Source organism: Elgaria multicarinata, chromosome 9, assembly GCF_023053635.1.
Source record: "Elgaria multicarinata webbii isolate HBS135686 ecotype San Diego chromosome 9, rElgMul1.1.pri, whole genome shotgun sequence".
In the NCBI taxonomy this organism is placed as follows: domain Eukaryota; kingdom Metazoa; phylum Chordata; class Lepidosauria; order Squamata; family Anguidae; genus Elgaria; species Elgaria multicarinata.
The window spans coordinates 14,655,659-14,726,602 of NC_086179.1; the positions used below are offsets into that span (position 1 = coordinate 14,655,659).

Below are 70,944 nucleotides of genomic sequence, written 5' to 3' on the forward strand. Positions count from 1 at the left end.
ATGGCTCCACTGGACCCTCTCTGCCTGGCCCTGGGCACATGAAACCCTGGTTGTATCCAATGCTTTTGCACAATACACCAAACTTTAAATAATAACTTCCCCACTTAGGGCCAAAATAGACATTACTTTGAATGTGTGTCTAGTAGCTAAATCTCCTTTTCATCGTGATAGCTACAGTATCAGATAGGGGGACATAGAAAAGGGAATTTCAGCAGGTGTGATTTGTATGCATGTTGCACCTGGTGAAATTTCCTCTTCATCACAACAGTTAAAGCTGCAGGAGCTATACTAGAGTGACCAGATTTAAACGAGGGCAGGGCACCTGCAACTTTAACTGTCGTGATGAAGTGGGAATTTCACCAGGTTCTCCATATATACAAATGACACCTGCTGAAATTCCCTTTTCAATACAACTGTTAAAGATACAGGAGCCCTGTCCTCCTTTTCATATGGTCACCCTAGTATCAGAGGTATTATGGCCACAGCTAGACCTAAGGTTTATCCCGGGATCATCCAGGGTTTGCCCCTACCTGAGCACTGGATCCCCTGTGTGTCACCTAGATGAACAGGTTTGACCCCTGGACGATCCAGGGATAAACCTTAGGTCTAGCTATGGCCTATGTCTGTCTCTACCAGTTTCTTAGGAACATGGTTTTGCACTCATCTGCTGCTTGTGGCTTTCCCTTAAGCATCTGGTTGGCTGCTTTGGAAACAGAATACTGGCCTAGATAGGTCTCCTGTAGGGGTGTGCAAGGACCCCCCCGCTCCGCCCCGCGGGCCGATCCGAAAATTTTGGATCGGCCCACTCCGCGCTGCTCCACCCATACTCCGCTCCTCTTCGCCGCGGAGCTCCGGCTCCGAATCGGAGCTCTGCAGTGGAGGGGAGTGGCGCCAGGTAAGGCCAGGAGAGGAGGGTGGGAGGTTTACCGAGCCCTGCCGCCATCGCTGCCCACGCGGCGACGGCGGCAGAGCCCGGTAAGGGACCAAGGGGGAGGGGGGCCTTACCTGCCTCCGTCCGCGGTCCGTCGGCGTCTTCAATTGACCCAGATTTCCTGGTTGAACCGCGGGCTCAATTGAAGATGCCGACGGACCGCGGACGGAGGCAGGTAAGGGAGAAGAGGGCGGGGGTGTTACCGGGCCCTGCCGCTGTCGCCGCATGGGTGACAGCGACAGCGGCAGGGCCCGGTAAACCCCACTTACCTTTCTGGCGGAGCTCCGGATCGAGGCGAAGGATCCGCCTTCACCTCGATCCTCTTCGCCACGCTCCGCCGGCCCCCCAATCCTCTTCACCACTGCCTTAAGGGCAGGCGAAGCCCCCCGCTCCGCTTCTAATTCGCCGGTCCGATTAGAAGCTGAGCACATCCCTAGTCTCCTGATGCAGAAGAGCCCTTCCTATCAGGCAGTCATATAGATGTCAATTGTTGGGATCTCAGTACAAAAAACAGCAGGGGAATGATGTTATTGACCAGACCAAAGCAAGTTAAAATGTAAGGCTGCAAATATTTGACACTGCAGGCTAGTTAATTTTCAACTTATTGGGACATAAAGATTAAAGTCAAATCAGGAGACACCACTCAACAGATTCCCAAACTTCACAGCAATCTCAGTAAGTGAATGACAATATTTATTTATTTATTTATTTATTGCATTTATATCCCGCCTTTTTTCCTCCAAGAAACCCAGGGCGGCATACATAATCCTCTTCCTGTGCTCCGTTTTACTGATTTTTCTAATGCTTTTCAGTTCAGGTTGGTTTGATATTGGTGGCCAGATGGACAGAGAAAAAGTCCTTGCCTCGAGTAACAACCTTGTGTGCAGAAATCAGCAGATGCAGGTTTCTGTGGGGTGGGGATAAACATAATCACCTGCTGAAGGACTTCACATCAAGCTGCGTGGGCTGGTTGAAAAGTTAGCAACCCTGCATTTGAATAGGAAAGGCTGCCGTGCAAAGTTATAGACTGCTTGTATGAGTTCCAGAATAAGTGATGTTACTAGGATCATGCCTATTGGGTTAGACCAGGAATGGGCAGAAGGTTGATCTGGATCTACTGGTAGATACCAGAGTGATTTGAAGTAGATTGGTAAGGGTGTCTGATTCTCAATTGTTAACAGCAGCAGCAGCAAAAAGATGCCCTCCCAGTGGAAGCTGGTGGCTCCATTTTCCATCAGGCTGTGAATTCATTCTGTGTTTCCGTCAGGACCAGCCAGAACTCTAAAGGAGTTGTCCAAGTTGGTGAACCTAGTGTGAGGACAAGATTCAGCAACTTGGGTAGCTCCTTTAGAGTTCTGGCTCGTTCTGATGGAAACACAGAATGGAATCACAGCCCTACTGAAATTGGAACCACCAGCCTCCAATGCTCCCTTACCTCCTCCCACCACACACATTCAATCCTAGAATCATGGAATAGTAGAGCTAGAAGGGTCCTATAAGGCCATTGAGTCCAACCCCCTGCTCAGTGCAGGAATCCACCTTGAGCATTCCTGAAAGATGGCTGTCCAGCTGAGTCTTGGATGCCTCTAAGTGTGGGAGAGCCCACAACCTCCCTAGGTAGTTGGTTCCATTGTCGTCCTGCTCTAAAAGTCAGGAAGTTTTTTTCTGATGTCCCGCTGGAATCTGGCTTCCCGTAACTTGAGCCCATTAGTCCATGTCCTGCACTGTAGAATGACCGAGAAGAGATCCTGGCCCTCCTCCGTGTGACAACCTTTCAAGTATTTGAAGTGTATTATCATGTCTCCCCTCAACCTTCTCTTCTCCAGGCTAAACATGCCCAGCTCTTTCCATCTCTCCTCATAGGGCTTTGTTTCCTATGCATGTTTAGACAGAAAAAAAGCCCTACAACTCCCAGCATTCCATAGCCAGCCATGCTGGGAACTGTAGGACTTTTAAAATTTAAATATGCATAAGATTGCTTCTTCCTCCTCTTCTCCTTTTCTCTTCTCTGATATGTCAAATATGGTTGGCTGAGAGATGCTGAGAGTTGTAGGACTTTTTTTCTGGCTAAACATGCATAGCACTGCACCCAAGGTTATACTGCTGAAATGAAGAGCTTCAACATACCTACGCATTTCCCTTGAATTCCCATATCCCATAGCGTATGAAAGCTGTTGTTGTTAGCTCCATCACACCATCATTATACGTCCACCTCCCCCCTGTTCCAGTGCGTGCCCCAGGAGGGCTAGGCCAGGCTCTGCGACACTCATTTGGGGTGAGGTGGCCGGGTGGCCCTGCTCCTCGTCTTCCTGCTCCAGCACACGCCCCGGGAGGGCTGGGCCTGCTCCAGGCTCTGTGGCACTCGCTTGGGGGTTGCCGAGGGAGGCGGCTGGGTGACTATGTCATACTTCCGCGCCCCCAGCGGCCGCTCGGAGAACAACAAAAGAATCACACTTTCTGCTGTCCAAAATCCATCACTATTTTTTTGGAGGGGAAAGTGCAATCAAAGCAGGACGCATTGAGTACTTCGCCGTAACAGAAGCTTATAAGGTAGAAAACATCGGAGTCCTTTGCATGCAATTCGCAGTGATTGTACAGTATAACGCTGGTGTGATAGAGCTTGAAGAAAGCTTGTTTATTTATTAAATTTCTACATCACCTGATAGCCGAAGCTCTCTTGGCGGTTCACAAAAATTAAATCCATAATGTGTGCAGCATAAAATGTAAAACATGGAAGCTTAAAGCCACATTGTAAAAGTACAACCAGAATAGAAACTTGGGGTAACCAGGAATGGATTTTTGTACGGAAGAATTGTGAGCGCCGTTCAGTTCTGGTACGCAAAACAAATCCGTTGAACTCAACATTCTTTAATTCTAGATGTATGATTTCATTCCAAGGCTCTGCCTGGTGGATCTTTGGGTTCTAATAAAAACAAAAACAAAGTTGATCCTGCAAGCTTGACGTCTGCGCACCCCTGCTTCACACAGGGCCAAAAGTACTAGGAGGAATTCTTTCTTCCAAACATCTGGACTAAGAAAACATTCACATTCCAATAAGCACAGCAGTGGATTCATGAGATTTGCTGAAACCAGACGTAACACTGTAGTTCCGGTTGCCCCCTGCTACGCTCTACCAAAGTTCCTTTCGCTTTAATAGGCATGTGTGGCAGGGGAAAGCTTTATCTGTTGAATATATATCTACCATGTAGCTGAGTGATCAGATCTAATGGAGGACTACTGCACCCTTAATGAGAGTTATGTAGAAGACGGGATTTTATTTTTTTTAATTGATTGATTGCATTTCTATACCACTCAATAGCCAAAGCTCCCTGGGCAGTTCACAAAAATCAAAACCATTCAATATATAAAACAAACAGTATAAAAAGATGATATAAATATAAAAGCACAACCAGAATAAAATCAGCAGTAGTGCAGAAATACAAATTTAAAACAGCAAAGTTAAAATTAATTTATAGACTGTTAAATACTCAGAGAATAAAAAGCTATTCACTTGGCATCTGAAAGAATATAGTGTAGATGCCAGGTGAAACTCCTTAGGGAGCTCATTCCACAGAAGGGGTGCCACAGCAGAGAAGGCCCTCCTCCTGGTAGCCACCTGCCTCACTTCCTTTGGCAGGGGCTCACGGAGAAGGACCCCTGAGGATGACCTTAGGGTCCAGGCAGGTACATATGGGAGGAGGCGTTCCTTCAGATAGCCTGGCCCCAAGCCATTTAGGGCTTTAAAGGTTAATACCAGCACTTTGAATCGGGCCCGGTAGGATAAAAGTTATGGAAATCCTAGTAGAATTTTGTCTTGTCCATGAGTCTAGATAATAATCAATGAATCTCAAGTTGAAAAGAGGCTTTAGAGGATGGGAGCTGAAAAAGCATTGTTCTAAGTCTGCCATGAATATGTTGGTATTAAGGTGACCATATGGAAAGGATAGGGCTCCTGTATCTTTAGCAGTTGTATAGAAAAGGGAGCTTCAGCAGGTGTCATTTGTATGCATGCAGCACCTGGTGAAATTCCCTCTTCATCCCAACAGTGAAAGCTGCAGGAGCCCTGCCCTCTGTTGTATCTGTTGGGATGAAGAGGGAATTTCACCAGGTGCTGCATGCATGCAAATGACACCTGCTGAAATTCCCTTTTCTATACTACTGTTAAAGATACAGGAGCCCTGTCCTCCTTCTCATATTGGTCACCCTAGTTGGTATACTATGGGCCCATGTGAGTGTCCATCAGTACTGTTGTCCTGAAGATAAATGTTCTCCCCAAAGCTGAAGTAATTATGAATAAGTATACAGTGGGAGAGTTCAATAGCTAGGTGTGGAAGAAATCAAGTCCACACTGAGTTTTGGGGTCCAAAACACATACTGAGAGCATTATTGACAGGGTGACTTATAATAGGGTGACCATATGAAAAGGAGGACAGGGCTCCTGTATCTTTAACAGTTGCATAGAAAAGGGAATTTTTGCAGGTGTCATTTGTATATATGGAGAACTTGGTGAAATTTCCTCTTTATCACGCCAGTTAAAGCTGTAGGTCCCCCGCCCTCTCTTAAACCTGTTCACTCTAGCATAGGTCCTGCAGCTTTAACTGTTGTGATGAAGAGGGAATTTCATCAAGTTCTCCATATATACAAATGCACCTGCTGAAATTCCCTTTTCTATGCAACTGTTAAAGATATAGGAGCCCTATCCTCCTTTTCATATGGTCACCCTACCTATCATGCAGCCCCTGGTGAAATTCCCTTTTCATCACAACAGTTAAAGCTGCAGGAGTTATCCTAGAGTGACCAGATATGAAAGAGGACTGGGCTCCTGCAGCTTTAACTGTTGTGATGAAGAGGGAATTTCACCAGGTGCTGCATGCATACAAATGACACCTGCAGAAATTCCTCTTTTCAATAAAACTGTTAAAGGTCCATGAGCCATGTCCTTCTTTTCATATAGTCACACCCTATTAATTGATAAAGTAACAAGCTGTATTACTTTATGATGTGGAGCTGCCCCTGTTGACTGCACATAGGCAGTGATTTTATAAAGAAACTTAACAAGACAAGGAGCTCATTCCTCAAGTCAAAACAGGAAACCAAGATTATCTTTAGTCTAACACATGTCCCTTATCAGCAGCGGTCAACAGTTGTAAATTTTGATGCAGATACAACCATCAGCATTTTAGCAAAATGCAAGCTTGTAAGGTTTTAGTCTAAGCACTCTCCCATCACCTTTAGCAACTTACAGAGTTTGGTCAAGGCCTGAAAGAATGTCAAGAGACAAAGCACAAGAAACTTTCTTTTATTCCACACAGGTACGCTGTGAACCATCAGTGATGATATTCCTGATGGCTTGCAATCCGTCTTTGTGGGGGATGTTGATATAGAGGACCGCCCTCAACACCTATGGTAGCTAGGATGGTGTTTTCTGAGAGATTATCAATGGACTGGAGTTTCCTCAGGAAGTCAATTGTATTCTATATATGAGTATCGGTAGCATGAAATCTGAGAATGGAGTCCATATAGCCAGACACCCCAACTGCGATGGGTGTCCAAGGTTGCTTGGTTTGTATATCTTGGGTTGGAGATAGCAGTTGCCTGGACAAGATTCCTGAGATGTGTCCAGTAGGCATGTGCTCCGCTCCGATTAGGAGCGGAGAAGCAGTAGCGGATTGGCCTGCTCCGCCTTACCCAGAGGTGGAGTAGAAGCGGACCGCGGACCCCTAGAAGCAAGGCGAAGAGAAGCGGACATTTTTCGGAGCTCCTAGTTCAGGCGGAGCGCTCCGATCGCCATCTTGAAACATTTCGCCCATAGGATTGCATTGCGGAAAACAATCGGGGATAACTGGGCTGACTTTGAAGCTATCGTTCTGGAAATTCTTGTGCACAGAGAGTCATGGATGGGGGTCATTTTGAGACTACTCTCACCTCTCTGCGTCGTGCGGGTCACGTGCTAGAATTTTTTACAAATCGGGTCAACAAACAGGGACAGCGCGGCTCAAACGGCGGTTTTCGGCTTTTCGCCCATAGGATTGCATTGAGGAAAACAATCGGGGATAACTGGGTTGATTTTTAAGCTATCGTTCTGAAAATTCTTGTGCACAGAGAGTCGTGGATGCGGGTCATTTTGAGACTACTCTCACCTCTCTGCGTGGTGCGGGTCGCACGCTAGAATTTTTGGAAAAATCGGCGGGAAAAATACCTTTTTCAAAGGGCTGAGGGGCAGAGTCAGCTCCCGCTCATGATGATCCCCAAGTTGGAGGAGGGCATAGGCAAAACAGGTAACTTGGGATTCTGGGAAACTTCTCTTTCTTCATCTGAACGGACTTTTCCCAGTGTTTTTTAAAACAGTAGCCCCACCAAATGCACAAACACAACCTGAAATCATATACTAAGCCAAGAATAAGAGATAGAAACACAGCACTGCTACCCACCCTAACTTTGGGGAACAACTGAAAAGATGTGGTGCAAGGGGATGAGCTCCCCTAGGGCATCTCATCGTGGATGTGCCCCCACTCTCTCCTGCACTGGAAGGCCATTAGAGCCTTCCAAAGAGAGTAAAACGGTGGAGCAATGCCTATCATGAGTCGAAGTGAGCATTTACTTCTTAGTGGTGGAGCGATGCCTGTTATGAGTTGAAGTGAGCGTTTACTTCTCAAGCTCTTCTCACTCAGAGCTGTTGGTGAAGCAATGGCTTTCTTGAGCTGAACTGGCAGCTGCTTCCCTCTCCCCCGGGCACGTCCCCCTATTGCTGGTAAAAGACAGATATAGCCTTTTTTAAAAAATTCTTCTTGCTGTTTATTGAGCAACACTGCTGCTTTTAATTCCACCCCTCCTTCGTTTATTTATTTATTTATTCCATTTTATATGCATTACTGGCTTATCCTTGGCTCACTTCCTTATGCCCCCAGAAATGCCAGCTGCATGCCTGCCTGCCTTCCCTCCCTCCTCCCCTGCCCACCTCGCAGGGGTGTTGTGTGTGTGTGGCTTTGACTCAGGGGAGAAGTCCTTCCTGCGCTCACTTGGAGTTTTGGAAGTTCCAAATTTAGCAGGTTTAAGCCCCACCAAAAAACAGGGGATGATGGGACTGCCTTGAGTCTGGGCGTGCGTATGTATCCCTGGATAAGCTTTCATGGTGGTGAGTTTGAGGTTTTTTTTAACGTGCAAAATTGACGGAGCTATGGAAAGGGGTGTTGGATTTTCATAAATTCCCCAAAAATCAGGGGATGATGGAATTGCCTTGAGTCTGGGCATCCATGTGGACACATGGATAAGCTTTCATGGTGGCGAGTTTGAGGTTTCTAACGTGCAAATTGACGGAGCTATGGAAAGGGGTGTGAATGGGGTGCCCGATTTTCAAAAATTCCCCAAAAATCAGGAGATGATGGGATTGCCTTGAAACTTGGCGTCCATGTGGACACATGGATAAGCTTTCATGGTGGTGAGTTTGAGGTTTCTAACGTGCAAATTGACGGAGCTATGGAAAGGGGTGTGAATGGGGTGCCCAATTTTCAAAAATTCCCCAAAAATCAGGGGATGATGGGATTGCTTTGAAACTTGGCGTGTGTGTGTATACCCCCATGAGGTGTCATGGTGCCAAACATGAGGTTTCTAACTTGAACAGAAAAAAGGTTGTTTAATTTTTTAGCTTTCAATGCAACCCTATGGGGGGAAAAACGGAGCTCCGATCCGGATCCGGAGCTCCGAGCGGAGTGGAGCGGAAGTGGGCGGAGCGGGGGCGGGGCGAAGCGGCCCGCTCCAAAAATCGCAGATCTGCAAGTGAAGCGGAGCGGGGGGTCCGTGCACACCCCTAGTGTCCAGGTTGTGTATTTCCTTCTGGTATTCCTCTCTGAGTGTAGGGTCCTGTAAAATGTATCACAACTTGTTAACAATGGCAACAGTATTAGGGTGACCATCTGAAAAGGAGGACAGGGCTCCTGTATCTTTAACAGTTGCATAGAAAAGGGAATTTCAGCTGGTGTCATTTGTATATATGGAGAACTTGGTGAAATTCCCTCTTCAGCATAACAGTTAAAGCTGCAGGAGCTATACTAGAGTGACCAGATTTAAAAGAGGGCAAGGTACCTGCAGCTTTAACTGTTGTGATGAAGAGGGAATTTCACCAGGTGCTGCATTAATACAAATGACACCTGCAGAAATTCCTCTTTTCAATACAACTGTTAAAAGTACAGGAGCCCTGTCTTCCTTTTCATATGGTCGCCCTAAACAGTATCTCCTTTGTAAGCCTTGTGAATTTTGACACCATTATTGTTTTTGAGGCTGCTGATGGTATCACATTCTGCATAGGTGAGATTGTGTGGCAAATAATGCTTTTTGCTGCTTACCTCAGCTTGGGTGTGCACCTGGAAGCACTTTCCATAGAAATCCAAACTAGGACTTTGGCCATCTGGAGGAGTCCATGCAGAATGTTCTTGTAACTGACCACGACAGGAACGTACCAAGCAACATTGTGAATTTATAAAACTACTCACTGACCCAGGCAGAGGAGACTGTTCTTTCATAGGGACTGTCCTTCTGTGCCACCAAATCCACACATATAAAACATATGATGGTGCGACAACACTTAGAATACTGTGTACAGTTTTGGTCACCACACCTAAAAAAGGATATTATAGAGCTAGAAAAAGTGCAGGAAAGGGCAACCAAAATGATTAAGGGGCTGGAGGGAAGGTTACAGCAACTGGGATTGTTTCGCTTGGAAAAAAGGAGGCTAAAGGGAGACATGATAGAGGTGTACAAAATTATGCATGGTATGGAGAATGTGGACAGGGAGACATTTTTCTCCCTCTCTCAAAATACTAGAACCGAGAGTCATCCCAGGAAACTGATTGGTGGAAGATCCATGACAAATAAAAGGAAGTACTTCTTCACACAGCGCAAAGTTAAATTATGGAACTCACTACCACAAGATGTAGTGATGGCCACCAATCTTGATGGCTTCAAAAGGGGGTTGGATAAATTTCTGGAGGCAAAAGCTATCAATGGCTACTAGTCCTGATAGCTGTATGCTACCTCCAGTATTCGAGGCAATAAGCCTGTGTGCACCAGTTGCTGGGGTACATGGGTAGGAGGGTGCTGTTGCACCATGTCCTGCTTGTTCATCCCTGGCCGATGGCTGGTTGGCCACTGGGTGCTGGGGAACATGGGCGGGAAGGTGCTGTTGTACTTATTTCCTGCTGGTAGGTACATGGTTGACAGCTGGTGGTCACTGTGTGAACAGAGTGCTGGACTAGATGGACCCTTGGTCTGATCCAGCATGGCACTTCATATGTTCTTATGTTCTTAAGGTGGCCCTGAAGAAGATCTTCACCAAAATGCGTCATGCATTTTATAAAGGCATTTTTCTATTGCAGAAAAATATTTTTCCAGTGCTATTTTATTTATTTACTTATTTACTCATTTATTTACAACATTTATATACTGCCCCACATCTAAATAGGTTCTGGAGCAGTGAACAATGAGAGATAAAATAATACAAAGATGACAAGAATAAAACATGATATAATAGTTATTCCATTTTTAAAAGAGAGTGCCAATTAAACCTTGGCTGTTCAACTGACGATGGCTTTCTGGAAAAGAGTTGTTTTCAGGAGGCACTGAGAACAACACACTGAGACAGGGAATTGCAAAGAAAAGGGGTCACCACGTTGAAGGCTCCTCCAGGTGGACTCCAGTCAGGCCATTAAGTCCATCTAGAACCACGAGAAGCATGTCCTCTGCTGACCTCAGTGACTGGCCAGGTTGGGAGAAGGTGCTCTTTCAACTACATAAAGTGAATAGATAACTAAAAACATAAAGAGTGTATGAAGACAAATATTTTCAATCTAGCTTATTAGAACATGCAGTCTTTTAAAAACATTTTAACGTGTGTGTGTTTACTGTTTTTAAAGCTCTGGTTTTTATTGTATTAAGTATTATTATTTTTTAATTGCTTAGCCTGGAAAAAAGGAGGGGAAAGGGAGACATGGGCCACAGCTAGACCTAAGGTTTATCCTGGGATCATCCAGGGTTCACTCCTGCCTGAGCACTGGATCCCCTGTGTGTCACCTAGATGAACAGGTTTGACCCCTGGACAATCCAGAGATAAACCTTAGGTCTAGCTATGGCCTTGGTAGAGGTGTACAAAATTATGCATGGTGTAGAGAATGTGGATAGGGAGACATTTTTCTCCCTCTCCCATAATACTAGAACCCAAAGGGATCAACTTGTGAAGCTGATTGGAGATTCAGGACAGATAAAAGGAAGGACTTTTTCATGCAGCACATAGTTCAACTATGGAATTCACTACTACAAGATGTAGTGAGGCAGGTGGCTACTAGGAGGAGGGCTTTCTCCTCTGTGGCACCCTGGCTGTGGAACGAGCTCCCCAGAGAGGTCCGCCTGGTGCCTACACTGTATTCTTTTCATCGCCAGCTGAAGACCTTTTTATTTTCTCAGTATTTTAACATCTAAATTTAAACTTTGCTGTTTTAATTTTGTATTTTAATCCTATATCAATTTCTGCTGTGTGGTTTTATCCTGGTTGTGCTTTTTATATTGTATTTTGTATTTGGGTTTTTAGCTTGTTGGATGTTTTATTATGTTCCTAATGGTTTTAATTTTTGTGAACCGCCCAGAGAGTTTCGGCTACTGGGCGGTATAAATAAATAAATAAATAAATAATGTTGGCCACCAACTTGGATGGCATTAAAAGGGGTTTGGATAAATTCCTGGAGGAGAAAGCTATCAATGGCTACAAGTCCTGGTGGTTACATGCTACCTCCATTATCAGAAGCAGTAAGCCTGTATACACTAGGTGCTGGGGAACATGGGCGGGAAGGTGCTGTTGCACTTATTTCCTGCTGGTAGGTACATGGTTGACAGCTGGTGGTCACTGTCTGAACAGAGTGCTGGACGAGATGGACCCTTGGTCTGATCCAGCATGGCTTTCCCTATGTTTTTACTTTAAGCAGATAAGGTGGTATATAAATTTAAAGAAACAAAGTAATTAATTAATTGATTAATAAATCTACATACAACCAGGTCACTCAATAGCCCTTATTCTCTCCAAATAGGGCTGAGAAAGACTCCTCTTCAAAACTCTGGAGATTCGTGGCCAGTCAGCATAGTCATCACTGAACAAAGTGAACCAATGCCCTGTCTTGTAAGGGTGAAAATCTATGGATGTTTTAGATAGGGAGGGGGGAAAACACACCTATCACACAAGAATTTCCCAGCCAGTAATGGAGCTGTTACAGTTTCTCTGTTTAAAAATCTATAGGATTGCACCTTAAGGTAGGGTGACCATCTTTAACAATTACATAGAAAATGGAATTTCAGCAAATGGAGTTTCAGCAGAAAATGGAATTTCACCTACTAAAATTCCATTTTCTATGAAACTGTTAAAGACCTTCATCACTGTTAAAGATCTTCATCACAGTTAAAACTACAGGAGCTATACCAGAGTGACCAGATACAAAAGAGGGCAGGGCTCCTGCAGCTTTGACTGTTGTGATGAAGAGGGAATTTCACCAGGCGCTGCATGCATACAAATGACACCTGCTGAAATTCCCTTTTCTATACAACTGTTAAAGATACAGGAGCCCTGTCCTTCTTTCCACATGGTCACCCTACCCTAAGGCAATTGTGCACATGTTCTGCTTCTGAGTGATGTTCCCTCCCTAAATACATGTCTCACTGATAAATGTCCACCATGACCTTTCCATTTTCTAATAGATTTATTTGTTTATAATGTTTTTTATTCCAGTCTCCTACCAAAACAGGCTCCCAGAGTGGCTTTCACAGATTAATAAGAAGACAGGCTCTCTGCCCTCCACCCCAGGCTTACAATCTAAAAGACGCAACACAAAAGGGAAAGGGATTGGGAGGGACACAGAAAACAAAACTCAGGCACCGGTTTTTAGTTTCAAAGTTCTTATAGATGTTCTTTCAGGCAGTGAAGGGTGAAAGAAGCTCAGTACAGTTCTTCCTTCTCTGGCGGCTAGGTTGGTCTCCTCGTTGTCGCGATTATCCTGGGAAAGAGGGTGTGTGTGTGTGTGTGCAATGTCCCAGTGGCCTTTGGCCTCATCCGTCAGCCAAAGTCCCCAGGGAACTGTCAGTTGGAGCTTTGGGCAGAATCCAACTGTGTCATTCTACAATCTCAAACAGCACTTGTGGAGCTGAACCTTTCTGTTATGTAAGCAGTGACCCATTATGCTTGCACCGCTTGTTGCAGAAACAGAATGGGTTGCATAATGGGTTGCACAACAGTTATGCACAACTGCTTGCACAGCAGGATGCACGTGCATAATGCGCAACCACACTTGCACAAACATAACTTTAGCTGGTTTCTTCTCTTGCGCATAATTTCCTCTAGCGCAACATGATTTGCACTAACAGAACGACACTGTTGGATACTGCGCATAGGGGGTCCTTCGGGCATGGATGGGTGAAATGGTCTCCTTGCAGCTGCTCCCTCTCTGGTTGATGTTCTTCCAGGGAAGCAGAGGGTGAAGCAGGGATATACTTAAGCTTTAAAACCATAGGAACAGGGCCACAGGCTGGGGGTTTCAGGAGATTTATAAGGTCTGTAACAGAATTAGGACTCTATCTAACAGAAGAAGGTGGTCAAATAGATTCCTTAGCCCCAAAGGCCTCTGCAGTGGAAGGTCTGGTACTGACACACTCATGGCTCTCACTCTTGAAGCTGGTGGTGCCATAAGGGTAAGACTTTGGGGCAGTAGCCCAGAGCCTCCAAACAAAGTACGGCTGGCTTACCACTTTATTTTTTTTAAAAAAAGGAAACAAAATAATACATATTGCCATCAAAAGAGTGTGTATGTGAGAGAGAGACCATTAAGTTCTGAGTCTAAAATTGCCTAACTGCACCACTGAACACAGTGCCCATATTTTGCCCTGAATGAACATGAAAATGTGACATGTGCATCCTGTGAGGGGTTAATGCCAGTGAACTGGCCAGAATTCAAGGTAACCAAAGACCTGCAAGGATTAACATTATTTAAGGAATTAGAGACTCTGTCTTCTACAAGCTTGGCTTATGGAAAGGAGAGAGTGAGAGTGAGTAGGGAAGACGTACAAGTAGTGTGTGGTCCGAGCCTGGTCCAACATGGAAACTGAAGCGAAGATGAATGATAACATCAAGGTGGGTGATGATCGGTCGTATTGATTATGTCCACTTTATTGTCCGAATGTGCAAAAAGGAAAGCTACGAATAGCTATGTGTCTATGTGTTGCACAGGGCAGTTTTCTGGCTTATTTCTTTGGCTGAAGCGCTCTCTTTTTCCTCTCTCTCAGCAAGCTACTGTTGAATAAACAAAGGTTTCACAGCATTCTTCTGATCAAATAGTACATCCAAGTCCCTTTTTTCCCCCTCCCTGGTTTGTCCTGGTTTGCCTCTCTTTTGAAAGGGCATTTTTTTAGTACTCTAGACTGCATTGCCTTTATCCCAGAGGAAACTCCAGGATGTGTTAAATTTGAGGACAGAAGCCAATTGGTTTGCCACTAACAGCATCTCTGAGGTATGGATAAGCAGTAAAGGCATAAGGATATTAGAACCAGGAAAGAGATGGGAGGGAAGAGAAGTCTTTTTTTTTTAATGGGGAGGAAATCCATCCTATGGGAATGTTAAAAGGAAATAGTTAATTGGAGCTTTGGATTGATGCAGAGATAGGCAACTGATTCAGCACAAGAAACATATGCTGTAGCGCTTTCATGCTTATTTTTGCAGCCATGACAGTTAGTATCTTACTAGCTGGGAATCTCAAAATTCTTTCTTTATGCAAGCCTTGGGGCTCCCTGCAGCTAGTGAGATACATGCTGTCAAATCCTGGACTGTAGCATAGTTGATCGTTTGGCTGGCTTCCTTTGAACTAACGGATCAAGCATGGTACAAATGTTCCAAATACGGCTCCCTTGATCTCAGGGCCCTGTGGAAACATCCCAAATAATTGCGCAAGCAGTGGTTCAGGAAAAAACGGACGCTCTTTTTAAACACGACTTAGCTCCGAGTGAGCAGGACTTCTGTATAGCATCTTCAGACAATCAGACCTTCATAACCAAAGTGCTGGTGGTGGTGGTGGTGAGATAGCTATTGTAACACACCAAACCCGTTCCTTCATGCAGGGATGCAGAATTGTTGTTTTTAAATGGATACTGTTGTTTTTATACTGTTTTTATGTTTTTTTAAATTTTTGTATACTTTTAATGTTTACTATTTTTAATTGTTGTAAACCGCCCAGAGAGCTTCGGCTGTGGGGCGGTATATAAATGTAAATAAATAAATAAATAAATAAATAAATCGCTGGCCCAGAAACCTAACCTGGATGTTCTGGGGTCGCAGAAGTCCACACTCTCTTCTGGCCCAACCCCCTGTTTCCCTGAACAACCAATAGTTTGGTGGCTTCCCAACTTTTGTGCCGTTTCCCTGAATTCTGAAAGGTTGAAATTAGGGTGACCATATGGCAAGGAGGACAGGGGTCCTGTATCTCTAACAGTTGCATAGAAAAAGGAATTTCAGCAGGTGTCATTTGTGTGCATGCAGCAGCTGGAGAAATTCCCTCTTCATCCCAACAATCAAAGCTGTTTTGACTGTTTCCTTTTTCTATGCAACTGTTAAAGATACAGAAGCCCTGTCCTCCTTTCCATATGGCCACCCTACTGAAATGCCTCTCCTAAGGCTTAGTTACTGGTAGTAGGAGGTTTAAGCTATAATATGCTGGTATTTTGCGTATTCTTGGCCCTACTTCTTTTGCTTATGGTCCTACCTCCAAGAGCTTCTCTGAAATGGCAGCTGCTCCTTCTGACCCCCTGCCTTAAAGAAATAAGAAACAGTTCCGAACGAGCCAATGGCATAAACTTTGCCTGTGTGTGCCCGTTGCTGTGGAACATGGATGGGAGGGTGCTGTAGCACCGTGTCCTGCTTTGTTGGTCCCTGGCCAATATCTGGTTGGCCACTGGGTGAACAGAGTGTTGGACTAGATGGACTCTTGGTCTGATCCAATATGGTACTTCTTATGTTCTTAATGAAACTACACATCCTTCAAAGTCAGCCAATCATGTGTGGGGGATATTGAGGTTGTGGCCTTTAGGTCTAAGCAACCCTGCAGGACCCTTGATGCATTCAGAATTGCATTCAGCCCTCAAGTGGGCTTCTCTCTCTCCTCTCTCTTCCTCTCATTTAATCTTGCTGTGATACTCTTCCAAGATCAATACCATCTCTACATACCCTGTGCATGTTGAGCGTGCCTAAGAGACCAATCCTATCCATCTTTACCTAGAAGTACATCCCATAGATTTCAATGCAACTTATTTCCAGGGAGGTAATCTTAGGATTGCACCCTGACACTCAAAACAACCACAATAAGCACTCTGCACATGGGCTTTGTAGAACCCTTGGCAGCTCTCATAAACAACAACAACAACCTATAACTATATGCTGCTTTTCAAATTAGCCTTTTTATGACCTACATGTTTGTCTTCTTCTTTTAAAAGGACACCAGGGCTGATATAACTCACAAGGAAGACTCCGTCGCCGATTCAAAAAGCGAAATGAAAGGTGCTAAGGAGCCATCTGCATTCTATTGCATGTCCAAGCTGAGGGTACTCGGAATTTATTTACTTATTGCTTGAGACATTTGGTTGTGCCTGGGCACACCTGGCACACACCCTGTGCACGCCTATGAATGTGGCACTTTCTCTGAAAGCGATGCAACACCGCTAGGCTCCAAGGCATGCTCAGCTGTACATGAGGTATTGGCTGGGGTGGGGCCAGCGAGCACAATCCTAGCGGTCTTCCCATGCGCATCCGTTTCTAAATGCATGAACACCTGAGCAGAGCTCATGTAACCACACAGGTGTTTCCCAGCCGCTGGCTCTGCCCCTTTCCCTCCAGCTGAGCATGGTTCCTGAGAAAACCAGGGGAGAGGATGGAGAAAGCAGCTGATCAGATTTCTTGAAGAGAACCATTTCGCTTCAAAAGATTGTTGGTGCGCTGGCTTGCCTCTGCAGGCATCAGTTAAAGAAGCGGTGGAAAAGACCAACCGTAATCTTGTGCAAGAGGCCAATTGTATGTCTGTCTGTGGTCTGAAAGTCAAACTAATCGGATTATCTGTACTGAATTTCTGTGGCCTCTGCTTTTAGGCCAAGATTAAATCTGATACTATTGTTTCTCACTTTGTGTCAAGCTGACCCAGGCCCACACTCAATAGTTGCAAGGGTATCACTCAGGGAGGGCAGGGAAAGGGGGCAATCACACACACACAAATGCACACAGAGACAGGCACACACACACACACACATACAGCTTACCAACCAAGAAAGAAAATCTGGCCCATTTTGAGTTACTGCAAGACATTACTTTAAAACCATATCTTGCATCTACGGCCATAGCTAGACCAGGTGAAATCCCAGGGCGATCCCCAAGATCGTCCCTGTGTGTTCACATGATGCACAGGGGATCCCGGGATCAGGGAGGGATGCCCCGGGATCTCCCCCTTAGGCCTGGTTTTTCTGTGGTCTTGGGCTGAGCTCGAGACAGCGGGACGTGTGGCCAGGCACCACGGTTTGCCCCACCTCTTCGCAGTTCCTCACAAGGAGCTGGGACCTGTGCATGGGGTGTAGAGTTCCTTCGGAGCATGGCGCCCATCGGGGGTGGGGTAGGGGGAGTAAGGAAAGTAATTCAAAAAAACACTTACCTTTTGCGCACGAGCGTTTAAGAAAATAATAAAAAAAATGGCGGGCACCATGCCTCTCCCTCTGAGGTCGTCGCATGCCACATGTAAACAGAGGGGGATCTCACGATAAAACCATCGTGAGATCTTCACCCCTCTATCGCAGATTAACAGGTAGGTCTAGCTAAGGCCTACATCTTTTTTCCAAACTCTAGATTAGGTGCAGCCCTCCCCAATAGGAATTGGGATCCTAGTGTGGAGGGCTTTTAAGATCCAGTTTGGGCTAATGCACCTATTCTAGAATAAAAAATAAGTAAAAAAATAGCTGCTAGATATGAATTTAAAGAAATGTCTGTTTTGGCCCTGTATAAAAGCTAGAATTTGAACTGGTTACGATACTTTTTTATTATTTGAGTGAAAGACAGTGGCATGTTTCTCTCCACGTAGATGCTTAAACTGTGCAGTCCTTCTATATTAAGGGTGGCCAACTTGTGGCCTTCCAAGTGTTTTGGCTTACAGTTCCCATGAGTCTTAACCAGCATAGCCAATGGGGAGGAATGGTGGGAATTCTAAGCCAAAACATCTAGAGGACCACAAGTTGCCCTCCCTTGTTCTGCATGTATTAAGGAGGAACTGAGTTGTTGAGGTCAGCACAAGCACATGATCTCGCATGTCAGGAGAGAGAGAGGGAGGGGGAGAGAGAGAGAGAGAAAGAGAAAGAGAGAGAGAGAGAGTTATAACTCAAGCACTGACCCTGTGTGCTCCGGCCTTTAATCTTGCAATGTCTAGAGATCAGGCACATGGATTCCTACTTTACATGTCCATCTGAAGGACATGTCATACAAAACATAGAGGGCAGAACTAGAACCAAGAAACGGAAATTTCAGAAAGCAGATTATGGCTGAAACCCTAGCTGTAAGAGCTGTTAGATTGTGGGACAGAGTAGCTTAGGAACTAATGGGCTGTGGTGGAGGCTGGTGCTTCTGATGTCAGTGGGGCTGTAAATCCGCTCCAAGTGTTAGTCAGACCTAGTCAGAACTCTTCTGCACCTTGGATAGGCTCCTTTAGAATTCTGACTGGTCCTAATATTGGAGCCACCAACCTTCACTGGTGGGCTCTCCTTCACTGGTTGAAGATACTGTACTTGCAAGGGCTTTGCATTGTAAATCTTGCATTGAGTATCTTCCACCTCTTTGCTTCTAATTCCACTTGATAGCTTCCTAGTATTTATTTAATTGATTGTGCTTATTCTTTTCTAGGTATTTCTGGTGGCGTTATCGTTTTCCTATGTAGCCAAGACCATGTCAGGAGCCTACGTGAACAGCATGCTCACACAGATTGAACGGCGCTTCAACATCCCCGCCTCGCTGGTTGGCGTTATCAATGGAAGCTTTGAAATGGGTATGCGAGTGGAGAAGGTTAAGTATTGGTTTGAGATATATCATCCAGAACTCCACCTTAACCTACTGGGCATTCTTTCAGAAAAGAAAAGAATAGAGACAGGCATCTCAGAGTGCAATTATTATTATTTTGCATTAAAGTAAAGCTAGTCTAGATACAACATTAATCATGTTGTGTCCTGTCTACACATAATTTATAGTTTATTCAACATGGCTTTTTGCCTTATTCACCATGGTTAAAGCCTAGTTTAAGGTGTCTTCTGAACAGGGCCAGTGAGTTTTATTTGCTCTCTCAACCCTCAAATCAAACCAGATAGATGTGTGTACTCTTAGGCCTTAGCTAGACCTAAGGTTTATCCCGGGATCGTCTCGGGGTCATCCCTGTTCATGTAAATGACACACAGGATATCCCGAGAGCAGGCAGAGATGACCCCAGGATAAACCTTAGGTCTAGCTAAGGCTTTAGTACTGCAAAGGGAGAGCAGAACATAAAAAAGTTATAATAATTCACAAAATGGTGGATGATTGGTTTGGACACTTGGCAGTGGTTCGCTGTTCATGGGTCCAAAAAGAAGTTGCAGGAACAAGTTGCAGAAGTTGACAGGAGCAAAGGTTAATCCAGGAATCATCTGGGAGGAGATTGAAGGATTATGTGTACGTTATCCATTACCTCTAAGGATGTATGAGAAATTTGCTTCCGTTCATTTTGGACCAGAATTTATGCATTTTGCAACTCCTTGGACTTTAATACTGACCTGAACACCACCTGAGGTCAAAGTTTGTATATTTCTGAGCTCACAATGTGATTTGTGGAAAACAGCACACACACACACCCCCCACACACAATCCATTCAAAAGGCATACATTTGAAAAACACAAATGAGAGGGTGTCATCCTGAAAAATATGAGCAAGTTCACTTTTATCAGTGGAGATGACGCACACATTTAAATTAAAATGTGGGCAACAGATGCATACAACTGGGGAGACATGCCTGAAAATGCACACACTTTTATTTATGTGCAAAAAGAGAAAGGCAAAGCTTGCAATCTCAAACGGATGCAAATTGGCACAAGTTTTGAGGTGGACTTTGGAGAAGGTCGGTGACCTCAGGTTTTGCTAATTTGCACATCCTCACTCATGCTCTTCCTAGTTCAGTTTCTCATTGACTATAACTGGGACTTTCCCGCCTCCTGAGCAGAACCCTCCTCCTAAGTAATCCTTTCCTCCTGAGTTGACCATGAGAGAAAGGTTCTTCTGGGGGCCAGTCAGGTGCTCTGATGATGCGTTTGAGTTTCCAACAGGATCCACTGCCACCAGTGCTCCCAGAGAGTCATGGGATGAGGAAAGGAAGTCAGAAACCAAGGCAGGGCTCAGGGTGGGGTTAAAGGAGTTCTTTGGGTCCCCAAGCGAGGCTGCCCTGTGATGGTAGGGTGACCATATGGAAAGGAGGAGCCCTGCTCTCTTTTGTATCTGGTTACTGATACAGAGCTCCTGCAGCTTTAACGGTTGTGCTGAAGAGGGATTTTCACCAGGGGCTGCATGCATACAAATGACACCTGCTGAAATTCCCTTTTCTATACAACTGTTGATGTTACATTAGCCCTGTCCTCCTTTCCATATGGTCACGCTATGTGATGGGGCTTCTCAGACAGGCCCACGTGTTTTGTGACCCCCCCCTCAAATGTTAATTGGTGACATCCCTAGTGAATAGACAGTATAGGAAACTTCCTGGGGTGGCATAAATCCTATCATCACAGGGAGGAACAAAGATTCACCCCAGACTCTTTTTTTTTTTTGTAAAAACAAATAAACAAACAAACACCATTATATCCTGCCTTTTTTCCACCAAGGAGCCCAAGATGGCTTACAGGTTCCTCCTCCTCTCCATTTTATCCTCATAACAACCCTGTGATGTGGTCAGGCTGAGTGTCAGTGACTGGCCCAAAGTCACCCAGTGAACTTCCATGGCTGAATGAGATCTAGGACCTGGGTCTCCTGAGTCCAAGTCTAACACTCTGATCAATACACCACACTAGCTTTCTACAGCTGCTCATATTCCCAGGATAGTTTACAAAAAAGAAGAATAAAAAAATGAAATAAAAAGAAATATGAAAAGCAAAACAAATCCTAAATTATAAAATGATTAAAAAAAAACACCTGAATAAAACCATCAGAGAGTTACAACTGCATCTAGAAAGCTTGGGGAAATTAAAAAGGTATTTGCCTGGTGCTGAAAGGACAATAAAGTAGACAGCAGGTGAATGTCTCTGGGGAGAGCATCCCACAACCGGGGTGGCACCACTGAGGAGACCTTCTCTTCAGTAGCCACCAACTTCAACCAGTGTAGGTTCTGTTTTTTAAGCAAGCTTTGTTAAAAATTCAATGAGTCTAGTCCATGGTTGGGGAACATCCAGCTGTCTAGATGTTTTGGCCTATCCCTCACCATTGGATATGCTGGGAGTTGTGGCCCCAAAGATCTGAAGGACCGCAAATGGTCCATCTCTGATCTACTCCCTCACCACCATTGTTGCCAGCTTCTGCTGCTCCTTTTCCTCATAATTTCTACCATTTGCTTGCTTGCCAAGCAGAGAGTCTTCTCACCACCACTGCTTGCTTGCTTGCTCATTCCATCTGGGCCAAAGCAAGAGGTGAGTGAACAAGCAGGTTGCAGCTATGGAGAGGAGGTGCAGGTCCAGGGTGCTTTTTCCAATGAGGTAGAGGTCCTTAGCAGGGCCCCAATCATGCCTGCCCTTGACACCAGCACTGGCCTCACCCCTGATGGTGGGGGAACTTGCACAAGGCCCTTTACTGAGGGTCTTAATGCATGCTTCAAGGTCAAAAGAAACACTCTTGGGACAACATGGTCTGAGACAGGGGGACAATTGTCATCCTGCTCCAACACACACACGCACACACACACACACACACACACACACACACACCACTCTTTCTACACCTCGCGTTCCAGCATGGAGGGGGAGGCTCTCACAATATCCTGATCGCGAGAGCCTCTCCCAGTGTGCACATGATGTGCTTGATGTCCCAGGAGGAAGCAGGGACATCAAAAGTGCCTTCCTCCCTTTTTAAAGCAAGCACGATGCCCTTCTCCACCCAAAATGTACATTTCTTTAAAAAAACAACTCCCCGCTATCCCAGGGGTGGTGGAATTGCTGCCACCCCCTCCCCTGATGGGCACGGAGCTGCACTGCACAGCTCCGTGCCCATTTCTGGTGCCACACTTACTTGAGAGTAAATGCGGCACCAGGCAGGACATGCACCCCGCCCCTGGGAGTCCCTGTGCATCATTTGGATGCTTAGGGACTCAGCTGTGACCAGCCCAGACTATCAGGCTGGTGTAGAAATGGCAACAGTTTAACTTAGGATGTTTTAACAATGTATATTATGTTTTAATTCAGTTTTATGTATTTTATATTTACTGTTGTTCCCCACCTCTCGAGCAAAATGGAGAGGCGGGTAAGAAATAAATTTATTATTTATTATTATTATTAACTGACTCTAGCGAATCTGCTAAAAGCCTCTCTCCTTCAGTCCATTCACTTCTATGGAACAGGAGGAAAGCCCTGTAACTGGAAGGAAATGCAATCCCCTGCCACTTTGGCTACACACAACAGAATGTTGTGGGGCAACTTTATTTGTTTATTTATGCTTAGGGTAGCCAAATAATTCCAGGTGACTCTACTTGGCTGTCCTCCTGAAATCCACAAGACTTAAAAGTGGACACCTTTGGCTGGGTCATGTTCTGTATTCTTCATTTCTGCAGGTACCTTTCTTGTGACAGCCTTTGTGAGTTACTTGGGAGCAAAACTCCACCGACCCCGCATGATGGCTATTGGTTGTGCAGTTATGGGCGTGGGATGTTTTTTGTTTGGGCTGCCTCATTTCCTGATGGGAAGGTAAGTTCCGGTACTAATCTTAATATGATTCCCATAAATGCATTGGTTTTCCTGTTAAGAGCCTCGTGTGGCGCAGAGCGGTAAAGCAGCAGTTTCTGCAGCTGAAACTCTCCCCACGGCCTGAGTTCGATCCCAGCGGAAGCTGGTTTCAGGCAGCCGGCTCGGGTCGACTCAGCCTTCCATCCTCCCGAGGTCGGTAAAATGAGTACCCAGTTAGCTGGGGGAAAGGTAATAACGGCCGGGGAAGGCAACGGCAAACCACCCCGCTATAAGGCCTGCCAAGAAAACATCAGCGAATGCTGGTGTCCCTCCAAGAGTCAGTAATGACTCAGTGCTTGCACGAGAGGTTCCTTTCCTTTTCCTGTTAAAACTTTGGGATTCCTCCTTTAAATAAGACTGAATTTATGCATTTTCTCCAGTGCAAACCTAAACAGCTTTCAACATAGAGGGGAAGAATTAAAACATATTTTTTTGCAGAAGTAAGTAATTTATTAATGCTTAGGCCATAGGCCATTCGCATACAAAATAGATACAATATGAAGAAATAACAATATGAAAATACTACATCTAATCACAAACAGATCATACATAATAAAAGAATAAAATTCAAGAAGCAATTAGCAAAGAGTCTCTGGTGAAGGGTGAGCATCTGAAAAGGAGGACTGGGCTCCTGTATCTTTAACAGTTGTTTTGAAAAGGGCATTTCAGCAGGTGTCATTGAATGCATGCAGCACCTGGTGAAATTCCCTTTCCGAAACAACTGCTAAAGCTACAGGAGCCCTGTCCTCCTTTTCATATGGTCACCCTACATAGTGAATAGATGTATTTCTTTATTGTCATGGGGGGTGCAAAGGGAGCTGTGTAAATTGGTATGCTCATATAAAAACAGTGTCAAACGTTTTAATCATGAAAGCAGATGACCAATCGGTGAGTTTGTAGGTGAGTTTTTTAAAACTATATCTTCCTTTTGTTACATTGAGCAAAGTAATATGACTTTTCCACCTTATTTTTTTGAAGGCAGGGTTTTATTTTCATTATTTAATTCTTTATTTGGTTTGGTTTTGAATGGAAAAAGGCAGAAAATGAAGTAGAAATCTATACAACCCCAACATCCAGCTTGCAAAATTCTGGAAATACTGTATGCCTCCAAAAGAATAAAAGCTTGATATTCTGAGTTTCACTCCAGTAAGTGTATCCGATTCAGCAGAACCACAAAATCCAGGGTGCACCCAAACAAAGGCAGAGTCCACATTTATCATGAACTTCTTCCTAATGGATCAGGTTGACTAACTTTCACATAAACAGTGAACAATGATCTGGTGTGGGTCAACACAAATGCATAAGGTTGAGACTGCAATCGGATACACACCTTCCTGTGACTAAGGGGATGTGTACACCAGCCGTTTATTCTAGGATTGTATCTCAGTCGCCACAAAAGGGCCACATGACATTCACCTGCTCCTGTGGTGATCACGGCTCCACCTCTCCGTTTTCCCGGAATATCCCGGACTGCTTTTGTCATGGTTTTTCCGGGTCTCTCACTTGCATTACAAATATCATTTTTGGTTTGTGACCCCCCCCCCCCTTTGGGCTGTCATTGCTGTTCACTGTGAGTTCCAGGTGTCCCCCCCTTTTAAAAATACAAACCTATCTCTGCACAGGAGAGCATTTTCGACAGAGTTCCCATCCCACCCTAGAAAGCTATAAAGACTGATCTCTTCCGGCAGGCCTATACAGTAGAATTTTAAGATGTTTTAAAAATGTTTTTAGGAAGCTTTTTAGGATGTTTTTAACAATGTATATTATTGAGTATTTTATCGTTTATTATATTTCCCCGCCTCGATCAAAATGGAGAGGCTGCCAAGACATAAAATTATTATTATTATTATTATTATTATTATTATTATTATTATTATGTGTTGCTGCATGTCTGCGCTCCTGCGCATCCCTCACAACTAATTAAAAAAAATCCTGTGCCCCATAGCCATCTCCTTAGCCCCGCCCACTTCTACCGAAACACATGCGGCACTGCCGTAACAGGCCATACGTCCTCCCACAACAGCACTCCTGTCATTGCAGGAAACTTTGCTCGCGTGTGCCCCCTGAGGGTAGGATCTACACTACTGCTTTAAAGTGCTTTATAACAGTTTTGACAACTGTTGGGCCCCAGGACACATTCCATATACAGTTGTCAAAACTGTTATAAAGTGCTTTAAAGCAGTAGTGTAGATTAGGGATGTGCTCTGCTTCTCCTTGAACCGGAGAAGCAGGAGTGGAGCGGGGGGCTTCGCCTACCCTTAAGGCGGAGGCGAAGAGGATTGGGGGGCCGGCGGATCGAGGCGAAGAGGATCGCCTCAATCCGGAGCTTGGCTTGAAGGTAAGTGGGGGGGAGGGGGACTAATCTGATGCTGCCGGCGCCGCCATCCATGTAGCGGCAGTGGCGGCAGCACCAGGTAAGGGAGCAGGGAGGAGGGACGCTTACCTTCCTCCGTCGCGGGCTTCAATTGAGGCCCCGGTTGAAGCTGAAAGTGAAGGCTGAGGCCTCTTCCGGCTTCAACCAGGGCCTCAATTGAATCCTGCAACGGAGGAAGGTAAGGGGGCGGCAGCTGGGCCGGGGGCCGGGGCGGGGGTCTGGCCTACCTGGCGCCGCTGGCGCTGCCATCCATGCAGCGGTGGCAACGGCAGCGCCAGGTAAGGGAGCAGGGAGGAGGGACGCTTACCTTCCTCCGTCGCTGGCTTCAATTGAGGTCCCAGTTGAAGCTGGAAGTGGCCTCTTCCGGCTTCAACCGGGGCCTCAATTGAATCCCGCGATGGAGGAAGGTAAGGGGGCGGGGTGGGTGGGTGGTTTCTCTGGCGCCGCCTGCGCCGGCGCTGTCGATATAGTGACGGCGGCGAAGCCGGATCTTGCTCCACGGAGCGGAGCGGGAGACGGGCGGAGCGGCGCGAAGAGGATCGGGCCACGAAGCGGATTGGGGGGTCCGTGCACACCCCTAGTTGTAGATCTGGCGCAGAAGCGGGAAAAGTTGCAATCACCCCTCCTCCATTGCAAAAGGGCTGTAGGTGTAGAAAGGGCTTAAGTCCTTTTGAGATCAATGGGGCTTACTTCTGAGTTGACATGTATAGGGTTTTTCTGTGAATCATGAGTTTCCAGAGTAATAATTTTCCCCTGGACTAGATTCACCCATTTTATTTTAAAATGCAAAGTCTATTCAAACATTAGGAAAATTTATATCCTTCCTTTGCTAGTTCGGATGAAGGGAAAATCATCCCTCGAAAAACTGTGTTTTTTTAAATGGTTTTAACGAATATGTAACTTTTAGAAGTGCTACATTTCTTGTGCTGGCCCTGTTCACAAGGGAACGAATGAATGAATGAATGAATGTAACACATCTATGTGAAGCTGTATGGTGGCTGGTTGCTAAGTACAATAAACTTGACTTGGACTAGGAATTAAAGCTGATTCAACAAACAAACAAACAAACCCACTTTTGCTGACTGCCACAAAGTAACTGAGTATTTATTTGTTTTAAGCCTGTCTCATGTAATTGCCTATTGTTTAGACATTTTATTTTGACTCCACAGGTACCAGTATGAAAACACCATTTCCTTAGCTGAAAATTCTTCAAGGATGGCTGTTTGTCTTGCAAATCATAGCGATTTTACAGAGCGACCCTCAAAACGTGAGGCTCCCTTCTATATTCAGTATTCACAGCCTTCCATTCCATTTAACTGTGTCTGTAGGTTTCTCGTGCCTAGCCTGAGCACGGGTGAGAGGGATGGGTGGAATCATGCCCTAACACCGGCAAGTTCTGTAGGGCCAGCCCAAGAATTTGTGACGCCTGAGGCAAAGGACAAGGTGATCCTCTCTCCTGAACTGACTGGCAATTGAATCTTAGATAGGGGAGAGAGCCCATGTGGTGGAGTGGTTAAAGTGTTGGCCTGGGTTCTACTCCCCACTCTGCCATGAAGCTCCCTGGGGGACTTTGGGAGAGTCACTGACTCGTGCCCTAACCTACTTCACAGGGTTGTTGTGAGGATAAAATGGAGAGGATTGCCTTGTAAGCTGCCTTGGGTTCCTTGCAGGAAGGGGTGGGGGGGAAATGGTGGGATATTGTTGTAATAAATAAATCACACTGCTATCATGGTGCTGGGACAGTGTTCTCCACTCTCCCCAAGAGCAAGAGGCTAGCTTAGGGGATGCCTGCTTGCAGCAATAGCGGTACCAGTGTGAATCGCATGAACAGACCACTCCCCTTCTCAAAATCCTAAAACCCGGGGTCATCCCATGCAGCTGATTGGTGGGAACTCCAGGGCAAATAAAAGGAAGTACTTCTTCACACAGCGCATAGTTAAATTATGGAACTCACTACCACAAGATGTAGTGATGGCCACCAATCTGGATGGCTTCAAAAGGGGGTTGGATACATTCCTGGAGGCAAAGGCTATCAATGGCTACTAGCCCTGATGGTTGTGTGCTACCTCCAGTATTCGAGGCAGTAAGCCTGTGTGGACCAGTTGCTGGGGAACATGGGTGGGAGGGTGCTGTTGCACCATGTCCTGCTTGTTCATCCCTGGCCAATGGCTGATTGGCCACTGTGCGAACAGAGTGCTGGACTAGATGGACCCTTGGTCTGATCCAGCATGGCCCTTCTTATGTTCTCTGTTTGCTTGCTCAGTCAGGGACCTTTCCCATTGATGCTGTCTGTAACATGCTGGGAAAAGGTGACTGGTAAGACAGACAGGCCAGGCCAGGCCAGGCCAGGCCAGGCCAGGCCAGGAGCAAGCAAGCATCTCCGTTGCTGCTTCAGGAGGACAGGGACAGTGTGCATGTTTGGGAAGTGGGTGGAGGACCAGCAGAAAAGCCCAGTAGGGCAGCTGCCGCCACCTCTATGGCCCCTGACCCTGCAAAAAGCTCTGTGGAATGGTAGAGTCCGCCCTGGGTTCTGAAATAGGTCAACTGACTGGTATTGCAGGGTGGGGATGGGAGGGGTAGTTTTATGTATTTATTATTTTAAACAGTTACTGGTCATCTTTCAGGGCAGAAGCCCTTGCAAGGCGGCTCACAACAACAAAATACATAAAAACAGTTAAAATATTAAAAGCAATAAATGTAAACACAATAAAAGAGCAAATAAAAACAATAAAAGCCAACAATAAAACCAGCAATGACGACGGCAATAGCAGCAACGGCAGCACTCATATCACAAGAAGGCCATGGTAAAACAACATTTTCAAGGCCTTCTTCAAAGCTTGCAAGGACGGAGCATGGCGGACCTCCGATGGGAGCTTCTTTCAGAAGAATGGGGCCACTGCAGAGAAGGCCCTCTCATGGGTGATCATCCACCTAACTGCTTCACCCTCTCTCTCCCTTCCTTGTCAGGACCTCCCTGTGAGGAGGTCCTGACAACAAAAAAGGAGGCTCCTCTTGAGATACAAGGAGTGCTTTCAAAGACGCATGGAGGGAAAGAGTTAAGCTTCCACCCACACAGCTGTTGACCTGAGACTGCACAGGCAATCCTATGGCTGCTAGTTATATAACAAAAACAAACAAACAGCTCATTGGTGATCTGACAACATCAAACTCAGGGGCGCTTGATCATGCAATGCAGGGTGTGGGAGATGAGGGGCACCTTCCTGTCCTGGAAATTACCTCCTCGCCTCCTCATCCTCCTGCCCTGCAGATTTCACTAGATGGGCTTTCTAGCCCGTATATTGAGGGAACTCCAGAGGGGAAAGGAAGGAGGCTGGTAGAGGCTCAAGATAACATGCATCCTTGCCTCTCTGGTCTCCTCCCCTCCCTGCCCATTGGGTTGCCCCCTTTGCCCCTTCTCTAGGGTTGATTTCCCAGTCTTGGAGGGCAGCCAGTGCAGTTCTTTCTGGGCCGGCTTTGAGGGGGCAGGGGAGGTTGGAACACTGTCTCTGACCTCAGAAGGGGGAGTCCAATCAGTCCTATGGCTTTTGAGCACTTGCCCAGGGACCACAGAATTGCTCTCTTCATTGCTTTACAGCAACTAGTGTAGGGTGACCATATGAAAAGGAGGACAGGGCTCCTGTATCTTTAACAGTTGCATAGAAAAGGGAATTTCAGCAGGTGTCATTTGCATGCATACAGCACCTGGTGACATTCCCTCTTCATCACAACAGGTAAAGCTGCAGGAGCTACACTGGAGTGACCAGATACAAAAGAGGACAGGGCTCCCGCAGCTTTACCTGTTGTGGTGAAGAGGAAATTTCACCAGTTGCTGCATGCATAAACATGACACCTGCTGAAATTCCCATTTCTACGCAACTGTTAAAGATACAAGAGCCCTGTCCTCTTTTCCATATGGTCATCTTAAACTAGAGTCACAACTACTTAAGCCCTCAGAAAAGTGGCCATTGAGCTTTCTGGGTTCTTTGTGACATCAGAGCAACTAAGCCAATAGCAGTCATGGTGACACTGAACTTTTTGCTCCTCCCCCCACCTCAAAACTTCGTAGCATACAAAGAAGCAGGGAAAACCAGACAATACGCCACATAACGAGTCAGGGTTATTTCTTATTGATCCAAGCCAGGCACATCTAACATTGCCTGCAAGTCTATAGCATTTCAACACCGATGAAAGGGAAGTATTTAAGTGTGTAATTACCAGTGAAATCCTCCATACAGATGTTGCTAGATTTATATTTTCGGTGGTTTCTTTTCTTCCCAGAATGTGAAAAACCAGCTGGATCCTCCATGTGGGTATTTCTGATGGTGGGGAACATCATTCGAGGAGTGGGCGAAACTCCCATCACTCCTTTAGGCATTTCGTATATAGAGGATTTCGCAAGAAGTGAAAATTCTCCTTTCTACATTGGTAAGCCTGCAAATAATATCCAAGTTTAGTATTACCTGTTGCTTTCAAACAAGCAAACAAACAGGTTCTTATAAACACTTGCAGTGCAATACTATACGTGTCTACTCAGAAGTAAATCTCATTGTTTTCATTAGAGTTTACTCTCAGGTAGATGTGCATAGCACCATGTACATTGATGGTGCTATATAAATAAATAATAATAATAATAATAATAATAATAATAATAATAATAACAACAACAAAGGAATGCAGCCTACCTTCTGCCTGTTCAGACAGGAAAAAAAAGTCTTATGTGTGTTTAGATAGAAAAAAGTGGGATTATTTTCTATGGCTGTGCATGGACCCCCCAATCTACCTCAGACTGATCTGGACCCCCCCCCCCCGACCCTCCTCGGACCCAGATCCAAAGCAAGATTTGGAGGTCTGAATCGTGATTCTGATCACACGTTTTCCCCATCTCCATGAACTGGGAGAAATAAACACCTATATCTTTTTTTTAGTTTTCAGGATATAAACATGAAACTTGTCGTGGTAACAGATGGAGTCATGATTGTCATGTGTGTAAATTTTTAGAAAGTTCCGTCCAGCAGTTTGGTCGCAATAAATTTTTAAAATGAGATTTTTCAAGGAAACAGCAGCCACTCGCAAAGAGCAATTTCAGAAGGTGTCTTATCTAATCAACGATCAGTACACACTGTTCCTTGTGTGTTTTGAAGTACTAATCTCCCCTACTTGAGTCTTTTGAAGTTAACTCATGCGTTTCCCATTAAGATAAGAACCAGTTGCGTATTGACAGCAATACACACTACCAGGCTGAGAGCAATATGGGGAGAGAAATATTGAGGGGGAAATCTTTTTAAAAATCCTAAAAATCATGGGATGAACCGATGTGCTTAACACTTGGCATGCCTAAAGCCCTACATAGGTGCTATCATGTTGCCAAATTACATGAATTTACCTTTAAAAATGACAGTATATTTTAAAAATAATTATTTAAAAACCTCAAACTTTAAAGAAAATCCTAAAAATAAAGGGTAGAACCAATGTGCTTCAAACTTGGCCCTACTTAAGTGCTATTGTGGTGCCACATTTCATGTCTTTAACTTTAAAAATTGCAGAGATGAATGTATTTTTGTAAATTCCCGTGTGTAGACCTTGACAAAAAAATCTCTGAATCAATTTGGACTGATCCGATCTGCCTCAGATTTATTTGGACCTCCCCCGATCTGTTTCAGATTCGGATCCAAAGCAGTGCACAGCCCTACTATTTTCTGTCTAAACATGTATAGAACTGCAATCTTAGTTTCTCTTCATCAGAGCCGATTCTATCATTCCTCGTCTTGATTTTTCTCCCTTTCCTGCAATTTATTTATTTAATTTATTTATTACTAATACTTAGATACCACTTCATATTAAAAATGTCCAAGCGGTTCACATACAAATATTTAAATCACATTTAAATAGAGTGTCCAAACTTTATTAAAAACAATTTCAACTGCAACAAATTTAAAATGCACAATAAAAACAATTTGAGAATTACATAATAACACTACAGAAACAATATAAAAAGCAGTAAGATGGAGCAGCATACATATGGTCAATTGCGATTATGTACAAGCCAGGGAAGGCCTGGGTGAAGAACTGCATTTCCAAGAGGTGTTTGAAATGTACATTTTCTGCCTCAAATTGTGTGTGTGAGTGGGTGTTCCCAGAGGGTAAACACTAGGGCTGTGCGTGGACCCCCCAATTCAGCTCAGAGGCTGATTAGGAGCCCCCGAAACAGCCCCAATTCTCCTCAAGGTGCTTCGGAGGTTGCCCACCTTGCCTTGGTGCCAAAGCAGAGGTGAGATTCAGGCCCTCCAAGGCGACTTGGCCTTTTCTGGGTGCCGGCTGTGCAGCTGGTACCCAGAAAAGCCTCCCTTTCCCTTCTCTCCCTGCTGCCATTGCTGCCTCCGCCTCCTTGCTCCTGCCACCATCAATGCTACCGACGCCAAGAAGAAACAGGCTGCGATTTTAAGATATTGCTGGGGCTCTGATTAGTACCTCTATGGCCACCGTGGTTTGTGGCCATAGAGGTACTATACTTAAAATCGTGGCCTGGTTCTTCTCAGTTGCGGCGTTGATGATGGCAGCCGGCAGGAGCGAGGAAGAGGTGGTGGCAATGGCAGCAGGTAAGTGGCCCAGTGCTACTCTGAAGCTTTGGAACTGAGGCGAGGCAGGCCGGATCAGCTTGCTTTGCCTTGGATTTAGACATTCATCCGAGGCGCTGCACAGCCCTAGTGAACACCTCTGAAAAGAGTCTGTCAGCATTCCTGGCCTGCTGAGTGTGCTCTGCCTTGACTGGGACCCCCCCCCCCCACACACACACATTAGGAATTAAACAGAAAGCTTCAGAGGACTCCACAGTTTGCAGAAGTATTAAATTAAGGTTCTTTTGGCTGGGGTAGCAGCCCTTGCTCGGTGTGACAGACCACATGATTTACATGCAGAAGATCCCAGGTTCAAACTCCAGGTAGGGGTAGGAAATAATTCCTGGAGAGGAATTGCTGCCAGTCTAATTGACACCAAGCAGGATATTGCACTATGGAAGCAGTATGAAAGGGGAATATAAAAGGCAGGAGCCACACTATTGCTTTATAGCAGTATTGAAGTGCACGGACAACTGTTGGGGCCCATTGACACAGACCATATACTGCTTTCATAAGAGTGCTATATCCAGCTTGGTGTGGCTCCTGCCTTTTCTATACCACTTTCATAGTGCTATATCCTGCTTGTTATAGATTAGGCCAGTGTCAACAATACTAGGCTAGATGGTCCATTGGTCTGACTAAAGATAAGGAAGTTTCCTATGTTCTTTTCCCCTACCCACTTAGGGTCCCCCCCCCCAAATACTTTGTTGTACTTTTGCAAACCTTGGGGTTGCCCCATATCTGATGATGCCTCCTTCTCCTGTTTGTACAGGCCTGTTGTTATTTTGGCTATATAAAAACGGTACTCAAAAAAATGCATCAAAACTAGATCACAGGACAGCCTTCCCGAACCTCGTGTTTTCCAGATGTGTTGAACTACAACTCCCATAATCCAAGACTGCTCATTGTGGGCGATGGGAGTTGCAGTCCAATGCATCTGAAGGCTACCAGGTTGGGGGAGGCTGATGCAAGATAGGACAATGGTGATGGTGGAACCCAACCACAACATTTTGTTTTTGATATGAACCTGACTTTCTGTAATAAAGAAGGCCCTTGAGAGGTTGAAAACAGCCAGACAGACAAATGTTGGAAAAGAAGCAACATGGAATAGGACAATAACTGCTTTTATTTTTCACTCTCCTTTAGGCTGCCTACAGATGGCAACCATCTTGGGGCCTTTGTTTGGTTTAATGATTGGTTCCTATTGTGCTCAGCTGTATGTGGATGTTGGATTCGTAAACACAGGTAATACACAGTAGTAGCTCGTACCCGCTGGGGCTGGTGGGGCAGAGGACAAGGCCACCGTGCTATTTTGGGCTGCATTAATAGAAGTATAACTTCCAAATCGCACGAGGTACTGGTTCCTCTCTATTCAGCCCTGGTTAGGCCTCATCTTGAGTATGGCGTCCAGTTCTGGGCATCACATTTCAAGAAGGATGCAGACAAGCTGGAGGGGTTTCAGAGGAGGGCAACCAGGATGATCAGGGGTCTGGAAACAAAGCCCAGTGAAGAGAGACTGAAAGAACTGGGCATGTTTAGCCTGGAGAAGAGATGACTGAGAGGAGACATGATAGCACTCTTCAAATACTTGAAAGGTTGTCACACAGAGGAGGGCCAGGAGCTCTCCTCAGGATGGTTACAAGAGGAAAGCAATGGGCTTCTTCACGTGAGCAAAATAAAGCACGCTTGTGGCTCGCTACTCCCAAAAGTTCACTGGTCCTTTTGACGATGTCGGCATCAGCCAAGACATCTCATGTGGCTTCCTCCCCACCTTTTTCCATTTTAAAATAGATCAGAAAAAACCTGGAATGAACCCTAACTTGCCAAGGAAGGACTTTCCTGTATCTGCAATTGAGGGAGAAGAGGGTAAAATGCCTTTCTGCAACATAGGGAGGCAAATCTGATCCCCCACCCACCAAGAACACCCCTTTAAGTTCAGTGGGGCTTACTCCCAAGTAAGCGTGCTGAGGGTCTTATGTCTACTCAGAAGTCAGTCCAATTGTGTTCGATGGGGTTTACTCCCAAGTAAGCATGCTGAGGGTCACATGTCTACTCAGAAGTCAGTTCCATTGTGTTCAATGGGGCTTACTCCAAAGTAAGCATGCTGAGGGTCTTATGTCTACTCAGAAGTCAGTCCCATTGTGTTCAATGGGGCTAACTCCCAAGTAAGTGTGCTGAGGGCCTTAGGTCTACTCAAAAGTAAGTCCTGGCTTTCCTGGGGCTGCGAGGAAACAGTACAGCACCAGTTAACCTAGGAAAACGAGACTTCCCCTCCCCTCCTTTGCACATATACCAGGGAGGGAGGGAGGCACTCCCTCAGTCCAAACCTTTAAAAGAGCCCCGGGGAAACAGCAGGATCTTCCGCCTTGTCACCCCTCTCCTCCGGTGTAATCAGCTCATATCAAAGCAGGAAGCACAACCATCCTGGGTAAACAATGTGATTTCCCCCAGTGTAGAGATGCTCAATGACATCTGGAAGCCTTGTAACATTTGATGATTGAGGCAAGGTGCCATGACACAGGCTCTGAACACCAGGCCTGGCCACGGCTACTCCCTGCTCAAGCCAAGCACCACCGCTTGATATGCCTGAGGCGAGGGACAAAAACCACCTTCTTCCAAACTATGTGGAGAAAGGGGTTCAATGGAGAAGGATTTCAATAATAAAATAATACACTGTGAGTTATATGTGCTGAGGTGAATTATTGTCAGAGTGGGTGCTAAATGTATAAATTTCAGATGATAAATGCCAAACAGACACGTGGGATTTTTCTGGTAGTTAAAAACAAAATAATTAAAATTTATTTTGAAAGTTCACAAGCTTTGTTTCAAAATAAAACATTTAAAAAACCCTTTTCAAACCTTTCATCCAGTCCTTTCACCCATTCACATACACGCTTTCGTTTTTCTCACACAATCACTCTTGAGCTTTCTTTATTATCAGTATTGTTTAATATACAGCAACTATGTGCACACCACACTCCAAAGACACCACTCTCTACACTGAACCTCAAATTCTCCAGACCCAAGTACTCTAAACCCCAAGAGCTAACATACAGAGAGCACTAAAGACTCTAAGACTACCCAAAAAGTCTCCCTCAATCCCCTCAGTCCTTCCCTTATATATCACTCCTCCCCACTCTTCAGACATTCTAACTCCACCCACTCAGGCCAACATTCTAAAACCCACAAATGTACAAACTTCAGACATACATTTGGGAACTTACTTGTGGGGTGTAACGCCACACAAGGTGACGGTGCATTCCACGCCTGGTCTGTCTGGAAGCACCCACCATTCCCTCCATTCATTTCTCTCCAGAGGACGTGACGTTGAGCCTCACGGACACTCGCTGGGTTGGGGCTTGGTGGCTGGGGATCTTGATCTGCTCCGCTGTGAACTTCCTTGTCGCCATCCCCTTCTGCTTCCTACCCAAGACTCTTCCGAAGGAAGGAGAGGAGGACAGCCCCGACCAAGCGGCCAAGAGCAACAAGACACTGCTACAAACTGGAAACGCAGGGAATGCCAAAATGAAAATACGTGAGATTGCCAAAGGTGAGCAATATCATACATATTTTTGTGGGGGGAACAGGGGGGACAGACTATTTTTCTTTGACAATAGAACAAACTTCCTTGGGGTGGTGATGGTGGTGGTGAGCTGGGTTCTTTTCATTGGACGTATTTAAGGCAAGGCTTTCTCAGGGATGCTGTAGTTGTGAGATTCCTCCATTGTGCAGGGGGTTGGAATGAAGGGGCCTCCAAAGTCCCTTCCTGTTCAAAATGTCTATGGTTCTACTGTACTGTGAGGATGAAAAGAGCCCTAAATGAGTATATACACAATGCAGTGAGAAGGTTTTAGCCCTGTCTGGGTCTCCAGAAGGAGCAAAATCTCAGGGTGAGGGGACAAGTTATTTTCTGCTGGGCAAGAGAGCTTTTGGTATTCATTGACTTTGCCACCATCACATCCATCAGGCTCTTGCCTTGCACACCAGAGGCTCAGTTTGTACACCACTAGGCTCCACTGCTAGGCATATCCTTTAGTTAGTGGGCTCCACCTCCTACCTAAGGATCTAAGCCTCAGGAGACAAAGGGATCCTCCAAATGAGCAATTTACTGCATGCTCGTAATTGGCCACTCATGGAAGTTTGCGGTCCGTTACACAACATCATCAATGACCAGGATGTCTCCTGCACTATACCCTGGAAAGACAAATGTAATAAATAAATAAAAAATATAATAAATAAAAAATGTAATAAATAAAATCCCAGAACCATTTCTAATGTGGTAATAGACAGAAAAAAGCAGGATCTTCTGCCACTAGATGGCACTGTTTCAATGGAAGTGAACGGAGGGGAAGCATTCAGTTCAAACCTCATGGCCTCCCCTCTCTGCCGGTGTAATGTAGCCCATAACAATCACGCCAAAGAAGGAGGAAGCACAAAGCTCCAGGTAAGCATTGAGATGCTCACAGCAAATATTTATTTATTACATTTCAATCCCCCCTTTTGTGCTCCATTTCCAGCTCCTCGTGCCTCACCTAGCATGCTATTTCCCCCCCTGATCAATCTGGGATACAAATATCCAGTTTGGAATTTTGCACCCCAGGAAGAATGGAAGCTTGCCACCTGACAATTATGGACGGTCTGTTTTGGTCCCATCAACCATATTGCTCATTTTCAGAAGGACACAGTATGGTCGAGCTCCCTTATGCTAGTTCTGTCGACATCCCTTCTTCCAGAAATGAGCATTTCAGGTTGCCGTTTATACAACAGAATTGGTGGGGAATGAGAGGGGGTACACGTGCCCCGTTGGATTCTGCCTGGATATACACAAAGAAGTAAAAAAACCCATTTCAACACCTGGAAACCCCACCACCACCCTCATCCTAGCTAAAAGGCTATAAGGTAGCTGAGATTAACTGTTCTTTTCTTTGGTTCCCAGATTTTGTCCCCTACCTGAAAAGCCTCTTTCACAACCGAGTTTACATGCTATTCATATGCATCACCGTGATTCAGTTCAATGCATGGATTGGGATGATTACATTTATGCCAAAATACCTGGAGCAGCAATATGGAATATCTGCATCAGATGCCATTTTCCTAATAGGTAAAAACAAACAATTGTAGGACAGAACATCCGGGGTGGAGGGGGAGAGGCACAAGTTGTCTACCCCACCAAAGTTGGTTTCATAACAGGTTTCCTTAACAGGTTTGTGTGTGTGTTTCCATGTTAAAGGTTCTGTATTACGTCTTGTCATGTTGTGTTCTGGGCTTTTAATTCTTGTGTGTTGGCCAGTGAACTTTGGCTGCTGGATAGTATAGATATGTTATAAACGGAACGGAATGAAATGTGTGATAAATATAATAGGGCATGCTGGCAAAAAGAGTCAATCAAGAAACGCGGGACTGCCAACAAAAATGGCATCCTCGTGTTCCTCCCCTCTCTGAGGTTCAGTAAAAGTAATTTTGTGTCCTGACATCCTGATTTTTGTGTTCCTCTTTCCCTCCCCTGCTGTTCCCCCAAACATGCATACACTTCAAATAGTGTTGCATCACACAGCAGCATGCTGGGAAATAATCAAATGGGACTGGAGCTTCTTTACAGTCTTTTTGTCATTATGGCCCTTTTATGATGCATTTGTTTGATTTCTATCCTACCGTTCAATCTAGAAAGATTTCTAAGACAATGTACACACACACACACACACACATATATATATATAAAAGCTGAACATATGTGTGTGGATTTGTATGTCCAGAAATGTTCACCCACTTCTAGATGAGCTACAAGCTTGAAATTTGGGGAGCTGATAGGTCTTCCTGTACAATGTACCAAATAAATCCCCAAACCTGAATTTTTGTGGTTTAACTATTTTAAAACAATTTAAGACAAATCCTATGCTGATGCCTACAACTCCCAGCAATTGTTGGGCAAGCGCCTCTTAGAGGACGGGGCCCCCTGTGGACCACTGAAGACATGCTGGGAGGTGTAGGTATTTCAGAGACCTTGGGGCATCACGCGCAGTGACGTTTGCATTTGAATATTTTCCACATAGGATTGCATTGCGGAAAAGATTAGCAGATAACTTTTTTGCTTTTCAAGCTATATCCTTGAAACTGAATGTGCTTAGAGAGTCGTGGGTGGGGGTCATTTGTGCCTGTTTTCAGCAGTTTTCGTGCTGCAGTTTGCTTGCTATATATTTTTTAAAAATAGGGTAAAAAAAGCAGGAGGGGGTACCTTTTTTTGAAGCGATGAGAGGCAGATTCAGCTCCTAATTGTGATCACCTGATGAAGCATCCTCACATCCCAAAGTTCAAGGGGGGATAAGTAAAATGAGATACTTAGTAACTTGGGATACTGGGTAACTTTTCTTTCTTAGTCTCTGAATGGACTTTTCCCAGTGTTTTTTAAAACAGTAGCCCCACCAAATGCACAAACACAACCTGAAATCATATACTAAGCAAATAAATAACAGATAGGAAACACAGCACTGCTACCCACCCTAACCTTGGTGAACAACTGAATAGATGTGGTGCAAGGGGATGATGTCCATAGGGCATGTGGACGTGCCCAGTGGACACTCCTATCCTTGGAGGGTCATCAGAACCCTCCAAAGGTTAGCCAGTGAAGCTACTATGCCTGCCATGAGTTGAAGTGTGCAGTAGCTTCTGAAAGACTGGTACCTAGACAGGACCAGTCAAATTGGCACAGTTTCCCCTCCCCCTGGGCACGTCCACTTTTCTCTTACTGGTAAAAGACAGACATAGCCTTTAAAAAAAAATCTTCTTGTTGTGATTCAGCAACACTGCTGCAGTGCTTTTAATTCCACCCCTGGTGTGTGTTTGTTTGTTTGTTTATTATTTATTTATTTATTTAATTTATATACCACCCCATAGCCAAAGCTCTCCTGGCTTTCCCTCTTCAGTGAAGTCAGGCAGGCTTTCATTGTGGTTCAACTTCTTATTGTTGTTGATTGTTATTATTAATAATATTACTAGTAGTACTGCTGTTATTATTATTATTTTTTACTAATGGCTGTGTGATCATAGTGCAGTCAATCAACTCTGAAGCAAGGATCACAAAGCTTTACTCTTATCCTCCTTGTCCCCTAGTTATGGGATGCAAAAGAAAAGGCATCTCTCTGTGCTGCTCCCGCCTCACAGGGATGCTTTGCATTACTGGCTTTGAAACAATCCTTGGCTCACTTCGTTGTGGCCCCAGAAATGTCTGCTGCATGCCTGCCTTCCCGCCTCTGCCTGGGTGCTGTTGTGGTGGGGTATCTGCTGGGACTGACTTCCCCATAGATCTATGGCATAGTCGTACATCTCTGCCTGCCTCTCTGCCCGCCTGGTGCCTGGGAGCTGTACTACATGATGGGCTTTGTGGTTCAACCCCACAAGCCTCCGGCATGCTTGCTCCCAGTGCTAAAGGGGCATGCTGCCTGTCCTCCTCTGTGCCCGCCTCACAGGGATGGTTTGTGTGTGTCTTGCTTTGACTCAGGGTATCCTTCCATGTGATAAAAGGCAGCTGCGTTGCGTGCTCACCCTGTTTAAGATTTCTTGGTGTGTGTGTGCATTTTTGGAAGTGTTTCACCTAAGATGAAGATCCTTATTTAGAAAAAAATCTTGATTCCTCCACATCATCTGTGCTATTGATTGCTATGGGCAAGCACTTTGCAATGGAGCCCTATGGGCAGGTATGGTTTCCTTATGGGCATACTGTCCTTTTTTGTGGTGGATTTTTCATATATTCACCCAAAATCAGGGGAGGCTCGGATTTCCTTCCAACTGGGTGTGAATGTGGATACATGGATAAGGTCTCATGGTGCTGATTTTGAGGTTTCTAACTTTAACAGAAAAAAGTTATAGGCGTGTGAATTTCAATGCAAGTCTATTGGGGGGGGGGAAACACAGAGCTCTGATTCGGATCCGGAGCTCCGCAGCGGAGGAGACCATAGGTGGATTGCTGCAGAGAAGAGTGGACTCAATCCGGAAGTTGCGGATCTGGATGAGAAGCGGATCAGGGGGGTCCGTGCACAGCCCTATTTCTAACCCAATCTTGTTGTCGTGTTTCTCAGAACACTCCTGCTTTTGATGGGAGGCAAATGACGAGGCTCGCTAAGTAATCCACAAAGCTTTTATTTAGCAATGAATGTCTCTTCTACCTGAATAGAATCTAACCTCTTGGAAACATCCCCCTAGGCAAAACTATGCAAACTAAGCAAGACAATTGTCCATTCAAGAAGAATAGGAAGCCACTTCTCAAATGCCCATAACTTTTGAGTGCCTGGTGCGGAGGCAGGTTCTGGCGTAATTGAACCGACTTTCTCACGCCTTCCTTTCGGGCCGTGCATTTCAGCTTCTGGAGGACCCTAGCATCAGCCAGCTTGTTGGGATGCTCACCCCCAGAAGAAAGCTCAGTTCCCAGTGAGTGTGTAGGATTTGGCCTTGAGGAGATAAGCTCTGGAGAGGGCTGACTCCCAGCTGGGGAATCGCCCGTGAGAGCTTCCTCCCCCACTGGTACAGGCTGGCTGGTGTCCGGCGCTGCGTCTTCTAGTTCTGAATCTGATTCTGATTGATTACCTGAAACATCTTCTCCCAAAACAGGGGCAGTAGGGTTAGACATGACACTTGTGACCTGTACAAAAGCATCTTAGGCATAATATATGGTCACTTAAGCCATAAGTCCTGTTCTTCCCCTCCTTCAGATTTTTAATGAAATTCTACAAGACCAACGTGGAGCTTTGCAACAACGTTGGTGACAGAAGTTCTCTTTGAGGGGGGACAATAAAACTGGTTTGTTTGCTTTTCTCTCTAGGTGTGTACAATCTACCGATTATATGTGTTGGATATTTTTTTGGAGGCCTCATGATGAAGAAATTCAAGATAAGCACCTATAAAGCTGCCCACATAGGATTTTGGAGTTCTATCATTGAGTATCTCATCTACTTTACTGCTTTTCTAATGATCTGCAAAAATGCTTCAGTGGCTGGCTTAACTGTCTCCTATGAAGGGTACATGCCTGTCTAATCTTGTCCTTATTCTGGGTTGCCACCTGACTCTTTTTCTATAGGCCCAAAATGGTTTTGTTGTTATGGTTTGTGGTTGCTTGCCAGATGTGACACTCTACCTATTTTTGTGGGCTTTAAAGGAGGGAAGCCCCCTCCCCCCATTTATTTAACTTGCTTGCTTGCCAGTTGAGGACCAACTTCCCTCATTGAAATGATGCAGGGTGGGTGAAATACTCAGGGCTTGTGCTAAGTAAGGGGAATCCCAATGGGATTATTTTGTAATGATGCCTAGTTTAGGGTGACCATATGAAAAGGAGGACAGGGCTCCTGTATCTTTAACAATTGTATAGAAAAGGGAATTTCAGCAGGGGTCATTTGTATATATGGAGAACCTGGTGAAATTTCCTCTTCATCACAACAGTTAAAGCTGCAGGTGCCCTGCCCTCTTTTAAATCCGGTCACTCTAGGATAGCTCCTGCAGCTTTAACTGTTGTGATGAAGAGGGAATTTCACCAGGTTCCCCATATGTACAAATGACACCTGCTGAAATTTCCTTTTCAGTACAACTGTTAAAGATACAGGAGCCCTGTTCTCCTTTTCATATGGTCACCCTAGCCTAGTTAGAAAGGCAATTAACAGAGAAAAAGCAAAAAGGCAAAACAGAATGAGCATTTACCAGTCCCACACCCCCCCAGAGACTATCTTACCACAATAAAGGAGACCTCACCATTCTTTACTGAAGGAAAGAAAACAGTTTTACTCACTAAGAGTTTGTTCAGTCCATTTTGCGTTCCATTACACCGGCAAGAGAGCAAACACACATGCTCCCAGCAATAGTGGAGGTGGGGGGAGGAGCAAAAGGAAGAAATCAGAGGAAACTACATTGTAGGCTATAGAGATCCTGAGGCTAGCTGTGGTCAAAATTCCCATGAACTAATTAACTGAGAACTCCAGCTATAGGGCGGTATAGAAATACAATCCATCAATCAATCAATCAACTGCAACACTGGTAACCTTCTGGTAACTTGCAGACAAGGTTGCAATATTCCTCTCTCCTTCTCCTCCCCAAGCTCTAGGTAGCTTCCAGGACAGGAGGCAGGGCTTCAGGAGGGGAGTGGTTTGTGGAGGGGAATGGGCGGGGCCTCTGGACGGGAGCACAAGCTGCTGTGGACCAGATAGGGAGCCTCCATGGTCCAAATTGGGTCCACAGGCCTGAGGCGTTTTGTCCCTGATATACAAATGCATGCCTTTTTGTGCTGCTGTCACCTGAAGGCAGCCTCTATTTCAAAGATGTAGTGATGGCCACCCATTTGGATGGCTTTAAAAGAGGGCTGGATAAATTCCTGGAGGAGAAGGCTGTCAATGGCTAGTAGCACTGATGGTTTTGTGCTACCTCCAGTATCGAGGCAGTAAGCCTGTGTGCACCAGTTGCTGGGGAACATGGGTGGGAGGGTGCTGTTGCACCATGTCCTGCTTTGTTGGTCCCTGGTTGACAGCTGGTTGGCCACTGGATGAACAGAGTGCTGGACTAGATGGACCCTTGGTCTGATCCAGCAGGGCTCTTCTTACATTCTTCTGTTCTTAAGGCAATTTAGGCTTATTTTCATCACTTGCATGGTCTTTGCTCAATTTTTCAGGATGGATCATGTCTCCTATGGGGAAACAAACCTGCATGCAGATTGTAACCGTGGCTGTGGCTGCTCAACTAAGCTGTGGGACCCTGTTTGTGGAGACAATGGAATTACTTACGTTTCAGCATGTCTTGCCGGATGTGAAGTGTCAAATGGGACTGGGAAACATACAGTAAGTGCTCAATCCTATGCATGTTTAGACAGAAAAAGGACTACAACTCCCAGCATGCCCTAGCCAACTATTCTAGCTAGGGTATGCTGGGATCTGTAGGCCTTTTTTCTGTCTGAACATGCATAGGATTTCATCCGTAAGCAAACAGACATTTCAGGCAACATAGGGCTGTCATTCAGCAGGAGGGAGCATAGCTTAGCAGTAGCACGGCCACTATGCATGTGGACAATGCCAGGTTCAGTCACCAGCAATCTTATTGTTGACGGTTTAAAATTAGGATGACCCTATGGCAAGGAGGACAGAGCCCCTGTATCTTTAACACTTGCATAGAAAAGGAAATTTCAGCAGGTGTCGTTTGTATGCATGCAGCACGTGGTGAAATTCCCTCTTCATCACAACAGTTAAAGCTGCAAGAGCTATACTAGAGTGACCAGATAGATGAAGAGGGAGTTTCACCAGGTGCTGCATGCATACAAATGACACCTGCTGAAATCCCCTTTTCTATACAAGTGTTAAAGATACAGGAGCCCTGTCTTCCTTTTCTTATGGTCACCCTATTTAAAATAGTTTCAATATTTGTGTGTCTCTACATGTGCTGTTTGTTGATATGTTTGCATGTAAGTGGTTTTTATATTATACTGTATTTTTAAGGGTTGAATTTTGTAAACCACCCAGACAGCTGGGTGGTATAGAAATGTAATAAATGTAAATTCAAGTTAAAAGGATCCAGTAGTGGGTGAGTGGGAAGACACCTGACTGAGTCTAAAAACAGGTGATTGTTTTTTACATCCAAACAGAATGAAGGCCAACATATGCTTGAATTAAGGGAGGAGAATTATTTATTTATTTATTTAGAGTATTTATATACCACTCCCCATTGAAAAACTTTGGAGCGGTGTACGATAAAATGAAAATAAAAACAGAATAAAACACTTAAAACAAAATTTAAAAGAAGCAAAAACAGAGATTCAAGGTTGCATATTAAGGAAAGGCTTCTTGGAATAAAAATGTTTTGAGGAGGCACCGAAAGGAGTACAAGGTTGGCGACTGCCTGACCTCCAGAGGCAGGGAATTCCACAGGAGGGGGGCCACCACGCTGAAGGCTCTTCCCCTGGTGGACTCCAATCGGAGGATGGATCTAGGTGGAACCACCAGGAGCAGGCCCTCGGATTACCTCAGTGACAGGGCAGGTTGGTAAGGGAGAAGGCACTCTCTCAGGTATCCTGGTCCCAAGTTGTTTAGGGCTTTGTACACAAGTACAAGAACCTTAAACCTGGCCCGGTAGCGAATAGGCAGCCAGTGCAGTTCCCTCAGCAGAGGAGTTACATGCTGGAAAGGGGCAGCTCCAGACAACAGCTGAGCTGCAGCATTCTGCACTAGCTCCGGCTTCCGGAGCAGCTTCAAGGGCAGCCCCACATAGAGCGCGTTGCAGTAATCCAATCTTGAGGTTACCAATGCCTGTACCATCATGGCCAAGCTGTCCCTGTCCAGGAGAGGCTGTAGGATAAGTGCAGCATTCTTGAGTCTATAACACCATCAAAATTTCCAGTTAGATTTCGGAGAACTAGACACAATTTGGCCTTAAATGCTTCCTGATGGTCTTTTGGCAGGTCCTGGGAAACTGCTCCTGCATTTCAGCTCCCGGATTTCCATCTGGAAATGGCTCAGCGGTGTTGGGTCAATGCAACCGAGAGGAGAACTGTGGCATGATGATGCAGTACTTCTTAATTTTATCATTAGTCTGCTGTTTAATTTATTCCTTTGGAGCCATGCCAGGTTACATGGTCCTAATAAGGTATTAAGTGTGTGTGTGTGTGTGTGCGTGTGTGCGTGCGCATTATAATGGGGAGGACTGTAAAAACACACACTCCGCATTGCAGTGTTGTTGATTTAGGGCTTCCCTAAACAAACTATTTATAGCACACTCATTTCGGGCCACTGGCAGAAGTTTCCAGGTCAATTAAATGATCCTGTAAACTAGCAGGACGTCTCCGGTGACTTTCACCACCTTGTTCCGTTATAAAATAGATGAGAGAAAAGATGAAATAAGCCCTTAATGGTGCGGGATTGGCGGTGTGTAAAGCTGCCATTGTACTATGAAATTGCCAAGGGAAGGAGGAAGGACTTTAAATGGAAGGAGAAGAGGATAAAATGCCTCCCTGCAGTAAAGGGATACAGATCTCACCCTCATGTGTCAACTCAGAAGTAAGTCTCATTGTGTTCAATGGGTCTTATTCCCAAATAAGTGTGACGAGGGTTGTAAATGTACAGCACAATCTTACTCAGAAGTAAGTCCTGGTTTTTCTGGGGGCTGCGAGGAAACAGATGAAAACAAACTCCCCCCCCCCTCTTCTGCATGTATGCCATGGAGGGAGGCACTTCCTTGATTCAATCAACCATGTCTGTCATTTAAAGGAGCCCTGGGAAGCAACGGTATCTTCCGCCTTGTTGCCCCTCTCCTCCCATATAATCCAGCTCATATCAGTCGTGCCAAAGTTCAAAGAAGCACAACAGCCCTGGGTAAACAATGGGATTTCCTTTAATGTCAAGACACCCTTAGAATGGTGCATTTCTCTCCTTTGCTGACCATTAAGTTTTATATTTCAGGACAAATCTCATCAGCTTAGTAAGGTGATCTTTCGGTCCACCATCTGTTTTGGAGAATAATGATTCACACAAAAGACAGGGATTTCCTGTTGGACAATGCAGAGCAATACCTGGAGCATGGGTTGGGGAGTCTCTTTGTGGGAAAAGGCCATGTTCACAATCCAGCCATGAGTTATATTATTATTATTATTATTATTATTATTATTATTATTATTATTATTATTAATTTATATAGCGCCATCAATGTACATGGTGCTGTACAGAGTAAAACAATAAAATAGCAAGACCCTGCCGCATAGGCTTACATTCTAATAAAATCATAATAAAACAATAAGGAGAGGAAGAGAATGCACCAAAAAGGCACAGCGTAGAGTAAAACTAACAGTATAAAAGTCAGAACAAAATCAAGTTTTAAAAGCTTTAGGAAAAAGAAAAGTTTTTAGCTGAGCTTTAAAAGCTGTGGTTGAACTTGTAGTTCTCAAATGTTCTGGAAGAGCGTTCCAGGCGTAAGGGGCAGCGGAAGAAAATGGACAAAGCCGAGCAAGGGAAGTAGAGACCCTTGGGCAGGCGAGAAACATGGCATTAGAGGAGCGAAGAGCACGAGCGGGGCAATAGTGTGAGATGAGAGAGGAGAGATAGGAAGGAGCTAGACAGTGAAAAGCTTTGTAGGTCAACAGGAGAAGTTTATATTGGATTCTGGAGTGAATTGGAAGCCAATGAAGAGATTTCAGAAGTGGAGTAACATGGTCAGAGCGGCGAGCCAAGAAGATGATCTTAGCAGCAGAGAATTAGGCTCCCATAGAGAGGCAGATTTTGCCCGAAACAGGACACGTAGGGATCATTCTCCCCATGTGCCTTGCGTGGCGGCGGCAGCAGTGATATGTAGAGGAAAGGGGAGAGGGAGAGCATTTAAAGCAGGGGCCCCAGGCAGCCACTGCAGGCCTCATTCATTCGGCCCACAAGTGGCAGGTTGCTCACCCTGTGATACATCGTGATGGCTACTGAGGGGTCAGAATGTGCAAAGAGAATGCCTGCTGTGAAGCAGCTCTGCGTTTGTAGCATCGAAACAACCAAAATAAAATTGATGTTACAAATTGTTGTATTATGGCACGTTTCTGCCATGATCTCTTTCTGTGGTTGAATGCGGCAGAGACTGGCATTTTGAAAGTGGTGTGGAGGTTTTTGTGGCTTCAGAGTCAGGGCGAATTCGTAACTAGGGTCGCCATATGAAAAGGAGGACAGGGCTCCTGTATCTTTAAGAGTTGCATAGAAAAGGGAATTTCAGTTGGCGACATTTGTATGTATGCAGCACCTGGTGAAATGGCCTCTTCATCACGACAGTTAAAGCTGCAGGAGCCCTTCCCTCTTTTGTAGAATGACCAGTTACAAAAGAGGACGGGGCTCCTGCAGCTTTAACTGTTGTGATGAAAAGGGAGTTTCACCCGGTGCTGCATTCATACAAATGATACCTGCTGAATTTCCCTTTTCTATGCAAAGATACAGGAGCCCTGTCCTCCTTTTCATATGGTCACCCTAGCCGTAGTTAATATCTCACTTGTTGATTTAATATAATATGCTCTTCTTATTATCCAGATCCCTAAAGCCTGAGGAGAAATCGTTTGGTGTGGGCCTCCATGGCCTGGCAGAAAGAGTGTTTTGTAAGACATCTTTGCTACTTCGAACTGCTCTCTGGGGACAGAGGAGACACTGGGCCTTTGTCTTCTCTTCTCAGTTTAGGAGGCAATTCAATTCTACGGTGCAATGACTTTTGACTTCACATCTAAATGGGATTCAGGTGGCACTGGGCCAATGTTGCAGTCATGGGGAGAAAGGCAGGGGGAGGCCCATAACGAAATTGGCAAGGCCAGTTCACTTTAGCCAGATCATGCTTCTTTCGTTAACCTTGGATAAAACAGAAGCTAAGATGTCTATCACACCAGTCTGTGGACTTTTGCACTTGCCCGACTCACCATGCGTTGGGTCGGTCAACTTCAGCAGTCCCTACTGGTCCGCCAAGCTTAGGGTGACCCTATGAAAAGGAGGACAGGGCTCCAGTATCTTTAACAGTTGTATTGAAAAGGGAATTTCAGCAGGTGTCATTTGTATATATGGAGAACCTGGTGAAATTTCCTCTTCATCACAACAGTTAAAGCTGCAGGTGCCCTACCCTCTTTTAAATCTAGTCACACTATAGCTGCAGTATAGCTCCTGCAGCTTTAACTGTTGTGATAAGAGGAAATTTCACCTGGTGCAACATGCATACAAATGACACCTGCTGAAATTCTCTTTTCTATGCAACTGTTAGATACAAGAGCCCTGCCCTCCATTTCATATGGTCACCCTAGCCAAGTTGTTCTTTTGCGTAAAAATGGCGGTGCGTTCATTTACATAAAAGGCCTTTTATGCAAGTGGCAGCCGTAAAGCAGCCGTTTACACCAGATGACAGGTGTAATTGGACTACAAAATGGTGGCTTGCTGAGGGATTGGGTTGCCACGCACCACTCGCTGTGCCCCCACATTCTGCCCAGTGGCTCGGTCAGCAGGGGTCCAGTGAACAGCACACAAAACGGACTGGGGTAAGACAAGCAGACAAGCTGGAGCGTGTTCAGAGGAGGGCAACCAGGATGATCAGGGGTCTGGAAACAAAGCACTATGAAGAGAGACTGAAAGAACTGGGCATGTTTAGCCCTCTTCAAATAATTGAAAAGTTGTCACACAGAGGAGGGCCAGGATCTCTTCTTGATCATCCCAGAGTGTAGGACATGGAATAATGGACTCAAGTTAAAGGAAGCCAGATTCCAGCTGGACATTAGGAAAAACTTCCTGACGGTTAGAGCAGTGCGACAATGGAATCAGTTACCTAGGGAGGTTGTGGGCTCTCCCACACTAGAGGCCTTCAAGAGGCAGCTGGACAAGCATCTGTCGGGGATGCTTTAGGGTGGATTCCTGCATTGAACAGGGGGTTGGACTCGATGGCCTTGTAGGCCCCTTCCAACTCTGCTATTCTATGATTCTAAGTCCGTTCATCTCTACTTTCTAATTAGGCCGGGCCAGGGACTGCATGAAATTAGGCAGAAGGCCATACCATTGTGTTAAACCATTTTACTGAGGGGTGGTAATTAAATAATTGAATGTGTACTAGGAGATGTAGTGATGGCCACTAATTGGGATGGCTTTAAAAGAGGGTTAGAAAAATTCCTGGAGGAGAAGGCTATCAATGGCTACTAGTCCAGATGGCTATGTGCTACCTCCAGGCACTGTGCTTATGGATAGCAGTTGCTGGGGAACATGGGTGGGAGGGTGCTATCGGCCACTGTGTCAACAGAATGCTGGACTAAATGGACTCTTCTTATATTCTTATCATATATACATCTTTAAGATAAATAAATGCGTTTTGAAATGAGATGAAACACAAATGGCCGCATCTAAAAGGAGAATAGAGTGCATAAAATAGCCCAGGTTCAAAAGAACAGTGTGATTGGTTATGGCAGTGCTAAACATGAGCTTTCTCATCTTCCTGCCACACCCGATGTAGCTGGAATTCCATCACCTATTTATTTTGGAGCCACGATTGACAGGGCGTGCTTGAAGTGGGGAACGAAGAAGTGTGGTGGCGAAGGAGCGTGCCGGCTGTACAATTCGGACACGTACAGGTATGGTGATCGGATGCCTCCCTCTATTGCTTGATATAACTCTGCTACACTAAAGAGAAGGGTTGCCCTCCAGATGTTTTGGACTACAACTCCCATCATCCATGGCCATTAGCCTAGCTGGCTAGTGCTGATGGGAATTCTAGTCCAAAACATCTGGAGGGCACCAAGTTACCCGCTCCTTCTGTTGAGCTTCAGGGTCTAGCTACTTATTCCCAAACAGCTTTCCCCCACCCGGTTCCCTGCAGATGTATGGACTACCATTCCTATCATCCTCAGCTGGGCAGCTAGGGATGATGGGAATGGTAGTCCATAATCTGCAGGGAACCAGGTTGGGGAAGGCTGGTCTATGGCAACACATGTAACCATTGAGAGGAATTTGGAGTGGATAGCCAGGAGGTCCTTAACCCTTTCCCTGCTGACCCCTTTTCTGATCCAAATCATTTAAATTCTTGGAATGTTCGGGGGCTGCCTATATGGTGACGGGTTGCTGCCATGATAATCAAAACCCCGTGTTTTCTTTGCTGTGGGGTGGCGGAGGCCAATCCCAATGCAGAGGGAGGGCGTGCGGTTTCCAACAGCTGTGTGGCTCACTGGCCCACCCCTTTGGTCAAGCTTCTGGCAACCAGTCCGGGGTTGCCTTCCTCCTGGGAATGCCTCCACATTGATGCTGGAGTGACGTCAGGGGGAGGAAGAGCCGTGTTCTCCTCGCTCCCGACTTTTTAAATGCGGAGCCCCACGGCAGTCAAGCCCCACGGTGGCTTCGAGGAGGCTGCTGCATCGTATAACCGACACAATCCCTCCGCGCGCCCACCACAGGGCTTTCGGAGCGTAGAGGCAGGCCCTTGGAGAGTTTATCTCCTGCGGGGTTTCAGAGGCTCTCTAAAACTGGCAAAGCTTAAAAATGATTTGGAAGATCCTCATGAAGGTGGTTCATGCAAAAAGTTTGCCAGTCACAGTGGCTGCTACTTTGGGGGGTCTCTAGTCTGGAGGGAGGGTACAGATGAATCCCCTCTGCCCATTAAAAGCAAACGTGAGGTGGGGGGCATGTGGGTCAGCCACATAACCCCCCCCACTGTGCTTGTCAACCATGCCCCTCCCCCCGGCAGAACGTTTGGCAACAATAAGGGGTCCTACCCACGCACCACTGTATGTGTACAGAGCTCCCCCCGTGCGGGAAGAACCCCTTCTTACAGTTGCTGAATGTGACCAGCAGGGGGTGTAGTTGCTGTGCGCCACATTGCCAGGGGTGGACCTTGCCCATGCAATCCAGCTGCCCTTTCACAGATGCATTAGGGGCTTCACCTGAGGCTGGTGGCTCCGATGTCAGTGGGGAGGTGAATCTGTTCTGGGTTTCTGTCAGCACTCTAAAAGGAGCTTTCCAAGGTGTGGAGCTATCCAAGGATTCACTGGCATTGGAACCACCAGCCTCTGCTGGTGGCTGGTACTACATAATACAAAATATATAAATAAATCCCACAGGGGTGCTATTGAAAAAGAAGCTCCATGTGTGCAGCGGACCCTGTGCTTGTATGCTGGAGCTTCGGCGTACGGTGATTTGTAGCTGCTCCTCATGAAAGCCATTTGAATTGTATTCCAGATATTTGTACCTCGGCTTACCGTCAGTCCTCCGTGCCCTGTCGTACATCCCTTGCGTGTTTGTACTCCTCATTTTAAGGAAAGAATCACAGAATCTGACAAGTGAGGGCATAGAGATGGAAGCCAAAGAAGAGGAAAATGGACCAGTGGAACCGAAGGACTTATCCGAAGCTCAGAATTCTACAAACGTGCAACCCGAGAAAATGGATGGTGTGACTGTGACCTTCACAAAAGACTGTCCCAAGTGAAGGAAGTGTTGGCCATTAGAACTAATGTACATCACCTATAGAAATCCTTTGCGAATATATACATTTCATACCACAGGCAGTGGTGGGTGACTAACACTGCTACTTCTCCATTTGTAAAGCTGTGAATAACATGTGGGTTTTACTGTGATGTCCAGAAGATGGCCGTGTGTGTGTGTATATATGTGTATGTAGTCATTTCAAGAGCTCTACAAAAGAATGGAAGGGATACAAGTGGCTGTGCTAGTTTTTACTACTGTTTTACCATATATTGCCTTGCCAGGAGGTCTCCCACCCAGGCACTGATTAGGACCCAGACCCAATTGGCTTCAGGAAGGTCACTGCATCAAGTCAAGAGCAGCTGGGACTGACTGCTCTGGGGCCGGCCTTGCCCTTAGGCAGAGTGTGGCAGCCACCTCAGGCGGCGACTGGATCGTTTCTTCAGACGAACGTTTTATAGCACACTCTTGACTGGCCACTCACAGATGTTCGTGGGCCATTTTCATGACACGGTGATCCTCCTGTGCATCTTCCGCTCCTTCTGCTCTTCCCCCCCCCCAAAAAATAAGACCCCGAAAACCTGACTTTTCAGAGCTATAGCGATATTTGTGGACATTTTCTGCCATGTGCAGAAGTTGTGCTATAAAACATCCACTAGAGGGTGCTGTCTCACTAAAGTGAACGACCACATGGCTGTTGCTTTCTTCCCCATGTGACTCTGTTCATCCCTATTGCAGAAGAGAACCAAGAAGCGGAGCAATGATAAGGCAACGCGATTCCTCACCCGTCTGAAAATCATCGTAGAGGGGTGGGCAGTAGTGCTGAGGTGTTAGAGGCCACAGCCGACCCTGTTCTCCCTAAATTACTCTGCTTCCCTGAGGTGCAGTAGATGGCAGTGGAGGCTGGTGGCTCTGATTTTGATGGGGCTTTGAATCCATCCTGGGTTTCAGTCAGAACCAGCCAGAACTCTAAAGGAGCTATCCAGTTTTGGGATAGCTCCTTTGGAGTTCTGGCTGGTTCTTTCTGAAACCCAGAATGAGTTCAAAGCCCCACGAAAACTGGAGCTACAACTGGTGTTGAAGTAAGATTCAAAAGTTAGCCCAGTTCGCTTTACAATGGAATAGGGAGCGGACGCCATCCTGTTCTTTGCCACAAGCAGCAACATGATAAGAATGAATGAATAAATGGATTGTTTATTACAGTTACAGACCAATGCAGGTTTTTATACAAAAGAAAGATACAGCTGATTGAGAGTAATCGGATTAAAACAATGCATTTTAAAATGGGACCAACATAAGTTTCCCCCCTCATTTGCATTAAAATAAGACAGAAACTTGCAACTTCCTCAATGATGTAGTCAGCCTTCAAACAAAACGTCAACAGCTTTTCAGAAGCTTTTCACTGGGTGATTTTGAGCCAGTCACAGACTCTTAGCCTCACAGGGTTGTTGTGAGGATAAAATGGAGAGGAGGAGGAGGATTATGTATGCCGTCTTGGGTTCCTTGGAGGAAAAAAAGCGGGATATAAATGTGATACGAAATAGATATGGAGAAGACAAGGTTTAACCATTATTGATATGGCAGTTTTCTGCGTACGCGAACTTTATTGGTGCAGGGGAGTGGTATGGTGAAGCATTCAGTCATCTAAACCCCTCACCTGCAGTCTAAAACGAGTCAACCACCTCAGTGAAACGTAGGCCTCAAGAGACCACCTCCGTGAAATGTAGGCTTCAGAGAGGGTGACTTAGCACATACCCTGCAACACTCCGACATCTGCGTACTGCAAAGAAAGATTTGTAGTCACAGGTTACAAGTGTCAGGGACGTTTGTCCACCATTACTGGTTAGGGTGACCATATGAAAAGGAGGACAGGGCTCCTGTATCTTTAACCATGGTATTGAAAAGGAAATTTCAGCAGGCGTCATTTGTATATATGGGGAACCTGGTGAAATTCCCTCTTCATCACAACAGTTAAAACTACAGGTGCCCTGCCCTCTTTTAAATCTGGTCACTCTAGTGTAGCTCCTGCAGCTTTAACTATTGTGCTGAAGAGGGAATGTCACCAGGTTCTCCATATATACAAATGGCATCTGCTGAAATTCTCTTTTCTATGCAACTGTTAAAAGATACAGGAGCCCTGTCCTCCTCTCCATATGGCCACCCTGTTACTGATGATCTTTAAAACTAGGGCTCTGTATTGCTTCAGGCCCGAACCCCAAATCCAGATCATGCCAAGGCAGTCTGAATCCACTACCCCACCCACGGGTTTTACCTGTGCCACCTGGCAGCCACCTGTCCTCAAGGAGAGCCTCTATTTTCAGTGAAGATGGGGGCTCTGTGGTTTCTTAAGTCTAAGGTCTCAAACTTTAGTGCCTGTAAAGGGTCATTTCCAGGGGCAACGGCTCTGGGTTGCGGGGGGTGAGCTGGGAGGGGGGAGCAGTCCAAAGGATTCCCGGTTGGCCTTGTGCCCAGCAGCTGCTTGGTGGGCACCTGGGAACCCGCAATGGCCAACCCACTTTGGGTGTCCAGAAATTCCCTCTTCATCACAACAGTTAAAGCTGAAGGAGCCCTGTATCTAGTCACTTTAGCTAAAGAGGGCAGGGCTCCTATAGCTTTCAACTGTTGTGATGAAGAGGGATTTATTTATTTATTTGTTTATTTATTTATCATATTTATACCCCGCACCTCAGCCAAAAAAGGCTCTCGGAGCGGCTTACACTTAGCAAAAAAGACAGTCCCTGCCCTCAGGCTTACAGTCTAATAAAAACATGACACACAAGGAACAGGAGTTCAGGAGGGAGGGAGGGGGGGAAGAGAGAGAGAGAGAGAGAGAGAGAGAGAGTGAGTCCAACAGGAGCAGGCCATGATGTTTCTTCTGCCTGCTCCTGTCCCCTTGTTCTTTCTTCTTCTCCACAGGGCCAAGATGGCAGTTTGCCCTGTGGGGGGTGGGGGAAGAGTCCAACAGGAGCAGGCCATGATGTTTCTTCTGCCTGCTCCTGTCCCCTTGTTCGTTCTTCTTCCCCACAGGGCCAAGATGACAGTTTGCCCTGTGGGGGTGGGGGAAGAGTCCAACAGGAGCAGGCCCCGATGTTTCTTCTGCCTGCTCCTGTCCTCTTGTTCTTTCTTCTTCCCCACAGGGCCAAGATGACAGTTTGCCCTGTGGGGGTGGGGGAAGAGTCCAACAGGAGCAGGCCATGATGTTTCTTCTGCCTGCTCCTGTCCCCTTGCTCTTTCTTCTTCCCCACAGGGCCAAGATGACAGTTTGCCCTGTGGGGGTGGGGGAAGAGTCCAACAGGAGCAGGCCATGATGTTTCTTCTGCCTGCTCCTGTCCCCTTGCTCTTTCTTCTTCCCCACAGGGCCAAGATGACAGTTTGCCCTGTGGGGGTGGGGGAAGAGTCCAACAGGAGCAGGCCATGATGTTTCTTCTGCCTGCTCCTGTCCTCTTGTTCTTTCTTCTTCCCCACAGGGCCAAGATGACAGTTTGCCCTGTGGGGGTGGGAGAAGAGTCCAACAAGAGCAGGCCATGATGTTTCTTCTGCCTGCTCCTGTCCCCTGGCTCTTTCTGTATGTATGTATGCAAAGGACACCTGCTGAAATTCCCTTTTCTAAACAGCTATTGAAGATACAGGGGCCCTGTTCTCCTTGCCGTATGGTCACCCTATTCATAAGCAAGGGTTAAAAACCACTTCAGTGTTTTTCCTCTCTGACTACCCTTCTTGTGCCAAGGTAACCCGGGAAACTGGAAAGGATACGCTGTCTTCAGTGTCCCACAGTGCAGAGAAACAACAAATCTTTGTTACTTAATCAGTGGACTACTCCTTTTCTTAACGTTGCCAAGGGTTTACAGGGCTTGAGTGAATCTATCAATCCAGTTCGTGGTGGAGAATAGCTGATACGTGGCATGTTGATATCACAGTTGAAAATGCCCTTCTATGAATACGGTTACGGCTTGCCATTACTTCTGGTTTCTTAATCCTTTCCTTGTCCTCTCTTTCGGTAGTCTCAACTTCCAAGTCTCTCTAAACTTACAGATGAGGTAGTCTGTGGTGTAAGGTTTGTTTGTTTTTGCCTTGTCATCATTACACCTTCTAATCCCAAGTCACATTTCCCCAAACTCATGCAAAGAGAGCCAAAACTGCACCACCCACACGCAAGAAGGAGGTATCAATATTTCCGTGTTAGCCCCAAGGTTGCAAAGGTATGAAAAATCTTACTTGGGGCGGAAACCTAAACAGGGCTTACAGGGGGAGGAGCTGATCCCAAAATAACCCCAATGATAACTCAGTAGCACGGAACATCGACTAAGAGAGAGAGCAAGGATGTGAGAGGGTAAGGGGATGGTGTGACTGGTCAAGAAAGAAAGAGCCACAGAAATAAAAAGTATAGACAGAACCCTCTCATTGTCTGGATGGGTCATTTACTGGTTCATCCTGAGAAGGTATTTAAAATAGCCCCAGGGACAGAAGTGAGAGCTATTCACAGACATTACTGGAGAAACCACATGTTTAAATGTAACTGGGGGCTTTGCTAGACCTGCCGGGATAAGCCGACAGGGAGGTGGGGCGACAGTGTGCTGATGTTAGCGCGCGCCGCCTGGGCTTCCAGACGCGGGACGTGCAGGGACGTCGGATCCCTGCAGCCTCTGCCATTTTTTTTTAAGTTTAAAGGGGCCACCTGCGGCCCGAAGACTGCGGAGAAGGTAAGGGTTTTTTTTAGTTAACCCCCCCATCCGCTCCTGTGTCATCTCTCCTTCTCCCTCCGTGTGTGTGTGTCTGTGCTGTGTCGTCTCTCCTTCTCCCTCCGTGTGTGTGTGTCTGTGCTGTGTCGTCTCTCCTTCTCCCTCCATGTGTGTGTGTCTGTGCTGTGTCGTCTCTCCTTCTCCCTACCGGGATCTCCCCCGGCCGATGGGCACAGCGCTCATCGAGTAAGCGAGTAGCCGCAAAAAGCCATGGAAGTAGCTAGACGTTCCCCAGCATCATGTGGAAGCACAGCAGGGAAACCGGCTCTCAAGGCGCGCTAAGGCCTCGTCTAGGAACGCCCTGAAAATGGGCACAAATGCACTCATGCTGTTCCCCACCCCCCAGAACCCCTCTAAAACAACTTTTTTCTGGGAGTCGGTTGGGTGGGGAAGAGATGGGATGGGCAATCATAGAAGGACAAAAATTCTCCTTTGGAAGAGATACCTGAGAGAGTGCCTCCTGCCTTAACAACCTGCCCGGTCACTGAGATCATCAGAGGTTCCTAGTAGTTCTACATGGACTTAATGTCCTGACTTGAGTCCACCTGGAGAAGAGCCTTCAGTGTGGTGGCCCCCTTTCTTTAGAACGCCCTGCTCCTGGAGGTCAGGCAGGCAGGCAGGCAGGCACCAGCACTGTATTGTTTCTGGTGCCTCCTGAAAACAGCTCTGTTCCAGGAAGCATCCCTTAACTAACAGCTACCATTTTTATTGGCTTTCTATTTTAAACAAGTATAATTTTAATATGGGGGGGTTGATCTTTTTTTTTCTTTTTCAGTTTTACTTCTTATGTTCACCACTCTGGAATCTGTTTTAAATATGTAGTGGTATACAACTTTTGTAAATAAATAAAATAACTACAGCGTAGAAACATTTAGAGGTGGGGCAAGCTGATCAGTGCAGGTGGGGGCAGCAGTATCTGTTTAAATTACACATCTTTTTTGAAAACAACAACAACAGAACATTTCCTGGCTGCTTCAAGGTGCTACCAGATGGCCAGATCATGTATGGAACTGCATTGCTTTATGTTGTAGCATTGTTGCAGATGCAGTGTGAGTGCAGAGTAGAATATTTAGTTTTCCTCCTCCTTCCCAATCCCCTTTCCTTTTATGTCATGTCTTTTAGATGAAAAACCTAAAGGCAAGGACTGTCTTATTACTAATACTTGCAAGTTGTTCCACAAGTCTCTAAAAGACACACCCGAGAGAGAGAGAGAAAGAGAGAGAGAGAGAGAGAGATCTGGACTTAATCTACACCTGCCAGTTATCCTGGGGTCAGATCAAGGTTGTCCCTGTGCATTGATTACTGTGATTAATAGCAAAGCAGTTCTTCTCATACATCAAGTGATAAACAAGGCACTTCTTGGCATCTCTTTTGCACACATAAGCGCATCTCTTTTGCACAGGAGCAGTTACTAATTGGATGGATGGGGTGTTATGACACGGCCCCTCGATAGGGCACCACTGGAATGTCAGCTCATTAGAGCCTCCAGATACAGTACCAGGCCTCGTAGATAAGGCCTCTGGTACTTCCATGAGAACCGTGCTTTGACTCATCTTCTCATGGACAGAGGAATGTTGCAGACTGATACAAAAAATAACAGCTTGCTAGCTTAGAAGCAGAAGCAGCCATTCACCCATAAACCATAAACCTTTGCAGGTAGCCATGGTTTGTAGGCCTGTAGGCCCTACAATATAGCAGTATGGAAGCAGTATGGTATGTGTCTTACGAGCCCCAACTGTTCTCAGTGCACTTCAATACTGCTATAAAGCAATAGCGTGGCTCCTGTGTTATTATTATTATTATTATTATTTGCATTTTTGTACCGCCCAATAGCTGAAGCTCCCTGGGCGGTTCGCAAAAACTAAAACAAAAACTAAAACAATTCAAAGTGTAAAACAAACAGTATAAAAACATGATATAAAATACACATTAAAATGAATTAAAACATACCATACATACATGATTAAAACATCCTGAAAACATTCTAAAATTTCACTGGATAGGCCTGCTGGAATATTATTATTATTATTATTATTATTATTTATTTATATAGCACCATCAATGTACATGGTGCTGTACAGAGTAAAACAGTAAATAGCAAGACTCTGCCGCATAGGCTTACAATCTAATAGATCAGTCTTTATTGCTTTTTTAAATTCTAAAAGACTGTCAAGTCGACGAATCTCCTGTGGCAGGCCATTCCACAGTCTGGGAACAGCAGAAGAAAAAGTCCTCTGGGTAACAGTTGTTAATCTAGTTTTTGCTAGCTGAAGTGGATTCTTCCCAGAGGACCTGAGTGTGCGTGGTGGATTGTACGGGAGAAGGCGATCCTGCAGGTAGCCTGGACCCAAACCATGTAGGGCTTTAAAGGTAATAACCAACACTTTGTACTTTGCGTGGAAACTAATCGGCAGCCAGTGAAGAGATTTTAAAACTGGTGTAATGTGGTCACCCCTAGGTGTACCAGTGACCAGCCTGACCGCGATAATTTGGACTAATTGAAGTTTCCGGACTAGGCACAGAGGTAGCCCCATGTAGAGTGCATTACAGAAGTCAAGCCTTGAAGTTACCAGTGCGTGCACTACTGTCTTTAGGTCTTCCAACTCTAGGAAGGGATGCAGCTGGCGTATCAGCTGAAGCTGATAGTTGGCACTCCTGGCCGTCGCATCTATCTGGGCTGTCATTTGGAGCGACGGATCCAGGAGCACCCCCAAGTCTTTCAGGGGGAGTGTAGCCCCATCCAGAACCGGTTGACAGACCTCCAAACCCAGGTTGTGGCCTTTGACAGCGAGCACCTCCGTCTTGTCTGGATTCAGCTTCAGTTTGTTTTTCCTCATCCAGCCCATTGCCGCCTCAAAGCATTCATTCAGAGGAGACACACTATCCTTAGCTGACACTGTTGTCGAAGGCATAGACAAATATATTTGGGTGTCATCAGCATACTGATAGCACCCCGCCCCATGCCTCCAGATGATCTCTCCCAGCGGTTTCATGTAAATATTAAATAGCATCGGGGAAAGGATGGCACCTTGTGGTACGCCGCAAAGCAGCTCCTTTTTTGAGGAGCAGCTATCCCCAAGCATCACCATCTGGAACCTGCCCGAGAGGTAGGACCGGAACCACCGAAGGACAGTGCCCCCAATTCCCAATCCCCTCAGGCGATCCAGAAGGATACCATGGTCAATATATACTGCTTTCATAGTGCAGTATCCTTCTTGGTGTAGATTAGGCCTTAGTCTTACCAGTTTGCCTTTTGGGAAATGAGTGTTCTGTTACCAGCCATGACTACCACAGCAACCATTTTATGAATGGGCAATGCTCTGCCATGTCATTCATTTTGTGACAGCAGCCGTGGCACTCTGTCAAAATTCCAAATGCGCTGACCAACGCAAAAGGTTTGGGGACCCCTGTTGTAAATGAGAAAGCCCCATACATGATCATCTTTCTTCATAGGGGCCCTTTGCTCATTTCGGTTGCCCTTTTCGGCGTGTTTTCCAACTCTAATAGTCTGCCCCCGTTATGCTGCCTTCATTTGTCCTACACATGCCTAGGAACCCCAAATGTCTGGCAAGGATTTCATTTCCATGCTGAGCTGGTGGCAGGTGCTTTTCAGCCGTGTGACACTGTGCAAAGAAAAAGACACAAAGAGGAAGTAGTTTGGTTTTTTTAGTTTTCAGGTCAGGCATGAGGAACATCTTGACAAGTGAATCAGAAAACAACACATGCAGGAACTAGCTGGCAAGAGGCTGATTGTGGAGTCAATAGAGGACAATAGAAAGAGACATACATCTGAGCAAAATGACTATTTTATACAAGGGTTAATCACTGCCCTGTTCCAATGTTTCGAAGCTATACTTTAACTGGGTCCAAATGGAGCTGAATGCCACACACTCCGTCATGTCGAATAAAGAAGGAAAAGCAAACAGGTTTGCGATGGACTTTTGCATGCATGGATTGTCCTGGGTTAGTTTTCTAGAAAAATGGATAAATGGGTGAAAGAGTATGGTGGTTGCCAGATGCCCGTTACTGTTAATGGCTAACACTTGTCTTAATATGATGAGTTTGCAGAGCCTGTTCCTGACAGGTATCTCAAAGCAGGCCCAGGCTTGCTTTGATTGCCACCTTAAGTGAGCTGCCCCAGTTGCCCACACCCTGCTTCTTCTCCCTGCAAATCAGCCCTCCCAGCTTTCGCACACTGGTGGCTCCCAAGTCCTGGTTCCCCCCTTCTCCCCTCTCACATCGTGGTGGGACTCACAGCCTCCTGCTCCCGCAGGGCGGTGGCTCCTCCTCCCTTCATCAGCTGGCTGGGAAACTCTGCTGAACTAATGCAAGAGGCCTCATGATACTTTGGTCTAGTATCTCAGCCAGGAGTGTCATGGCTGGAGCAGAAGGTGGGAACTGCTAGCTAGGCAAGAGAGGGTGAGCAACTTCAGGATGGCTGCAAGCTGTTGGCCAGATAGCCAAGCAAGCAGGAAGCTAGGGAGGGAGGCGGTAGTGGGAGGGAGATTGTTGCCCTTTGGGTGGGGAGGGCAACAATTTGCCAGTCCTTTCAGCTTGTGCCGCCTGCTGCACTCACTTCCTGTTGCTTAATTGTAGGGCTGGCCCTCCTTAAAGACTAGGCAGTTGTTTTTAAACTTAAAAAAATAAGATCTTATAACCTGGATTTTGGCTTCACACTTTAAACGTGATCTTTCCCTCCTAAAACAAAACTTTTTTGGGGGGAGGGGGGATAGTTAGTTCAATTTCATATCTAGCCCCCTTTCCCAAAAGCTCAGAATGGCTTCAGCAATTGCAGGCAGGGGAGGAATAAACGAAACGAAACTACAATACCATAAAACAACAACAACAACAATTGCACAGTTCAATTACAATAATTGCTGCGGAATTATCAAAGACTTCTGGTTATTCTGGTTTCCAAGAAGTGGCAGGTAGAGATACATACAGTGGAGGAGGCAGCTCTCACAAGCTCTTCACCAGCTGGGAATGAACCTCCTCCAGAGCTTATCTCCTCAAGGGTAAACAACACAGTCAGTGGGAAGCCAGTATTCCTCCGAAGGGGAGGGCACAGAGAGGTTAGCCGATCCTAGAGTACGCCGCAGACTAAAATGGGCGGAGCTAAAGGAAGGTGAGAGGAAGTCGGCCCAGCTGACATCTCATCAGAAGCTGTATCACAACCAGTCTCTCTGAAGTTAAAGCGTTTTGGGAAAGGGCTCCCAAGAAAGATAGAAGTCTTGGGAAACACGACAGCAGGGTTCTATGGTTACAGTAGCCCTATAAACACAGTACTTGTATGTACTAGTGTAGGAGCAGAACCACACTTTCAACCCTCTCTTGAGTGCAAATAGCTCTTTCTCCTCCTCCTGGGACCTGGAAGGAGGAGGAGGAGACATTTGTGCATGGTGATGGGCAACAGGTGGTGGTGGCAGGGACACACTGCCATTCCTATATAGCTAATGGTGACGGATCATGGAAATTGTTAGCTAAAACATCCAGAGGGCCACAAGTTGTCCACTCCTGATGTAAAGGAAAAAAAGGAAAGGAACTTCTCGTGCAAAGCACTTGAGTCATTGCTGACTCCTAGAGGGACGCCTGCTTTCGCTGACGTTTTCTTGGCAGACTTTGTAGCTGGGTGGTTTGCCATTGCCTTCCCCAGTCGCGATTACCTTTCCCCCAGCTAGCTGGGTACTCATTGTACCGACCTCGGAAGGATGGAAGGCTGAGTCGACCTGAGCCGGATGCCTGAGAACCAGCTTCCGCTGGGATCGAACTCAGGCCGTGGGGAGAGTTTCGGCTGCAGTAACTGCCGCTTACCACTCTGTGCCACACGAGGCTCTTCCTGATGTAAAACCTGGATCTAAATTCTCATTTGGAGAAACCTGCCTTTGAGGAAAAAATAATAATAATACTGAGACCAAGTTGGCTGGTGAGGTGAAAAGAGACACCTCTGCCTTATGAAATGATTGAAAATTTACTCTGGAGATCTAAGGAAGAAGCACTTCAGCATTTTCTTCAGAAATAGATGACACCTTTTGTGACACTAGGCAAGTGGGCCTGTTCTGTATTTGACATAGCTCTGCTGGCCTCCGCTCAGAAAAAAAGTTACCTTATTAACTTGTTTAAACCACTGACATAACAGAAGGCTTACTGCCGAATCCAAAGAAACACCCATGTCCTGTCGCTTAAACGACTGGTAAACAGAAGACTGTAAGCTCCTTATCAGGGGATGGATCCAGTTTTAAGGTGGATCAACTAGGGTGACCATCTGAAGAAGAGGCCAGGGCTCCTGTTGTGGCGTTACACCCCACAAGGCAGTTCCCAAATGTATGTATGAAGTTTGTACATCTGTGGTTTTTTTAGAATGTTGGCCTGAGTGGGTGGAGTTAGAATGTCTTGGGAGGGGGAGAAGTGATATAGAAGGGAATGACTGAGGGGATTGAGGGAGACTTTTTAGGTACTCTTTGAGTCTTTAGCGCTCTCTGTGTGTTAGCTCTGTGTTTAGAGTACTTAAGTTCTGGAGAATTTGAGGTTCAGTGTAGAGAGTGGTGTCTTTGGAGTGTGGTGTACACATAGTTGATGTATTTTAAACAATACTGCTAATAAAGAAAGCTCAAGAGTGATTGTGTGTGAGAAAGGAAAGCACGTATGTGAATGGGTGGAAGGATTGGATGAAAGGTTTCCAAAAGGTTTTTAAATGTTTTATTTTGAAACAAAGCTTGTGAACTTTTAAAATAAATTTTAATTATTTTGTTTTAACTACCACAAAAATCCCAAGTGTCTGTTTGGCATTTATCATCTGAAGTTTATACATTTAGCACCCACTCTGACAATAATTCACCTCAGCACACATAACTCACAGTGTATTAGTTTATATATTGAAATCCTTCTCCATTTAACCCCTTTCTCCACATAGTTTGGAGGAAGGCGGTGTTTATCCCTCTCCTCAGGCGTATCAAGTGGTGGTGCTTGGCTTGAGCAGGGAGAAGCCACGGCCGGGTCTGTTGTTCAGAGCCTGTGTTGTGGCACCTGTACCTTTAACACTTGTATAAAAAATGGGAATTTCAGCAGGTGCCATTCATTTGTATGCATGCAGCACCAGGTGTAATTTCCTCTTCATTGCAACAGTTAAAGGTGCAGGAGCCCTTCCCTCTTTAGCAAAAGTGACCAGTCTCAAAAGAGGGCAGGGCTGGTTACTGATGAATTTCAGGACCCAATTCAAGGTGCTGGCTTTGACCTTTAAATAGGGTGACCATATGGAAAGGAGGACAGGGCTCCAGTGTCTTTAATAGTTGAATAGAAAAGGGAATTTCATCAGGTGTTATTTGCATGCATGCAGCACCTGGTGAAATTCCCTCTTCATTACAACAGTTAAAGCTGCAGGAGCCCTGCCCTCTTTTGTAATTGCTCATGATGGCAGGGCTCCTGAAGCTTTAACTGTTGTAACGAAGAGGGAATTTCACCAGGTGCTGCATGCATGCAAATGACACCTGATGAAATTCCCTTTTCTGTACAACTTTTAAAGGTATAGGAGCCCTGTCCTCCTTTTCATATGGTCACCCTACCTTTAAAGCCCTAAACACTTGGGGGCCAGGTGAGTTGAAGTGAGTGGTGGTGCTCCTGTTAATCAACCTGCCAATGCTTTAAGATTAGGTTTGGTGGGACCATAAACTGGCCTCCCTTTAAGATCAGTTCAGTTTGGGTGAAATAGCCTTCACATTAATGGCCCCTATTCCATCCCAGGTTGGCCCTCTCAATTGCAGTGCTTAAAGAGGCTTTTAAGACTCTCCTGTTTCAAATGGCATCTAACGGATGTGGTTCTGGAAACGACAGGCTGAATTATATTTTAATGTGTTGTTTTTGAGTGTTGCCTACAATGGGATGAAGCATGGATTGTTTTGCCTACTCCACACCCCTGCCAAGGCGAGGCTTATGAATTTGGTCTCATCTGCATTGTTTATTGGTCATAACTGGCAGATCCACTGTGGATAAGAAGGGATTGAAGGCGAGGCTAACCTGACAAATTACCTGACTTACCTTAAGGGCCAGCTCTTCCATAAAACAAAGCATCTACTTCCATTGGCAGATGCTGAGGGGTGGTGAATGGGTGTGAAGTGTTGAAGGACAGAGCTGTGTATGCCACACAGGCTGTCCCCTAGGTCCCTGAACCAACTCACCTGAATTGAACTCCTTCATTGGGAATACTGGACTAGATGGACCCTGAACTAACCTAACAAGGCGAATCTTATATGTCACCAAGGCCGGATCTACACTTTGTGTCAAATCGTTACAAACCCATCACAGTAATGACACATCCCTCTTGCGCATTTATACCTCATAGGCCGCACAATGACATTTGTTGCGGTATTTTGGATCATGTGGAATCAAAAGCAGGAAATAACACGATGAAAGTGGTGTATGGAATGTGCAATGTGCCCCAACGGTTATCAGTGCACTTCAATACCCAGTGTCGATCTATCCCAAGTTGCCATGGGCAAGCCACTGTCCCAGATTCTAAGTGGTATACATCACTTGATGAACACACACCACATTTGTCCTTTAGATAGGATGCTGTTGCTTGGGATGTAAGGGCATATCTGTAAGGGGGGTGTGTGTGTGTGTGTGTGTGTGTGTGTGTGTGAGAGAGAGAGAGAGAGAGAGAGATCATGTCATATCTTTCACTTTTGCTATAACCTATGCTCAACAAATGAAACTGTGAAATGTGTTGGGTCTGCATTTTCATGTGAGCTTATCATATTCTCAATCCCTGTACAAGCACATGAACCCAGTGCCTACTCCAGGTTTTGGAGGGTGCTTGGGAAAGTCACCCCATGGGTCCCCTGCCTCAATGAGTCTACCTTCACTGCCATTGTCACCAGCTGCTGTTGCTTCTCATTCTCTTTCTCAGCACTGCTCCCGTTTGCTTGCTTGACAGGTGGAGAGCATCTACTGCTCCTGTTTCCCACCACCACCATTGTCTGGGCTAGAGTGCAAGGCTAATGAACATGCAGGTTGCAATGGTGAAGAGGAACATGGGTGGGAGGGTACTGATGCACCATGTCCTGCTTGTGAGTTTCCAGTCGACAGCTGGTTGTCCACTGTGAACTTCATCATAACAGCATTATATTGTGCAATCACTGCAAATTGCGTGCAAAGGACTCCGAAGTTTTCCAGCTTATAATCTGCTTTTACTGTGAAGCACTCCCAGGCATCCTGCTTTAATTGCGCTTCTTAGCCAAAAAGAAGTGAAATATTTTGGTGCAGGGAAAGTCTGGTTCTTCCGGGCATGCGAAAACATATCGCTCAAATTTCAACATGTGTTTTCATCCATCATTTTCAATGCGCTGTACTGCGGGTGTATTTTCAAGGGGTGGTATTCCTGATGAAGGAGAGGGGTGTGCAAATTCAAATCCTTTCCTCCTCCTGCTTCTGAACTCCCCAGCTCCCTCCTGACAGGGAAACAGGAGTGGCTAAATCCCCCAGTTGAACAAGCAAAAACCAGTAGCAGCAACCCAAACTCACGTATATACAAATCAAGCAGACAAGACAGTGAGGGAGGAAAGGGAGGTGTGGGGGAGAGACTCTTTAGATCTCTATGTGTTTTTAACCATTTTCCATTTTTTAATTTTTTTAAAATTTTAATTTATTACATTTCTATACAGCCCAATAGCCGGAGCTCTCTGGGCGGTTCACAAAAATTAAAAACATTCAAAGTATAAAACAACAGTTTAAACAATAATATAAAATACAATATAAAAGCTCAACCAGATAAAAACAGCAGCAATGCAAAATTACAAATTTAAAACACCAAGTTAAAATTCATTTATAGACTGTTAAAATGCTGGGAGAATAAAAAGGTCTTCACCTGGTGTCTAAAAGCATATAATGTAGGTGCCAAGCGAACCTCCTTAGGGAGCTCATTCCACAGCCGGGGTGCCACAACAGAGAAGGCCCTCCTCCTGGTAGCCACCTGCCTCACTTCCTTTGGCAGGAGCTTGTGGAGAAGGACCCCTGAGGATGACCTTAGGGTCTGGGCAGGTACATATGGGAGGAGGCGTTCCTTCAGATAACCTGGCCCCAAGCCGTTTAGGGCTTTAAATGTTAATACCAGCACTTTGAATCGGGCCCGGACCTGGACTGGCAGCCAATGAAGCTGGAAAAGGAATGGCGTAATGTGGTCTCGTCGGCCAGTCCCTGTTAGTAAATGTGCTGCCCTGTTTTGTACCAGTTGAGGTTTCCAGACCGTTTTCAAAGGCAGCCCCATGTATAACGCATTGCAGTAATCCAAACCAGAGGTTATCCATTGCAAAGGAACACCTTGTTCCTCCTTAGGTCCATTAGAGCACTTTTCAAAGGCTGATCAGTTTCACCCAAATGTCTTGTCAGTTTCAAGCGAAGTCCTTTGGCTGCTTCTGAATCAGTGTGTGTGTGTGTCCTTTTCCATCCTACTTTGCCCCATTCCCCTACCCCCTCCTTGCTCTCCATGGGGGTGGGGCTCCTCCCAAAATCACAGACACAGGCTGTGTGTCTCTTCCCTTATTGATTCCTCTCCCTAAAAACATGTGTTGCTCTTGTGCTTATTTGAACGGGAGTTGGTGGGGGAAGGACACAGATTGTACTTCCATTTCTTTGAAAATGTGAAGCTGAGTGGGGGATGTCAGAAGACACAAACAGGGGGAAGCAGAGATGGAAACATTCTCCTTGGGGGGGAGGATCCTGCGCCCCCCCACCTTTTTCTTTTCTTTTAACAATGGGGATCCAGTTTTCCCCCACATGGGAAAGGATGGCTTAATCTTCTCATTAACTGTGATTTCCCTCTCACTTTCTCTGTCTTTGGCGGTCCTGGTGCTGCATTTGAAGTCTCCTCCTCCGTACACAGAGTTGAGATGGCCACTTCCTACCTCGCTTCGCTCCCCCATCCCAGCCACCCCCCCCATTTTTTTCATTTTTAAAGTTGCAAAAATTAAGACTGCAATCCGAGGGGCTCTAATTTGGAAATGCATTCCATTGAACTCAATGGGAGTTATTTACTGAGTAAGCATGCAAAAGAGTTGACTGCAATCTTACGTAACGTTCTACTTTGGTGTTCAGTAGCAAGAGAAGCAAATCCCAATCCCTGTTGTCCAAGGGGGAGTTGTCCCCACTTCAAACAACCAATAAATGGGAGGAGGAGGTACAAAGAAGGACTGGGTGGGTGGGGATAACACCATGTGTGAGTGAACCTCAACGGAGCTCCCCAACGCGCTACAGCAGAGGTGTAAATTTACACATTTTTATATGCTATATAAGCACTATATAACCGAAATGGGATAATTCGAGGGTAAACCAGAACAAAAGTGTACATGGGATGAAGGGGCGTGTGAACGTAATGCTGGACTAGATGGGCCTTTGGTCTGATCCAGCAGGGCAGTTCTTAAGAGGAAGAGCATCTCTCAGGAGTGGTTATGTGGACCTTTCGCAGGTGCCCAACCATGCCAACCCTTTAAGCCAGCGGTGCACAAATTGAATGCGGTAACACGGCAATATTCAAACTTCTCCTAATGCTGCCATGCAGTTTGCAAATAAAAATACATCCACAAAAATGCCTACGACAGGGGGCAAACAAAAATGGTAAACAATAGGCAAAAATGCACACAATCATGCTTTATTAGGGGGAAGTGCACACAAAACCATATTATATCATGGGAAATATGCTTGCAACCATTGCCCATATTAATTAACGTGTGTACAAAAATGCACACATTTTTTTTATTATTATTATTATTATTTACAGTTCTATACCACCCAATAGCCGGAGCTCTCTGGGCGGTTCACAATATTTCACAAATGTGAAATATTCCAAATTTCACATTTGGAAAAGTGCATGCAAAAATGCATCCGTTTAGATAAATGCACTCAAAAACACAGACAAATTTTCATGTGGATTAAGAAACAAATCTGTGAACTGATGCAGAAAGGGGACAGAAGAAATTTAATGTAGTTAAAATGAGAAAATGAGTGGAATCGAAGCTGGCTGATTCCGCCATTCCTAGCGACTCTTTCTTCAAGATGTTATTTCATGAACCCACCCACAAGCGTGCTTCTACGAGTTAGTCAGATGGCCTTCCAAGGGCACACGCCTATCTCTGTATAGCTCATGATTAATTTACTTGCTTATAATGTGAGGTTAGGATGATTATATCTTTCAAAAGGGCCAAGTCTTTTGCAATAAGTGCAAGCTAAGGTTCTGTCTCTTTTTCTTTCTTTCTGCTGCTGCTCAGGTTTCTAGCAGATATTCAATAAACCTAGTTGCCATGAATTTCATAATGTGGTCACCTCTCTTTGCAGAGGGAACCATTTCACCATTCAGTCAGCAATCCCCACCTGATAGTCAAAACTTCAGGGCTAAAGACATTTGTCTTCTTCTCCTTCATCTCCTTCTCCTTCATCTTTGTCTTCTTCTCTGTCTTCTCCTTCTCCTTCATCTTTGTCTTCTTCTCCTTCGCCATCATCTTCTCCTTCTCCTGTTGTCTTGCCAAAGGCAAGAGGTTCATAGGATACAGAAGCAAAAATCCCACAAGTAGGGCAGATTTAAATCTTTTATTAGACAGCAGAAGGACAAAAGGGTACAAGAAGTTTTTGAACAGAGATGATCTTGCATCTCCTTTCTGTTGTTGGGATCCCCAGGAATGCTCACAGAGAGATCCCAATCAAGCACATAGCACCTTTGGCAGTCCAGTTCTGTGTCGAAGCTCAGAGGGTCTTATTTATATCTGAGAGCCCCTGGGCCTACCTGCAGGCTAGCACTGCTGGTTTAATTGTTGGCTGACACCCTTCTCAAGGTTTGTGATAGCTTAATTAAACATACCTGTTGGTGGTGGGAGGCTCCTGGACCTGATCCTTATGCTTATGAATATTTTCACAGGAGAATTATTAGTATCAGTTGTCCACCCTTGATAGATAAGGGCCTTTGCCAGACTCCAAGGTCATACCATTCTGTGTTGCATCAGCCTGAGCTGGTGGCTATCAGCCAGCACACATAACTCTGGTGGCTACCCTTTATTCGGTAACTGATATCACCTGGTGCAGACAATTGATACTTAATACATAGAAATAATATTAAGCATTCTTAAAGAAAAAGGCTCTCTCATAGGAATTCAGGCATGATTTATTATTTCATTTATTTATTACATTTATATACCGCCCCATAACTGTAGCTCTCTGGGCAGTTTACAAAGATTAAAACATGAACATTATTTATTTATTAATTAATTACATTTCTATACAGCCCAATAGCCGGAGCTCTCTGGGCGGTTCACAAAAATTAAAAACATTCAAAGTATAAAGCAACGGTATAAAACCATAATATAAAATACAATTTAAAAGCTCAACCAGATAAAAACAGCAGCAATGCAAAATTACAAATTTAAAACACCGAGTTAAAATTTATTTATAGACTGTTAAAATGCTGGGAGAATAAAAAGGTCTTCACCTGGTGTCTAAAAGCATATAATGTAGGTGCCAAGCGAACCTCCTTAGGGAGCTCATTCCACAGAACAAAGTGAGAACAAAGGAGAGAGGTCTCACTCCAGTGGGTCCACCCCATTGACCCCACCCTCATGAAGCCCATTGGAGCATCAATAGGCTCAGCAGTCCTCTCCCTGGGAAGGGGCCAATATTGTGGCTGTGCAGAAGCTCCTCACCAGCCTTTCCTCCCTTGGCTGCTGGCATGTGCATACACACAAATCATTGCTCCCTGATAAGAGGGAAGCACCTCTTCCTCTTCCTCCTCCAACATGACATTGGTTGGAAGAGCTAGGCTTTGATACCAACTGCAAGCAGAAAATAGCATAGTAGATAGATTTATGTCTATATATAGTAGAGGCTGGTTGTTACTATTTTGGTGGGGTTGTGAATCCATTCTGGGTTTCAGTTGGAAGCAGCCAGAACTCTCAATGAGTTCTACAGCAAATGCTCTCAGCTGAACTTGATGTAATCCCACCCGTTACTCCTGGGTTTCATTTATTGACCCTGACTGAGCCTCCTGGGGAACTATAGGGATAGATGGAGAAGGCATATATGGGATGCACAGAGTGCTGAGAGTGGCAAATCTAAAAGCAGGTATGTTGCTTTTCAAAAACCAAGGAAATTCAATCATCAAAAAACTGCTGGTTGAAAAGACCAGAAGATACGGCTTTCTCACCTTGGTCCAAACTCCATAAAGCCAGGAAATTGGAAGTCCCATAATCAGTCATGATTTGTGCAATGTCACAAATTGTGCTTGCTTTCAACTTACCCTCCATGCACCCACACTTTGTCTAAAATCCAGATGGGGTGGATGGAGTGCCTGGGACCAGCAAAGTTGGTCTACGTTGTACTTGTCTTGTAGAGAGATTCTGCTATGGGGTGGTATATAAATGTAAACAACAACAACAATGCCTTACGAAATATCTGGGTGTTACTGTATTGCTAGAGTAATCACCTGTGAGGTGATCCACACCTTTATTCTGGGAGTTGACCCATGCCTTTATTGCGTGAGTTGATAGTGAGACATGGGTGTCATCTTTAACGTAGCCAGGCTGAGAGTGGTACTGCTGCTAATAACACTGTGTGGTACATGTATTTTCTATTTCCTAGCAACATTATGACTGATGCTGCCACCAGTAATATTGAGAACTGTGAAAACATGTGGAAGGGGATGTGTGTGTGGGGGCTGTTTCAAAGATTATTCAGAAGCACCAAGAAAAAAAATGCAATTTAGTAGTGTAGGGGGTGGGTAACATAATGGTTTTGAGCAGAAATCGATTGCTAAATTTATTAAATTGAAGTATTTTCTTTATTATTATTTTTGTAAAACAATGCCTTTTTCATCTAAAAGGTGCTCACAGAGACTTATATGGAATATAAAGTTAGACCATTGAGCTCACAAATCTGAACCCACACATTTTTCTGGGGTGAAGTGATGAGCAGGGGGTTGGACTTGATGGCCTTATAGGCCCCTTCCAACTGTGCTATTCTATGATTCTAGGTTTGGAATATGCTATTTGAAACAAAGAAGTGTGCTGGAAGAGAGTGTTTCAGCCTTCCGCCTACCAGTTCTTTCAAATTACAACACCATATCACCGAAACTGTTTTATCTTCACCAAGCATCTCAAAATACAAAGTAACCATGTGTTGCTCCTACAGTATGCAACATGCCTGCTTATGGAAATCTTGGTGTGGTGTTGAACGATGTTTTGTTTGTTTCATTCAGAATAAAATCTTGTAGTGACACTGGTCCCAGGCACTCCATCCTCCCCGTCTGGATTTGGGACTGAAAGTGTGGATGCATGGAGGATAAGTTGTAAGCAAGCAGAATTTGTGACA

At 45.5% G+C, this 70,944-nt stretch overlaps 1 protein-coding gene across 4 annotated transcripts; it reads left to right on the top strand.

Annotated features, from left to right (window-relative positions):
- Positions 1-1,574: 1,574 nt before the first annotated feature.
- On the top strand, positions 1,575-52,068 carry SLCO1A2 (solute carrier organic anion transporter family member 1A2). Of its 4 annotated transcripts, none has more exons than XM_063134790.1 (15): positions 1,575-1,606; positions 16,439-16,546; positions 18,876-19,017; positions 22,799-22,931; positions 26,514-26,611; positions 29,623-29,769; positions 33,105-33,203; positions 35,275-35,508; positions 36,895-37,059; positions 40,771-40,966; positions 42,601-42,766; positions 44,377-44,561; positions 46,967-47,031; positions 48,909-49,026; positions 50,624-52,068. In XM_063134790.1, the coding sequence occupies exons 2-15, from the start codon at positions 16,496-16,498 to the stop codon at positions 50,868-50,870; spliced, it is 2,046 nt and encodes a 681-aa protein (XP_062990860.1). In that variant the 5' UTR covers positions 1,575-1,606; positions 16,439-16,495; the 3' UTR covers positions 50,871-52,068. The 4 variants fall into 4 exon arrangements, with proteins under 4 accessions (XP_062990860.1, XP_062990859.1, XP_062990861.1 ...); XM_063134789.1 differs by lacking the exon at positions 1,575-1,606 and adding an exon at positions 12,696-14,090; XM_063134791.1 differs by lacking the exon at positions 1,575-1,606 and adding an exon at positions 14,102-14,466.
- Positions 52,069-70,944: the final 18,876 nt, after the last annotated feature.

What these genes read in the sequence shown, in the direction of transcription:
- SLCO1A2 (XM_063134789.1), top strand. Translation starts at nt 14,055, where the DNA reads ATGGAAACTGAAGCGAAGATGAATGATAACATCAAG. An exon ending in TGTTGGATTCGTAAACACAG is followed by an intron (nt 33,204 to 35,274) that starts GTAATACACAGT and finishes ATTTCTCTCCAG; the next exon opens with AGGACGTGACGTTGAGCCTC. An exon ending in AGATGCCATTTTCCTAATAG is followed by an intron (nt 37,060 to 40,770) that starts GTAAAAACAAAC and finishes TTTTCTCTCTAG; the next exon opens with GTGTGTACAATCTACCGATT.